Source organism: Amborella trichopoda, chromosome 1 (genome assembly GCF_054954075.1).
Source record: "Amborella trichopoda isolate Santa Cruz 75 chromosome 1, AtrichopodaSantaCruz75HAP2 v2.0, whole genome shotgun sequence".
In the NCBI taxonomy this organism is placed as follows: Eukaryota; Viridiplantae; Streptophyta; class Magnoliopsida; order Amborellales; family Amborellaceae; genus Amborella; species Amborella trichopoda.
Genome location: NC_142336.1, coordinates 59,546,914 through 59,603,300, shown reverse-complemented (window position 1 = coordinate 59,603,300; position 56,387 = coordinate 59,546,914). Strand labels below are relative to the sequence as shown.

General features: G+C 33.2%; 4 protein-coding genes across 8 annotated transcripts; 3 read left to right on the top strand and 1 right to left on the bottom strand.

The window, feature by feature from the left end:
• The first annotated feature begins 311 nt into the window (after positions 1-311).
• LOC18440589 (hyperosmolality-gated Ca2+ permeable channel 1.7) lies at positions 312-12,000 on the top strand. Its single transcript, XM_006850727.4, has 12 exons — positions 312-761; positions 1,545-1,905; positions 2,705-2,857; positions 4,322-4,457; positions 4,694-4,795; positions 6,668-6,787; positions 6,969-7,049; positions 7,979-8,319; positions 9,378-9,623; positions 10,054-10,378; positions 10,905-11,138; positions 11,579-12,000. Exons 2-12 carry the CDS (start codon positions 1,592-1,594, stop codon positions 11,822-11,824), a joined length of 2,298 nt encoding a protein of 765 aa, XP_006850790.1. The 5' UTR covers positions 312-761; positions 1,545-1,591; the 3' UTR covers positions 11,825-12,000.
• Positions 12,001-18,519: 6,519 nt separating this feature from the next.
• On the top strand, positions 18,520-24,727 carry LOC18440590 (uncharacterized). Its single transcript, XM_006850728.4, has 6 exons — positions 18,520-19,015; positions 21,109-21,348; positions 21,666-21,777; positions 21,857-22,031; positions 23,247-23,487; positions 24,305-24,727. The coding sequence occupies exons 1-6, from the start codon at positions 18,841-18,843 to the stop codon at positions 24,598-24,600; spliced, it is 1,239 nt and encodes a 412-aa protein (XP_006850791.2). The 5' UTR covers positions 18,520-18,840; the 3' UTR covers positions 24,601-24,727.
• A 1,403-nt stretch (positions 24,728-26,130) lies between these two features.
• Positions 26,131-30,515, bottom strand: PAC (pale cress protein (PAC)). Of its 4 annotated transcripts, none has more exons than XR_016043442.1 (7): positions 30,208-30,515; positions 29,748-29,854; positions 28,756-28,950; positions 28,401-28,487; positions 28,000-28,050; positions 27,622-27,812; positions 26,131-26,827 (listed from the first exon to the last, which is right to left on the bottom strand). XR_016043442.1 is itself a non-coding variant. In XM_006850729.4 (7 exons), exons 1-7 carry the CDS (start codon positions 30,320-30,322, stop codon positions 26,594-26,596), a joined length of 969 nt encoding a protein of 322 aa, XP_006850792.2. In that variant the 5' UTR covers positions 30,323-30,515; the 3' UTR covers positions 26,131-26,593. The 4 variants fall into 4 exon arrangements, 3 of the variants coding, with proteins under 3 accessions (XP_006850792.2, XP_088706678.1, XP_088706676.1); XM_006850729.4 differs by having other exon boundaries at positions 27,622-27,801; XM_088850552.1 differs by having other exon boundaries at positions 27,622-27,801; positions 28,713-28,950; positions 30,208-30,504.
• Positions 30,516-44,325: 13,810 nt separating this feature from the next.
• On the top strand, positions 44,326-45,340 carry LOC105421154 (uncharacterized protein At5g19025). 2 transcript variants are annotated; one of them, XM_020671378.2, is made up of 2 exons: positions 44,326-44,865; positions 44,957-45,340. In XM_020671378.2, the coding sequence occupies exons 1-2, from the start codon at positions 44,430-44,432 to the stop codon at positions 45,052-45,054; spliced, it is 534 nt and encodes a 177-aa protein (XP_020527037.1). In that variant the 5' UTR covers positions 44,326-44,429; the 3' UTR covers positions 45,055-45,340. The 2 variants fall into 2 exon arrangements, with proteins under 2 accessions (XP_020527037.1, XP_011625830.1); XM_011627528.3 differs by having other exon boundaries at positions 44,329-45,340.
• Positions 45,341-56,387: the final 11,047 nt, after the last annotated feature.

The following is a 56,387-nucleotide window of genomic DNA, read 5'->3' as shown; positions in this document are numbered from 1 at the left end:
CACGAGCTGCTGCCTGAGTTTGTGGATTAGTTTGCTTTTTGGGAGCAAAAAAATTGCGTTGACCAACTTTGCAGTTCTTCGAATGACCTCAGTCAAATGTTGAGAATTAACGAATCAGAAAACCAAAAAGAGCGACAAAGTGTTGGTGAGGTAAAAGAAGATGGTGAGAGAGAAATGTGGCTCATGTCATTTTTTAATTTGTTTGGGATGAAGATATATAATTACTGAGTTTAGAGGGTTAGTAGAAAGACTTTCATAAATTTTGATGCCTCTAAGTACATTTTAAATATGTGGGTTTACTCGGATATCATAGAGTCAATGAAGATATTTTCCCTAGGAATAATTGCCTGATCCTAATTGGCATGCTCCCCAAAAATGTCATGTATGAAATTTTGTCCTGAACCATGGGTATTTGTTCCGACATAGCAAGGTTTCAAATTGCCTGATCCTAGTTGGCATGTTCCCCAAAAATGTCATGTATGAAATTTTGTCCTGAACCATGGGTATTTGTTATGACAAGGTTTCAAATTTTATAACGGACAAAAATAAGATCCAAGGCGTTACAAGCGGGAGGACGCAAAGAAACGGCCCCGCTCCTGATGCTGCAACACTCTGAAACCTGGAAAGGAAAAACCCTAATTTTTCCTATATATTTGGCATCAGGAGCCCAAAACTAACCTTCTTTATCCCAAATCTTTGAAATTTCAAGCGTTTTCTCATTGAATTTTGATTTTCGTCTGTTGAACACAGAGTATATTGAGGTAATTTCGAGGAATTAAACTACATTGCACATTGATTTCACCTCTTTCAATATGTTATTTGAAGAGATCATTTCGTTTGGAGGTTCTTAGGAGGAAAAAAGATGAAATTTGCTTATTTAAGGAGAATATAATCATAATGTAATTCAGCTGTTGCATTTTGTTGTTGATTAGTTGATTTCTCTTTTTGTGTTGGAAATCACACGAATTGAGCGATTTATGCATAAGTACTGTCAAGAATTGGTCGAATCTTTGATGATTTTAGAGACTTATGATAAATGAGGTCTTATGACAAGTGGTTTACTCATTTGATCATTTCTAAAGCTCTACATGTCAAGGTCAATATACAGGTCTCTCATAGTTCTCACGCTCTTATTTTGTAATTCTCGAGGGACTAAAACAAGGATCCACATATTTAGTTCCTTTGGATGTTGTTATCCGTGGTTGAATTTTGTTTCTAATGTCCATGTTATTATTATTTAATTTATTCATTTCTACATTTCACTATTTATCTTAGAGTCCTGGTGGAATTACTTGTTTTAGTACTAGGTACTTTTAAATTTTGTGAGTTACAATTTTCTGCTTCTTTTATTTATATGTATTTTACTTGCATTTTTTATTTCACATACTAATGACTGAAAACTTCTTTTTGTTGCTAGTATTGTCATTATGTCTTTCATTTGCTTTTATTCTGAATTTTTCTTATTTATAGTGCTGGTTCTGAGAAGCCGGTTGCTGTCAATATTTATATGACTCAGCTCTGTATTTTCACTTCTAAATTTTCAGGGAAATAGATCCAACCAGATAAGTAGTCATTTTTGAAGAGATAAAAAATGGCTACTACTTCAGACATTGGTGTTAGTTTATCTATTAACTTTCCCACTGCTTTAGCATTTCTCATCGCATTTGCAATATTGAGACTGCAACCATTTAACGATAGAGTATACTTTCCAAAATGGTATCTCAAGGGATTAAGAAGCAGTCCAAGACACTCCGGAACGATTGTCAACAAGTTTGTCAATTTGGATTGGAAAAATTATATGAGGTTTTTAAATTGGATGCCTGCTGCCTTGAGAATGCCAGAACCTGAGCTTATTGACCATGCTGGATTGGACTCTGCTGTTTACATTCGGATTTATCTTGTTGGGTGAGTTACTTCTAACGTTATTTTTCTTATATTGTTCATTGGCTTCCCCCCCCAATAAACCCATTGTTTGGTTCTCATCAGTTTCACAACTTAGTGTTCATTTGTGCTGCTTCGTATGAATGGCTAACATACTATTTCTTAAGATTATTTTTACTGATATCAATATTAATTGTTGCCCACTTGACTATTATTATTTTTGGATTGTATATTACAAGACCATTCACATTTGGTACAAGGAGGTCACAATCACCTTTAACCATCAGATGTGAAATCCAATAGCTTAAAGTGTGTTAAATGTTTCAAGAAATTTTATTTTGGACTTTGTGCTAATTCTATAACACACCTTTAGCCACCTTATTTTATATCTAACGGTCAATAATGATTGTGACTTTCTTATACCAAAATTAAATGGTCTTACTCTACACATTCTATTGTTTTAGCTTCTTGTGTTGAATAACCTTTAAGTGAAATTAAGTGTGGTAACTGGTAATTAAACATGATAGTGGTTAATTTTTTTTCTTTAAGCGACCCAGCTCTTCTAGAATCCACTATGAAATAATATACTCTTGAATACTATTATACTTTTTGAAGATTTACAGAATATACTCTTGAATAGTATTATAAACTATTATACTTTTTGAAGATTTTCCTAAAGTTGGATCTTTTCGTTAGCAACATCTGTTGAGAAGAGTATATCTGTGTGCGTGTGATTCTTTTACGTATCTTATAAACAAGGTGACATACTTTTGGATGCTAATCATTTTTTTTCACATTTCCTAATACTTGCATTTTTTGGCAGTCTGAAGTTGTTTGTCCCGATTACACTTCTTGCCTTTTCTGTCTTAGTGCCTGTTAATTGGACTGAAGCAACACTGGAGCACCAATCACGCGATTTAACATTCAGCAAAATAGACGAACTCTCTATATCCAACATTGCTTATGGATCAAAGAGGTCAGAACATGTTCATTCATAGGCCTGCAACTATGTTTACCATTTCATTTGATGATTCTCTTCATCTTTTGCTCTTTCTGGAATTTTACTCAGAAATTTTCATGAGGTCAAATTTAGCATGTATGTTTCTTCTGAAACTTTAAGGTTATCAAGATTTACCAAAGAGTAAGAGGAAGGAATACGATGAGTTAAAAAGTGCATGTGTGCATTATAGTGTATTGAGGGGCAGTATTTTCCATTATATATTCTTGATCTTTTTTAATTATTCTTCTTCTTTTGGCTCTACTGGACAGTACTTATCTTTTTTTCATTATATTTATTTGGGTTTTTTCCCTAATCTCATCATGAACTTGCATTCTCAGGATGATGTGTGCAATGTTGTACTTTTAAGTAAGGGAAAATTTTATATAGAGCCGAGGCTCTAAACAATCAAATTAGAGCCTACCTCAAAAATTTCACTAGAAGAGGTTGTTTTGATGCCCATCTATCCTCAAATTGATCATCTCGACATCAAGATGCATGAACATGAGAAAAAAATAAATTTCAAGTTTTGGAAATAGTGTATTTTGTAATGTATTTTTGGACCGTCAATTTTTGAGATTTTCAAGTTTTCATAGATCGGTTGATCGACACTAATTTTGAAGCATTAAACTTTATAAATAAAGATAAAAATATATTTTCAGGCTATCACAAAGATTTCCAATATTGAAACCACATTCTTCGACACCATTTGAGGGTAGGCTCTAATTTGATTGTTTAGAGCTAGCCTCTATACAAACCGCACTCAGTAAGTAAACCAAGAGGAAGGTGAATAAGAGTCAATGTTTTTCTATGTAAGCACTCCTCATGTTTTCTTATCTTATGTTGCATGTCCATTTTCCGTGTCAGATTTGGTTTCCAAAACCATGTAGAATCCTGAGACTATGTATTAACTTGTCTGCATTTCTTTTTTTGTAGCAGACACCGCAGAAAAACACCTATTCACACATTTTGCAGCCATTTTGCCTCACCATAAATATAGAGCTCCGTTTTCACTAAGATTGGCAATTTTTGAATTTCCCAACCTCCTTGTCTGCAAAAATTATGTTTCTAGCAAGTATGACAGAAGACAACCTGTTAAAGTATATTTGCATTCTTGCACTCATTTCATTTTGCATACTTAGAGAGCTTTGTTTACACCAACTTTTGGCAATTATGAATGTCCCAACGTACACAATATTTGAAGAAGTGAAAATTTTCTTCGATATGTCCTCAAGTATCTATGGTTTCATAAATTTGAGTACTTGCACCTTCCTTGCTCTGTTTTTAGGTCATTGTTGTCTCTTGGGTATATTTGGGACCAAAACAAATGCTTTTGAGAAAAAAAGAAAACATTGAACAATTGCACTTTTGGCAAGAAGAAAAAACACTACCAATTGGAAATTTTCAGCATCAATTTAAGATTTTTCAATTTCATTTTTGCAGATTTTGGACTCACATGACAATGGCATATGTCTTTACATTTTGGGCATGCCATGTTCTTTATAAAGAATATGAGATTGTAGCATCAATGAGGTTGCACTTTCTTGCATCTGAAGGCCGCCGTCCAGATCAATTTACGGTGAGTCTATATACAGTTTTCATGTATATTCAGGAATACTTTCCATATTCAGGAATGCTTTCCATGATAAGCACGTAGCTCCCACTCAGTGGTAAATTATTATGCTTAATAAGAGAATCTGGACTAATAATGTCCATAATTGAGAATGATTTTTTTCTCTGTGCACAACATTTTTTGGTATTTTCATGTCTATGCAGGTCCTCTTTTGGTTGTATTAATACAGTATATGCTTGCAGGTGCTTGTAAGAAATGTTCCTCTGGATCCTGATGAATCTGTCAGTGAGCATGTTGAGCATTTCTTTTGTGTCAATCATCCTGACCACTACCTCACCCATCAGGTTTGAGACTTAGGAACAGTTCAAAGTTTTTAAGTAGGTTGGCATTGTTCTATTGAGCTTATCTGTCTTGACGGTGATGAATGTGGAGAGTCAATTTAAAGAGTGCAGAACATTACTTCACTACTTTCTTTCGCCATTTTGTTGTTAACGTCTAAAATGAGGTCTAATTTCTATTAATATCAGGTAGTCTTAACTATTTTGGATTCTAAAATTTTTATGTTGCAGTTTACATACAGATTTGCAGAATCCATTGAATACAGGAAAAGGCTTGGTTTTAATTATCTAAGAATACAATATTTTCTCAATGGTTTGGAGTACATTATCATTCAACAAATTGGCTTGGACTATTTGTTTTAGCAGCTAGTTGTATGCTAATTTAGTTGTCGTTGGGAATATTAGGGGCTAGATGCAAAGTAAGGTATTACAAGAGAGTCACTGTGAACTGGATGAATGATTAATTGTTTGTCTTGCACTTCAAAAGAAACTCAGTCTAAGATTTGTAGATTTTTTAATCTAAACTCAAAAGCAGAGAGAAATTTGGAGATGAGACAAAATTCAAATTGAATATTGAATATTGGAAATTTGGTGATAACACAAAATTCAAATTGAATATTGGAAGTGGTCATACTTGAGGATAACTTCCAAATATCCCCTCTAAAATGTTTTTGTTGTGAAATAACAAAAACATTTATTGAACTACTAAAAATCCCCTGAACAGTTAGTGAATATTTTGATCACAACCCATATATTTCTTCAATTTGCCATTTTTCCTCCACAAATACCTTCAATGTAAACGGATGTTGATAATTCAATTTGCTTTTTTCTTTCCCAATAAATTTTCTGTACATAGCTGGGATTGCCACAAATCACCTTTGAGACCCTCTCGTTTCACTCACTTCTCTGCTTGACTAGAAGCCCAAAAAAGATTTAGCTAGTCATTTTGATGCCAACTTTGGTTGGCAACCATAAGAGCATATACTAAGATCAAATATTTATTTGAAAATGCCTCTGGGGCCTGTATGTTATATTTCTTTTTCTTAACCAGATCAGAAATTAGTCATTAAAAAAAGAAAAGAACTTTTGTGTGCTTCCAAAAGCAACCTGGAATAATCTAAGTTATCCCTATAATTTTTTAAATCTCCAAATTAAGAAATTTCTCCTGAAATTGTTAAACACCTACTTCTGTGTAGTCCATAATCCCTTGCCTGCTTTACTTTCTTGTGGTTGTGCAAATTTCCTACTTACACCTCTAAGAATTTCAGAGTTAGTTATACATGATAGTAATTTGACCATAGATGTGCTATGAAACCGATGACTTGTCACATGCAACTTGTAGGTGTGCATGTGTAGCAGGTGATCCAAAGTCCCTAGATGCAGTACAAGAAAAGTCCTAATTGATCAAAGTAGTTATTTCATTTCTAATTTTCAAGTATTAGATATGGAACAATCACAATATACATATGCTTTGATGGAAAACATGGCAGTCTATCAGCTAAGAACACCCGTTGTTGTTTAACCACTGTGATGGGCCCTAGTTCACCAAATTAGTGGAGCAATCATTGTAATGGCAATGCATATCAGTCATCACTTATCAGAAAGACACCACCAAGAAATTTTCTTGAATTAGGTTTTCTTTTTTCTGCAATCATTGTCTTGACCACTTCAATATATTGCTCGTTAAACTTGTTCTTTCATTTCTCCTTTTGATGGTCTGTATGTGTTGAGACATTGACTGCAGATGTCTAGTGTTAGGATAACATTCTCATTCTGATTTCAGGAATGTGTATCTTGAATAGTTTGTAGAAAAATTAGGTCTCAATATTTCATTTTTTTGTTAAATTTCATCTAGTTAACTCAGTGATTGATGTGCAGGTCACATACAATGCAAACAAACTTGCTAAAATAGTGAAGAAAAAGAAAAGTTTACAGAATTGGCTCATCTATAACCAAAACAAATATGCTAGAAATCCCAGCAGGCGGCCTACTAGAAAGGTTTTTTTCACTTTTATAATGCACAAACTTGTGTTTTTACTTTCTAACTTTATATATTTCTTTGTGGACTATGTACCTCCTCTCTAGTAATCCTAATTGCTTTGAGGCTGTCCTTTCATCTGTATTATCAATGCTACCACACCTAATTAGCTAATTGGATTGTATTCTGTCTTTAAAATAGATAGGATTTTTAGGGCTTTGGGGAGGGAGTGTGGATTCTATCGACTTCTATACTTCTGAGATCGATAAGTTGGCGAAGGAAGTGAGTATTCTCTCATCTGCCGCATTGAATTTTCTTTTTGCAATTCTATTTCTCTTTTTCTGTTAAGAAGGAAGCAAGTATCACTTCATCTGCCTCATTTAGAAGTTTTAATAGTACGTTCAGTTGTTACCTTAAGTTCTCTTTTTCTGTGAAGTGGGAAGCGAGTATTTCTTCATCCACCGCATTTCTTTTTTTTCTGTTTTTTTTTTTTTCTTGTCTTTTTTTGTTGTTTGTACTGCATCTTCATTTATCTCAATGGGATATTAAAAGTGTGGTGTTCCATTTTAATAGTCCACATGCAGTTGTTACCATAGTTTGAGTAACATGTTTTACCTGAATGTATTTTTTTTGGTCTTTTTTTTTCTGTGTGATCCAAAAAATGTGGCTACTGTTCAGTGTAATTAAGGACATGGTTTCTTGGAATGTTATATTAGGATTTCAAGATAAGAATGAGTTTGGTAGCCCTCAATCTTCTGACATTGATATTAACATGATGTCTAGCCCACAATTTTTTTTTGATGGAGATATTGGATGTCTAGCCCACACTTTTTTTTTTGATGGAGATATTGGTCTAAAACCTGAATTAGAAGTATCCTATCTTCCCACGAACTACTAAAACAAAGGTTTTTCATACTCCGTAATGATATTCATGGGGACTATTTGCTTTAAACTTTTGATGGCTTGGTACTGCAAATTTCTTATTGTGACTTTCATTCTCACAACATAATTCTTTATATCTATGTTAACACTAAATACTATATGATGAGGCAGATGGTAATACTTACTGAAGGACTGTTATTAAGACTTAAACAGGACAATGCCATAAAATAGGCGAAAAAATTTATTTTAGAAAATTTATTTTTATTTATGGTGTACTTTTTCCTTTTTATTTCTTTAATTGGTGGGCTCCTGAAATGACTATATTCCAGGAAGAAATTGAGCGGGAAAGGGTTATAAGTGATCCTAAGGCAATAATGCCTGCAGCATTTGTTTCATTTAGGACTCGATGGGCAGCAGCGGTTTGTGCACAAACTCAGCAATCAAGAAATCCAACATTATGGCTAACTGAGTGGGCTCCCGAACCTCGTGATGTTTACTGGCATAATCTTGCAATTCCATTTGTTAGTCTCACAATTCGAAGGCTGATTATCGGTGTGACACTTTTTTTTCTCATTTTCTTCTATATAATTCCCATCACATTTGTGCAATCCCTTGCAAATATTGAGGCCATTGAGAAGGCTGTTCCTTTCTTGAAGCCTTTGATTGAGAGGTGAGTCTTCTTCCTCCATATTGATTTGTTTATGTGTTTGTACTATTGTGTAGCATCAATATTTACAAAATCTTTACATCTATTATGGATCATTATGTTTGATACTCGGGCTCATGTTTTTGTTCTCTTAATATTTTATCGTTGAGTTTGTTTTGATGTACTGTGAACCAACAAAAGAGAATTAGTACATATGTGAGATTTATGAATATTAAAGTCTTGCAGACCATGGATTTTAGTTTCAATACCTCTCATTGCATGGTGAACCCCATTAATAAATGGGGAGATTAGACACTATCTCCCAACATCAATCCATTCCTGTAATAGTTTTGTCATGGGACTCCTTGTTTTCTAGTTGCATAGCCTTTTAGGAACTCTTCACTACTGCTGGCAACATTTGATAAGCATGAAAGCTTTTTGAATACTGTTGCATTGCCTTTAGGAACTCTTTAATACAGTTGGCAGCGTTTAATGAGCATGAAATCCTTTCGAATAGCATAAACCTTAAGTTTCTTTGTTGATCTTGAGGAAGAGTTTTAATTTAATAAAAGATCCTTCAGTTAGTAGCATAGGCTGCAAGTTTGACATTTGAGGTAGTTCTTGCTGGATGTCCTTGTTGTCAATTTGGTGTACTGCATTTACATGTATTTTCTATTTTCCATGATTTTTGTTTTATCCCTTTACTCTCTCATGTTGTGTTGTTCTTCTTGTGTGTTCCTAACTTTTTGATACGTTTGGACATTCACCTCTTACTTGCTTGAGGCTAATTACCTATTCTAGGTAGTTTACATCATAGTTCCGGATGGCAGGAGAATTAAATGATAACAAATAACAATATGCACTTTTGTGCTTGGAACATGGTCACAAAAGGGAGGAAATATGATGCTACTCATGTGGATACTTTTTATTTTTGTAATATCAATTGTATGTTGCTGTTGAAATTGATGTTTGTTTCCACCATTGTTTCTATTCTTTTGGTGTGATTGGAAAACAAACCATACACTTGAAACTGAAGGATCTTTTTCACTGACCAGTTCTAATGTGCATTTATGTTTATGCAGAAAGGGTGTGAAGTCATTCATTCAGGGTTATCTTCCTGGGCTTGCTTTAAAGATATTCCTTATCATTCTGCCAACAATACTCATGGCTATGTCGAAGATTGAAGGTCATATAGCACACTCAGTTTTAGAGAGGAGATCAGCAGCAAAATATTATCTTTTTATACTAGTTAGTGTATTTTTTGGAAATGTACTTGCTGGGACGGCATTTGAGCAACTTAAAATGTTTATGCATCAATCTCCAGATCAGTTAAGTTTCTCCCTTTACTTCATTCTATATACCATGCTACCGTTTATCTCTTGTTCATGTCTAAATGTGTTATTTTAGAGGATTCCTAGATTTGTTTCCACAGTTGTGTCGGTCAATGTATTCAAGTAATTGGCACAACAGTGAAGCTGTAATTCTTGGATGTGTTAAATTCTTTTAGCACAGAGACAACATTTGTGAATGCTGTTTCAAATCTGAACTTCTATCTAAAGTAGTTGATGTTCTAGTGTTCCACTCAAAATTTCTATTAAGAACAAGTTTCCAATAGAGAAATATTATCTGTGTTGATTGCATCTATTCTTATTGGGACAAATTCTGTATTGTCAAATCAAACATTTGTGCTGAAAGGCCTCCAATGGGTCAGTTCATTATTTATGTGATTCTCACCTTGAGCTTCGAGTAATTTTGCAGGATCCCAAAAACAATTGGTGTCTCCATTCCCATGAAAGCAACATTTTTCATAACATATATTTTGGTTGATGGTTGGTCTGGAGTTGCTGCAGAGGTCCTCAGATTGAAACCTCTGATAATGTATCATTTGAAGAATGCACTTTTAGTGAAGACAGAAAAGGATAGGGAAGATGCAATGAATCCTGGAAGCTTGGGTTTTGCTTCATCTGAACCTCAATTGCAGTTGTATTTCTTGCTTGGTCTTGTATATGCTGTGGTGACGCCCATTCTTCTTCCTTTTATTGTTGTCTTCTTTGGCCTGGCATATATGGTTTACCGACATCAGGTATGGTTATTACTGCCATGCTTAATGTAAAATTTCTAGGTTATTCATTCGACTTCCCAAAATACTTATACCTATGATGGTCTCTTATGCTTTGGCATACTGGTAGACACCCTGGTTTGGTTGAGAGAGGTTAATGGTTCAAATCCTTGGACCTACTGACCTGCGCTTTTCTTTATTTATCTATATAATGCTTTTCCATGGTAATGTCTTTTGGAGATCTTGAAGACTTAAGAGTATTTTTTTTTTGTCGATTGCATAGGTAACATGCTTTTTTTGTTTCCCACATAATTTGCTTTCTCTGTAGGATCTTTTTGGTCATCCTGTAGTTGTTTTTAATTCTTGAGTCCAGTTATTTAAAGTGAGAATCATAGCCTAGTCTTTGGAGTTCGTACTTTGGCGTTCTTTGGAAATCTATTGGCTCTATGCATTTATATTCTTGCCCATTATGGTTTTATATGTCTATATAATAGGATTTTTTTTTGTTTTTTTAGATCTCCTTAAAATGATTCTTTGTTTCATGGCCCAGATCATAAATGTTTACAATCAAGAGTATGAAAGTGCAGCATCATTTTGGCCGGATGTACATGGCCGTATAGTCACTGCTATGGTTATATCACAACTTGTACTCATGGGATTGGTGAGCACAAGAGGTGCAGCTCAATCAACAACAGTGCTCATTCCTCTTCCCATACTAACCATATGGTTCCATTTGGTGTGTAAAAGCCGGTTTGAATCTGCGTTTGTCAAATTTCCTTTACAGGTGAAATTCTATGCCTTTTTTTATTTTATTGATAATGGCTCTTGTTATAGATACCTTGTGAAAACAGGACATTTATCTCTTAGCTAATAATGTTATTATTCTTAATTGTAGGATAAATAAAGTATCATATAGTTATGTGCAGCGTTTATATCTCCTTTTGCCCTTCCATTATTGAATGCTCATCACCTTTCCACATCATTTTTTAAGTACAGTTACTTGTTGCATTCGATTTTTTTCATAAACTTACAGCGGATTTTGTGATTCAATTCTGGGGCAGCCATGTGATTTGAGTTATGAAACTTTTGGCTGTCATTATCTTTTTGGTTATAACTATCTTGAATGGGACTTATTTCTTGCAACCATGAGATCCAAAGAGCACTTTCTAATAATTCTCTTAGAGATTTATTTCCCAGTCAGCTCATTCCTTTTTCTGATCACAGGAAGCAATGATGAAAGACACTTTGGAGAGGGCTACTGAACCAAATCTGAATCTTAAAGTCTATCTACAAGATGCATATATCCATCCGGTTTTTAAGGGTGGAAATGGTCACCACCAGCCAAAACCAGGGTTTGAGGAGGAGACTAACCCACTCGTACCAACAAAGCGACACTCTCAATTGAGCACTCCGGCACTAAGCAAGCATGGTTCAAACTCAATTTCATCATCTTCTGATACTAATGTGTAAGAAACTGCAAGTTTTACAAAACTTATTGACCGACACCCCCCTATTCTAATGCATTTGTTAACTCTAATGTGCCTCTTGGGTTTGGGTTTATATATTGTAAATGCTTGGATGCATGACATTTTTTTGAAGAAGCCACCTTCTTCCAATACCAATGTGTGAAACTTGAAATTTACAAACCATTGACCCCCCCCCCCCCCTTCCATTCTAATGAATCTGTTAACATTGGCATACCTCTTGGGTTTTTGGTTTATTTATATATAGTATATGTTTGGAAACATGATACTTTTTGTTGAGGAGAGTCTTTTTTATCATCTGGTAAGGCAACTTGCAATAGTAAAATGAAATGCGGTGGTGAGGAAATGGATGGGATGAACATTTCATCATTGCTTTTAAATTTTATGATACTTTTAATTATTTTTTCCCTGCATTCATGTTAGCCTTGCAACAAAAGTAATAGATGGGGAAATTGGTATTATGGTCTTTTATTTAACTAATTGGATATTTAATTTTTTTGTAAATAATCAGTCTGAAATTCAACAGGTTATTCTGAGGATGAAACCTTCGTTATCTATCTCAATTTAGAGAGAGCTCAATTACATTGAGGATGTCCATTTTAAGAACAAAATTAGTTGAAATTCAAATATCAGCCACCAATTCTAATTATTGTTAGATGTATTAGAATCATGGTTTGTTGGATATGTGAAAATGTCTTCTTTAACTTTAATCAATGAATTCAATATTTTCTCTAAAGCAAATGTTGCATATGTTTTTCCTTATGAACTAGTAAACAAAGGGTCCAAATTGTTCATTTAGACCTGTGACTAAGATTTATATTCTGTGGACTTAAAAATCATCTTAAAACAAGTTTGATCCATATCTAGATGAATTGGAAAAAAAATTGATTTCCTTTCAAGCATTATTTGAGCTCCAAATCTTTCTTACTTTTTTATTAAATTGGTATTAGAGTATATCAAATTTGAGAGGTTTCAGGGTCCCACTAATCCTTCTAGTTGAGGATTTAACGTCGGATCCAAATTTTGTAGCCCCAAATTGTAGGCCCCAAAATCTTTTTTAATGAACAAATGCCTAGAGAAGCCCTTTCTTTTTCGCCAAAAAGAAAGAAAATAGAGGTTTCCTTTTAAAGTTTCAACCGTAATGAACCTCTTCCGTTTTTGAAGATTTCATGCAGGCATTCGTATTTCTTCTCGTGATATTTTCAAATTTTTTGGTAGTTTAGTGGTAGGAATCGAACTTGAGACATAGCATTAATATCACACAACTAACCAATGAAGCCCATACTCAATCTCTAATATTATCAAGTTTTTTTCTTTCCTGTGAGTTCTTATAACCTTCCAGAGAAGTACAAACAAATTAGCTTTCTCAAACACTGGTTTGGAGCTCTTAAAAATGCAAGCTCCAAAATTATGGTTTGGAGTCCTTAAGTCTTCACTCCAAGTTCAAATTTTTAGTTCTCTTTCTTTATTCTAACTTATAAAATGAATGAAGGCATAATCATAAAGTCAATAGTCTGAATAATTTGGTTCCTAGCTCACCTAACATTCTTGCCGTTACCTAACATTCTTGCTGTTACCTAACATTCAAGAGTTAGGGTTTAGTCCTTTCAGATTTCTTAATCAAGCCTTCCAATTTCACAATGGAACACTGATTAATGTCTTAGAAAGCCTCACAAGCCTAACAATGAAGAGAAATGCAGAAATAAAAACATATTGAAAGATTATATGCTCCCGAGGGAGCAAAATGTAAACGTGAGCCTGGAGTGCATTAGGACCCCAAATCTTGTTACTGTTGATGACTTGACCTAACAATGAGATCTGACCTTCCAAAGTTGAATGCTTTGTTCAATCTTAACACGTTTGTTTTCATATACATACACGGGCCTTGACTTTTTTTATTTTCATTCTTTGAGGCTGGTTAGTAGGTTCAAAATGTTATAAGAGTTTGCCCTGGAATGACAGCAGAAGAAATGCTTGAAACAAATATGGGGGTGGCAAATGGACCCGGAGCGAACATCCAGATCTAACCTGCTTCCATATATGGGTCCAAGAATTGGACCTGACGGGTCGGGTCTAAGTCCAAATATTGGACCCGAACACTATTCAGAATATGGGCCCGACTCGAATATTGTTATTATATCCATAAGGGAAAAGTTTATATAGAGCTGAGGCTCTAAACAATAAAATTGGAGCCTACCACAAAAAATTACTAGAAGATGCTGTTTTGTTGCCCAAATATCCTCAAATTGATCATCTCGACATCGAGATGTATGGAGTATGGATATTAGAAAAAAATAGATTTCAAGTTTTGAAAATAATGTATTTGTAGCACATTTTTTTACCGTCAATTTTCAAGATTTTCAAGTTTTTTATAGATCTTTCGATCTACTCTATTTTTTAAGCTTTAAACTTTATAATAAAGATGAAAATATATTTTATGGCTATCACAATGATTTATAGTATTGAAACCACGTTTCTTGATACTATTTGAAAGTAGGCTCTAATTTGATCGTTTAGAGCCTAGGTTCTATAGAAACCACACCTTATACATAATATTTAATATATAATATTTGAAGGGTACCGTTTGTATAGAGCCTAGGATCTAAACAATCAAATTAGAGCCTATCTTCAAATAGTGTCGAGAAATATGGTTTCAATAACGAAAATCTTTTTGATAGCCTTAAAATATATTTTCATCTTTATTTATAAAGTTTAAAGCTTCAAAAATAATGTAGATTGAGAGATCTATGAAAACTTGAAAAATCTTGAAATTTGACGGTCCAAAAGTGCGTTACAAAATACACTATTTCCAAAACTTGAAATCCATTTTTTTATCATGTCCATACATCTTGATATCGGGATGATGAATTTGAAGATATTTGAGCTAATAATATATGTTTAGTTGTAATATTTAAATAGTACATGTTATTTTTAACATAACATTTAAATATCCAAATATATGCTTTTTAAATTTTTCGGTCAAGTCCAATTGGGTCCGGGTCCAATCGGATCCGGGTCCTAGTCCGATAACTTTGAGTCAGGTCCGGGTCCCATATTGTTTTTCGGATCCGGGTCAGGTCTGGCCGGAACTGTTGCCGCCCCTAAATGAACAATCTTTTAACAAAATTAAAAGCTAGTATAGCGTACTCCTGTCAATGCACATTGTATACTTACTCTCTAGAGTGACAGAACTACTTAGTAGAATTTTATTAGTGTAATTTTAGCATCCACCTAAAATAAATCAACTAGTTATTTTTAAAATAAAAGAGTTTGGATTTGAATTTTTCAAACGCTTAGGTTCATGTTGTCGAAAAATTAGATAAACTCTCTTAAATCTTGTAACCTTCTCTCGTGCACATTCTACAATGTTTTCCAAGGTATATTTTACCATCCAACTACATATCGTACCGGTTTATATAAAGTTACAACCTTATTTGTAAAAGTAAAGTTGCAATATTCTATACCATCTATTTTAATTAGACAACGTAGATTTAATGTCTTTTAATACAATACCAAAATATAAAGAAAAATTGTTTCATGTGAGCTGAACCACATTTCTACAATATGCGGTCTAGAGGTATAAAGCATCCATCTTTAAGATTGATATACATAGATCCATCTAAAAACAAATGTAACTAGCGGTTCAAATGTTTTATTGATATAATTATTATTTCTAGTTTTTATTTTTATTTTTATTTTTTATATTCATGATCTCCATGTTAAAGATTATATATTCTCTAAAACTTCGGGTCAAATTATATTTTAAAAAATATTTATTGCTAAGCCCGCGTTTCTACAATATGCAGGCTGGCTGTACAGAAACCATGTCCCTGTAACATCATTAAAAATAGTGTAGCTTTATACTGTTCAAATAAAATAGATGGTATGCCCAAATAAAATGGACGGTATATATTATTTTTATGGGAAAAATAGCATGAGACTATTTACCTTTGGTATTAATCTTGACCATTGGATGTGAAATTGGGTTGCTACAATTATTCCATTGACCAAGTTCAAACTTCAAAATAAATTTTTTGGAACTTTGTGATATATCCAAACTATCAAACTTCACATGAGATGACTAGAAGTAATTGTGAACACCTTATATAAAAGGTAAATAGTCTCATTGTATATAATCACTTACTTTATTTTAACCTTACTTCTACCAATAAAGTTACAACCTTATATAGATGCTTTCCATAATAAGGTTGTAAAACTACATATCTTCTAAAGGTAAAATCGATGTGCCCTCTGAATTTGGGTTGAAAATACATGGATTTGGTTTTACCTTAAAATATGGATAAAACGGTCCCGCAGGAGTACACAACCTGGTGACCGCAGTAAATACCAGATGTTAGAGAGCATGTTTTTGAGAAAAAAAAGCGCAAGAAAGTGTGAGGATACGATGTTATTGACATTAAGAGCATGTATACTGTGCTCCCACGAGAGCATATATTGTAAAGTTGCTCTCTCTAATAGAAGACTAATTTGGAATGACTATCTTGATCCGAAAATTTGAGAATAATTTAAAGAGAAAATTATGTATATATCCATTATACTTTTCGTTATTACAAAATACCAAATACTTTCCGTTATTATTGAAATGTCTGTTTTTTTTCACGTCATAATTAAATTTTTTTAAAAATATGTTTTTACGCTTTTTCGGTTGTTGAACAACTGAAAATAACCCGGATAGTTTTATGGTTCATCTTATCTGCTCTCTACGTCCATGCTATGTGAAGACTTAAAAAAGAGAGTTTTACCCATTTTCGATTGTTCAACAACCGAAATTAGGGCTACGTTTTCCAGAAGCTTGTTGGAATACGTAGTCCTAATTTCGGTTGTTCAACATCCGAAATGAAGGCATTTTTTGTTGTTCAACATCTGAAAATATCTTGTTTTCGGTTATTGAACAATCGAAAATGACAATTCAAATTTTTAACCTCATGTTTATTTTTGGTTGTTCAAGAACCGAAAACAAGACATTTTCAACATCCGAAAATATCTTTTTTTCGGTTGTTCAACCACCTAAATTAGGACTGCGTTTTCCATAAGCTTGCTGGAATACGCAGTCCTAATTTCGGTTGTTCAACATCCGAACTTAAGACATTTTCGGTTGTTCAACGTTCGAAAATGTATTGTTTTCAGTTATTGAACAACCGAAAATAACAATTCAAATTTTTAACCAAATGTATATTTTTAGTTGTTCAAGAACCGAAATCAATATATTTTCGGATGTTGAGCAACCGAAAATGTCCTATTTTCGATTGTTCAACAATCAAAATTAAGGCTGTGTTTTCCAAAAGCTTGTTCAACATCCGAAATTAAGACCATTTCGATTGTTCAAAAACCGAAAATGGGTAAAACTCTATTTTTTAAGAATTCACATAGTAAATAGGTAGAAAGCAGAGAAGATGGACAATAAAACTATCGGGGCCATTTTCAATTGTTGAACAATCGAAATTCCAGTCATTTTGGTTGTTGAACAACTGAAAAATGGTAAAAATGTCTTTTCAAAAAAATTTAGTTATAAAGTAAAAAAACAGGTATTCTCGTAATAGTAATAACGAAAAGTATTTGGTATTTTAGTAATAACGAAAAGTATAATGGATATATATGTAATTTTTCCTAATTTAAAACACTAAACGAATATATCTAAACAAAAAAAAAGAAAGGAAATAGTTTGATAGGCCTATCAAAGTAAGTAATTTCTCACCTCATAACTCATCGAAAATTGCAATTCAAGTATTGAAAAACCTTTATATCGATTATCTCGGCTTGAGATTATGGTTGTTAAAAAAAAGGATTTAAAGCTCTAAAAATAGTGTAGATTTTTAACAAATTGTCTAGACCGTCCATTTCATCTTGAAACGAAGTTTTCAAAGGTATGCAATGTTTGTATGATTTTTTGAGTTTCAAATTTTATTGTCGGTATTGAAAATTGATTTTATAGCCATTATAGAGATTTATGTTACCGAATGTGCTATCCAAATGAGAATTTGAGGTGAGGCTTTAGTTGGTTTTTATAAAACCTATGCTTTATGGAAAAAGTTTATATAAGTATGCTACCTTATAATGTAGAACTACGGATACCCCTAAAAAATCCATTGGAAAAGGTAGTTTTAATGTTGAAAAACCCTTTGATTGATTATCTCGACATCGAGATGTATGACTATGAAAAATGAAAAGATTTTAAGTCTCAAAAATAGTGCATTTTACAACATATTATCTACAGCATCCATTTTCAAGATTTTCATATATTTATAGATCTACTTGATTTTAACCATTTTTGAAATTTAAAATTTTATAATTAGATATAAAAATAGATTTTGAGATAATCCTAAGAATATTTTACATCAAAATTATGTACCATGATAAAATTTGAAGGTGCACCTAATTTAATTTAAAATCGGATAGATTTAAAATTAATTTAAAATCGGATAGATTGTGATATCTGTATAAAAAAACATGGTTTGTTTTTGGCGCCGAGTATTTTTGGTTGAATATAACATTTAGGCAAAAAAAGGTGACAACGTCAAATTTGGTTCCCAAAAAGTCAAAAACAATACTAGATTGGAGATCATTGAGGGAGTAAACAGATATTTTGGTCCTTCAGGATCATGAAATCTTTTGGCTGACAATAGATACAAGAGAGAGAGAAGAGGGGAGGGAGGTGGCGGCGTGACACAAATGTAACAGAATACGAGGGAGAGGGAAAGAGAGAGAGAGAGAGAGAGAGAGAGAGAGGGAGGTGGGGATTTAATTTTTTCCCAGGTCCGAAGTGGGAGTGAATGGCGTTTGAGCCACTCCCTTATTATTGCTTGCAAATCTGAGAGAGAAACCTTAGTAGTTGGAGTTTGCAGACGGAAGCCGAGAGAGAGAGAGAGCTTAGTTGTTGGAGCTTGCAGTGGGAAGCAGGGAGAGAGCTTAATTGTTGGAGCTTGCAGTGGGAAGCAGAGAGGGAGCTTAATTGTTGGAGCTTGCGGTAGGAAGTAGAGAGAGATGTCTTGCTTGGCATCGTGTTGCGCTTCCATGACATGCGGGCTGTGCAGTTCGGTGGTGTCGGGTATTTCGAGTCGGTCGGCGAGGCTCGCTTACTGTGGTCTCTTTGGCCTCTCTCTCATCGTCTCATGGGTCTTCAGAGAGATCGCTCCCTCTCTCTTCAAGGCCATCCCATGTAACCTCTCTCTCTCTCTCCTTCTTTTTTTTCATCTATTTATCTTCTTGGTCTCTTGTTTTCTTGTAAACTATGGATTCCTCTCCTTCCACCTCTTTTTATTGTTGGGTTCCCTCTCTCTCTGTTTCTCTTTACTTGAGTTCCTCTCATTACAGGTACCCTCTCTCTCTCTCTCTCTCTCTCTCTCTCTCTCTCTCTTCCTACTTACTTTGAATTCCTATGATTTCATGAGAGAGATCGGCATAAACAATAGTTCATCTTAAAAGAAAAATGAGCGGCTAGAAAATCAGTGAATTTTAGAAGAAAAAAATTGATGGTGTTTTTTTTATAGGGTGCGGTTTGTCGTTCAATATTGGAAATCGCCTTAAAATATATTTTCATCACATATCTATGAAAACTTGAAAATCTTGAAAATTGACGGTCCAAAAATGCCTCACAAAATACATTATTTTCAAAACTTGAAATCCATTTTTCTTTATCATGTCCATGCATCTTGATGTCGAGATGATCAATTTGAAGATATTTGGGCATCAAAACAACCTCTTCTAGTGAAATTTTTGAGGTAGGCTTAAATTTGATTGTTTAGAGCCTCCTGTCTGTATAAACTTTTCCCTTTTTTATAAGTACCTTAAGTGGATTTGGACAATATATATTTTTATAATGTGCTTCAGTTAATCAACGAACTTGATAAAATGAGTGCCCGCTTAATGATGAATAGCCATGAATCTTCACTGATAATCTTAAATTTAGTTCTTTATAGTTATGACTCGTGCAAAAGAGGTGCCTTCCTGGTTTAATTTTTTATGTTCTTTTAATGGAAGGAGTCCTGCTATTGGTTAATAATTGCAATTTAGATCTCTTGGTACGTTTCTTTCTTTTGAAGAAATTGAATGTAATGTATTAGATGTACTATAAAATGGACAGATTGCTCTTTAGTATTGTTTTGAAATTGAGCATCACTGAGGATGACAATCTTAACATTTTCAAGAGGAAGTTATGCTTTAATAAGAAGCATAATCTTGGAATCGACTGGCTTCTCTTCTTTCTCTCATTGGTGAAAAAATAATCAGAGATAAACTATGACGAAAATGGTTGGACTTCATCTCTGGTTGAGATGAAAACTTAAGTTCTATTGTTGGTTGTCGCTTTTCTTGCTTACCTACCAAAGAAAAACGAACCACAGTGTAAGCTGTGCATTTTCGTGTTCAGGTTCTTGCCTATTGTTAAAAAAAAGGAGACTGTGGAATCTCTTTATCAAACTTTTTCTCCGGAATCGTCTTTTGAAGCGATTTGATCATTTATAATTGAATCTGAATACAAGTTCTTTGATTGTTCCACGTTATGATCCGTTTAAAAAAGGATCATGCATTTAAGGTAAGCATCCTTTTTCATCTTGATCATTGCATAATTGACCCTTTTTTAGAGAAATTCATCATCATCATAACCTTTTCCCAATTAATTGGGGTTGGCTACGCGAATCCTAGTTTGCTATTTTGTTCTATTAACGTCCATACCCTCAATGAGGCCATAAATTTCCATATCTTTTCGGACTACTTCCAACTACGTCCATTTGGACCTACCCCTTGCCCTTTTTTAGCATTTTACTTGAGCTAACTCGCACCTCCTAACAGGTGCTGTACTAGGTCTGCGCCACACATGGCCAGCTTACCTAAGTTTACTCTCTCTAATCTTATCGCCTATTTGTGCCACACTTTTTTTAGAGCAAATCCAAAACTATATATCCCTCGTCTAGAGCTTCTATTCAATTTATGAACTCCTTGCTTACCTTTTCTTTTTTTGTTCATTTGTAGATACCCAATGATTATACATATTTTTTCTTTGGGATATGGTTCTTTCATACCGTGTAAAGTTTTTTTTTTCGGTATCATTTCCCCAGAAATCGACAAACTGGGAGGATATGTGAAAGATACTACTCGTTTTCCATCATTTGGACCACACATTTTCATATAAAAAAGAGAAAGTTTCATTAAGCAATGATACATTCATAGATATTTTGACATATTCAACCATACTTTTCATAACAAATTCAACCCAAAAAGTATTAAGAACATGTTCCTTTTGCATTTTTTCAGGGACCAGTAATTCGTCTGAGACTCATAGTAAAGAATGGTATCAAATGGCTGCTGTCCTTCGTGTGAGTTTGGGCAATTTCTTGTTTTTCACAATCTTTGCACTCATAATGATTGGTGTTAAGGACCAGAATGATAGAAGGGACTCATGGCACCATGGGGGATGGATAACAAAAATCATAGTGTGGTCACTACTTGTTATTCTAATGTTCTTCCTTCCGAATGCAGTCTTCAATATGTATGGTAAGTGGATCTCAATTCAAACTGAAGAATGTTCTTTTGAAAGAGATCTTAAACTTTTCTTATTTTTAGTAATTTACTCCAGGGCATATTAATTTTTGAAGGTATAACACTGAGAAGAACTTCTGAGTGACATTGCATAAATCCTTTATATGATTTCTTTGAGCATGCTTAAGATCATTTTATTCCAAAAAAATTGTATTGAAGCTCACTATCCTTATTTACAATGTCATTAAGTTCCAATTCTTTGCTCTTCATTAAGCCGGATGGCATTGCATTCTGTGTGATAATCTGACCCTTGTAACTTTGCTCACTTGCAGCAATGCTCTCAAAATTTGGGTCGGGTTTGTTTCTACTAGTTCAAGTGATCATACTTCTGGATTTTACACATTCATGGAATGATGCTTGGGTTGAGAAAGATGAACAGAAGTGGTTCGTGGAGCCCTTTCTTTTTCTTTTCTGCACATTCCTTGACTTTTCTTATGTCTTATATTTACTCTCTTTCACGTAGGTACATTGCGTTGCTTTCAGTGTCAGTGGTATGCTACCTGGCAACATTTGCTTTCTCAGGGCTGCTCTTCTTCTGGTTCAATCCTTCAGGCAATGATTGTGGTCTCAATGTATTCTTCATTGTCATGACAATGATTCTTGCATTTGGGTTTGCAATCGTTGCTTTGCATCCTAAGGTAAATTCGTGATTTTCTTTTCTGTTGTTTTAGTTTTAGGAGTTTGTTGGTACTTAGAAACATAAATCAGAAAGTTTAAAAGTTGCCACGTGATGGATTGTCTTGGGAAATTTAGATCACTTTTTTTTTTTTTTAGATATATGAAAGCTAAGCTAGAAAAGAAACAGATGCAGAAATCAGGTTATTTGCATATCAATCCAATGGTCAAGATTAATTGCGACCACCTGGTACTAAAGATAAATGGTCTCATTGTACACTTTTTTTTTTTGCAAGGGGTTTCTGAGCAGGTAAGCCAATAGTTGTATTAATATGAGAAACAAGTACAAAGTGCATATACAAGGGATAGAATCATAGAAGTAAGTAGCTTTTAAAATTTTTCACAGCAGGAAGTAGCTTTTAAAAAGTTTCTATGTACAAGTATCACTCAGAACTCTCAATGTGAGGGGGAAAGTTCCCATCTCTCATAGAAGGAACTACAATAAATTGAACTTCATTGTCGAACTTAGAAAAGAACCACTGAGTCTGGAAATTATGTCAGATTATGCTAGAAAATTGTCAACTCCTTAGTTAATTTAGTAACCTGTCATCAATTGGCTTGCCATTTCCTCTGATATTTTCTGCAAATAAGTACTGGTTAGGTAACTTAGAGTCCCAATGCTGTGGATGTCCGCTGCTGTGATTTTATTCCCGAAGGTAAACATCATGTGAGGTCATCAACAATAAAACATAAGAAGTTTTTTTTCAAAAAAAATAAAAATAAAAATAAGAAGTCTTCTTACAAAGCAGAACTTCCCTTCAAATCTATGCATAGGAAAAACTCCACACATACAGAGGACCTGTTCACATGGTTTGAGATTATGTGCCTGCAGATTGTGTGTCCAGAAGTTGGATTGCAGAATCCAGTCTTATAAAATGAATTTCAAATTTGGACGAGTCCCATGGTTTAGAGTTTGTTCTATCATATGCTAAACTGGATTTTTTACTGAAACCTCCAACTATTCCCTAAAGCGTTGCACATGGTCTATATTGAAATCAGTGTGTGCTCTCCCTATATCTAGTCTCGGTGCTCGTGCCATTAGACTAATTTGGCGGGACTTTTGATTTATTCGTGCCTTATATTAATCCTCTGTTTCTCTCACATCATAATTTTGCTAGATATATTTTTTGAAAGCTTTCTATATCTTGATATACATGAACCATAGTTTCCTTTCACAGGTGAATGGTAGCCTGTTTCCAGCTTCTGTAATATCTATGTACTGTGCATACTTGTGTTATACTGGTTTATCCAGTGAACCTAGAGACTATGAATGCAATGGGCTTCATAAGCATTCGAAAGCAGTTTCAACAGGAACTCTCATTATGGGAATGATTACCACTGTTCTCTCTGTTGTGTATTCGGCTGTTCGCGCTGGTTCCTCAACAACGTTTTTGTCGCCCCCATCATCTCCCAAAGCTGGTAATTGAAATCTTTTAGTAGAGTTAATGTTATCGAAATAATACTCTACTTTTGAAACATGCACGGACACAATTGCATGTATGGATATAATGTTATCTAAGTAATTCTCTGTTTCCAAAAAATCAAAATATCTCTAGTTTAGATAAGGTGCTCAAACAAAATGTACATGCCATCCAGACCATCCATTAATCTATTGTACTTTGGGATGGTTCTACATCTGCATGTGAGGAATTTATGTGTTTATATGAGTCTTCTATATGTATATGAGCATATACACGTCTAATGTGCATGTAATTCATTTAATTTGGGGGCAAGAAGCCTCTTTCAGCATTCACATTGGCATGATTGCATGTTTGCATCTAGAGCAACTATGTGTGTATGAGTATACATTTAATCCATGGTGTGTGTTTTGTGTCGTTCTGATGTATATATATGCATGAATATTTGCTAATGTACAGGAAATTCCTTTATTTTCAGGGAAGAAGCCTCTTTTCAAGAGTCTTCGAATCCATATGGGTGCAACTGTATTCTTGTATCCAGTATATGTATGTTTATTTTACCTAGACACTAACATGACTACCATGTGCAATAAGCGTCGAAAGTGTCTAGTACTTGGGCGACAAGACTCAGCAGTACAATTATTATTAGATAATAAATTATTAGTTTTTAAATGGGTATATAATAAATAGTTCGTATTTATTTATGCTTATACTTTGACTGGCACATCATGTGCGTGTGGGATTCTTTTGTTATGTGGGATTCACTTTATAAATGTGCATATGCATGTCTCTAATGTTCATCAGTTTCATTGGTTTAGGGGAAAAGAAGCCTCTGCTTGAATCGGACAATTTGGATGAGGTAGAGAAAAATAAGCAAAATGAGGCACGACCCGTCTCTTATTCTTACACATTCTTCCACTTAATCTTTGCCCTGGCAAGCATGTATTCAGCCATGCTTCTAACTGGGTGGACCAGCTTGTCAGATAGTGAGGATCTCATTGATGTCGGGTGGACCTCAGTTTGGGTGCGTATGTGCACTGAATGGGTCACGGCAGGCCTATACGTCTGGTCTCTGGTTGCCCCACTGATCCTCTCTGACCGTGAATTTTCATAAAAATCCATGTTTTGTGATTTTGTATATCTTAGGCTTTGTGGCATTCATTTGCTATAGAACATAATATCCAATGGTTGTGTAGTATTCAGTACTGTACCTAGTTTGTAATAAATATCAGATTGGTGTAGATATTGTTATTAGGAAGCGAACTTAAATTTTTTAATAACAGTGGGGTGTAGGTGACAGTTGAGTGTGTATGAGAGAGAGAGAGAGAGAGAGAGAGAGAGATCATGGGGCATCACTAGCAGAACATGATTATTTACTGGATTTTGTTCTCATGGAAATTGGAGAATTGGGAAGAGACCAAGTACAAAGCAAGCAATCAAGCAAGAAAAGAGATTGCTAACAGAATTTGAGCCCGTTGAGGGAGTCAATATATTTTAGTGAACAGAGAATGAAATTGTCACTTAGAGAAGGATATGAAAAAAAAAAATATGTTGGCTCCCGCAGGATGATATTGTACATTCAGGTAAAACCCTGTCTAGGAGTTTTAGGACCCCAAATTTTGTGTATGTTTTATCGTAAACCACGTGACCAACTTCTCAAGACACACAGAAAACAAGGGTGAAAAATCATTGACACCATCAGATGTACAGATAAAACTCTGCATAGGAGTTCTAGGAGCCCAAATTTTAGGAATATAATATCCTAAACCTGGGGACCAACTTCTAAAAATGAGAAAAAGAAAAATCACAAACACTTTCTTTGGGCTTGATGTTAACGTGTTGCCTTAAAGATAGAAAATAAACCATCCAATTTTTTGACATCTCGATCCATGTGTTTAGAAACTCGAAATTCAGTGTTTTTGTTCCTTTCAAAACGGAAAAAAGCAAAGGCTTTATGGAAAAAATTAAAGCCTTGGTTAAAAACTCATTAAAGATTATAGTTGTGGTATTGGAAAGCCTTCAAATCGATCATCATTATAATTGTAAAAAAAATATTTAAAAACCTAAAAATAACATATACAGTTTAAAAAAAAATATATATATATATATATTATAACATATTATCCAGACATCCATTTTTAAGTGTATACATATCCATAAGATGATTTGTATTATTTTTTGAACTACAAAATTCATAATCAATGATGAAAACAGATTTTTGAGCCATCTTAGCGATTTCCCATGCTAAAAGTTTTTTCTAAACAAGATTTTGATACACAGCCTAGGCTTTATAGAAAGTGCATTCTTGAAATATTCTCATCTAACTCCAAAGTGGATTCCAAAATTTCATATTGAAAAAAGAGTAATGATCCTATAATACCTTCCCACATCAATGTGTGTAGGACTTTAAAAGATCATTATTAAATTTGACATATATTTCTAAAAAAATTATCTCATGAGTGTGAAATTTGATTTTTCTAGAGATCTATACCAAATTTAATGGTGATCCTTTGAGATCCTACATATGGGTGTGGGAGGGTCTCATTGGATCATTACTCCTCTCAAATAGTTATTTTTGACCGATGAAGTGTACAATATATTCCTGCAAGAGTACGCTGCAGGTGCTCATTCTAGTAATCCAAGATTCGGCAAAAAGCTTCTTGATTTAAGCTACTTAGCATAGTTTGAAATTACAGCATCCAAGCCATAAAGTCATCATCCAAGCCATAAAGTCATCCCACATTCGCAAGCAAAGCGACCCCCAAATTGAGAATACAAAAGCCAAAAGATGGGAGTTTAACCGAGGGACTAAATGCACAGCATGAACCCACAAGAGCCGCAAATCTCTTCAGCAAAAAGAAGGAACGAAACTTGTATAACATTTGCTAAAAGTTTCTCCCAAGCAGAGTACAGAGTCATCATTTGTATTCCTCAAGCGGGCAACAAATCAGGGGCCCATTCAGTAAATTCTGCAACCCAAATCAGCAATTTTGTATCTATGCTCCCCCATTAATAATTTTCCGCTATAAAGTGTCCAAAAAGTTTCACTCATCTCAAATCTAGCCAACGAAACAGGGTGGGTGATTGTTTTCAGTCATTGTGTACAACTACCATTGTAGTGTTGCTGCTAAATCTAGCAGTGCTTCCACCTGGTCTATGGTCCTCCGCTTCTCCTGTTGCTTCATTCTCATTGCGACAGATTCGGGGTCGAAGCCCTCGATGGGTTGCATTTCGCTTTGCTCTTCTTTAACCTCTTGTAGCAAGGCATCAACTTCCCTTACAAAGTCCACCCTTAATAGGACGTCATCATTATCAGGTGGCAATTCTATTCGGCCATAATGCTGTTCATCAGAAAACATAGAGATCACGATAAAAGCATGCCATTTTTCCTTTCTAATAATAAGAATGAACTACAAAAGGATTGTGTAGAAAAGACGTATAAAATATAAATTTACATGAGGAAAAAAGTTTCCACCAGAAGAATGCATTAATACCTTTTGTTAGTCTCTTTTCTTTGATAAAATTAAATTTTGTAAGCAAGCAAAACGGATTTCAGGACCACATGTGCCAAATTTCAAGATATAACATATGCTTTCCCATGACCATGATCCTGTCTGTTGTCATTGCCAATAGCTTTAGTTGTGTTGATTTGATTGCTACGAAGATGATATTTATACTAGAGACTAGAGAGTGTTGTCTAAAACCAAATGACTTTGTAGAAGCAGGAAAAACTGAGGTATTAAGTTATAACATAATTCAATATGAATCTTTTCTGATTGATACATATTTCAATATCGATTCCCACAAGTGAGGCTAACCAACTGTAATTTTTCAATGTTTTTAAGTTGTCGTTTGTTCTGTTATCTTCAAGTTTAACCCCAACAACAAATCTCTCTCTCTCTCTCTCTCTCTCATATACACACACACTCACAGATACAAAAAAATTTCTAAGCAACCCACCAATCAAATTTACAAGCACTAAACAAACAGAAAGAGGAGGGCAAACAAATAAAATAGAAATAGCAATAATTCATATCCCACAAAATAAGAGGAGATAATATGGAAAGCACTGATAACCCCTAAGCAATGCAACACTAAGAGATCATGATTTTAAACTCAAGTAGAATTTTCATACATTATTGATGTCAAATCCAGCTGGAACAAGCATGCTGAAAGGATCTTCTCTCGGGAATGTCTCGACCATCAACTTCCGACATTTCCTACGCCATTCTTCTTCATTAAACCCATCATGCATATTCAATAGCTCATTGAGCAGCCTCATTGCTGGACTAGCCTCCCTCTTCAAAATCTCAGTCTGATAACAACCTATCTTGGTCATGTAGACGATGGATGGATATAGATAGATAGACAGATATACAGATACATAGGTAGTTAAACCTTAAAGCTTATTAAAGGTCAATAAAATCAACAACACAACCTTGCTACTGATTAAACTTTAGGAGCCAAAAACAAGAATGTATCCAGAATCAATTAAGGTTTTCTAAAGACACACCTCAATCCTCCTGTACAAGAGATCGAGAGACCTAATGACGTCCTTCTCATCCTGGAGACATCACAGTAAACAAAGTCAAAAGTAGGCGTTGTCTAAGTGCAAACTGTCCACATCAATCAGAATGTGTTATAAAAGCAGGAAAATAGGAAGCCCAGTCATGTACGGGGAAAGCTAACTTGATCACTAATTGAAACATTATCATTCCTGGTTTAATCTAACAAAGGTGCATTCCTGGCATTGCAATCCTTTGCATATATAGCTTTATATCCTCTTGTACAATACCAATAATGTCACCTTCAAATAAGATGGAAACATTTGTTTTGGAAATGAAAGAAACAATTTTGTTTTTGAAAAAGGAGCCATGCTAAAGTTTGAATTAAGTTTCAATTAGTACTACATACATCTCGTCGAGCAAGATCAAGGCGATTCCATATAATCATTAAAACAAGCTCCGTAAGTTCCCCCCTCTCAGCAGCCTCTTCAATTTTCTACACATTTCAGAACACAATAGCGACAACATATCAAAAAATATATATCAAGAAGCCAATATATTGATCATTTAAATAGGAAGAAAAACTCAGCTGAGATGATCATCTCAAGGAATAAATGATATTATCATGCTGAGAATCAATAACTTAATGACAGTTAAAAAAAATTAAAAAAGAACCTTCTTTTCACCAAAAAAAAAAGGGAAAGGAAGACATGGTAATTACTGAAAATCAGATGAATACTGATGCAATCTTCCATTAAAGGTACCTCCTCAATTTCTTCTGCTGCTAATATAAAGCTGGAAACTAATTGCCTTGCTTTTCGAACTTCTTCTTCAGGGTACCCCTTCAACCGGGAGGCAATCTCACGAAACTCCTCCACCTTTCTATTCTCTTCTTCTTCCTCTTCTTCACGCATCCTTTGCAATTCTTTGGTCTTTTCACGTTGGCGCGCTTGCCACTCCTAGTCTAAGATAAAATGAAATCTCAATGTTCCATGTAAGGTTAACGTTAGCATCCAAGCAAGCCATAGGTTTTACCATGATTTATGATCTAAACATCTAGGCCACAACTTCCAAGTTCCAAGACAATAACTGCACATGATAAAGCCTAGGATCTATCATAGCAAAGAGTAACAAGCCCCAGAATATGTAACTTATCTGATCACAAATATCAGCATACCTTCAAACAGTGTTTTAAAACAAGTACAAGAGGTGGGAACTTGCAAGGGTCCTGAGTCTGAGTCAGGCAACTTGACTCAGCCGAATATGTCAAATACTAGGAATCCTAAAAAATCAACAATAAGATATTGGGAACAGGCGAGATGCTGCCGGTTCCCATTGTTTTGTTTTCATACTCGGCAGCCTGCAGAGTCCGAGTAACTCGTGCAAGTCTGAGTCGCCTTGAGTTTTTGAACACTGATTTCAAATAGAGATAATGGATGGTACCACATCTAAGACACCAAAAATATAAAAGAAATGAGAAAATATAAAGGAAAATGAAAAAAGAGTGAGAACAGGAAAGGTTACGAGATAACCATCTCTATTTATGATGCTTAACTAACCCCATTCATCATGAGTTAACACAATATATTGATTCTATTAGCTTAGCAGCAAAAAGTAACAAAGCAAGCCAACAATAGTAAGTTCATTTGAAACTCAAATGCAGACAAATATGAGTGGAATGAAGAACTTAGCAATAGAAAAGAAAGAGAAGAAGAACCAGAACGAAAGAGGGCAGCACATCACGAATAAAACTTACATCATCATAGAACTCTTTAGGAAGTCCATCCATCTCATCCTCTTCCTTGGCTTTGCATGGACCAACATTATAAACGGCCAATCTGATACTGTTCTTCAAGTCTAAATCTATTACAAATAATCCAGAACAACAGTGAATCTCAAAAACCCACTGCAACCCACTAAAAACTAAAAAGGAAGTATTTTTACATGTAAATGAACAAAACAACAAAACCCCACATAATCTCAAAGAAAAACTAGCCTGATTATTTATCAGAGCAATAATAAAAATCGAATATAGGAAAAAGCCAGAGCCAAATTCATAAACAAATATAAACCCACTAAAAATCTTGGCCCTTGCATCTAAACCAGTCAATAAAATCACAAAAAACATTAAAAAATAAAAATAAAATTAAAAAATCGTAAAACAAGAAAACCCCACAAAGAAAAAACGCTTATGTCACTGATCGGAAGTTGCTTACCTCCTGAAAAAGGAATTTTTGCACTCAAATAAATATTTGGGAGGTTGTTCCTTCTTGGGGCGAAAACAGAAGATGGGGAAAAGCTCAATCCAAGCGTAGCCATAATTGCTTCCATTCACATTTGAATCTGATAGAGGAAAGCTTCAAAAGCACACCTGCTTCATCTTTTTCCTGGAAGCGGAAAACCGATCTTTTTGCATGTCAAAAAACCCGGAAACTTCAGCGAACGCACTCCTGGAGGAACAAATTAGGCACTTAAATTAGGTACTTATTCCCTCGGCCAATGGAAGATTGGTTACACCTTTTAACAAACAAGTCTTTATATTATCTATACTACCATCAGTCTTGAGCTTTCTTTTTTAATATTTATTTACAATAAATGGATTTTCTCCCATAAGGCAAATTTACCAATTCCCCTACATTATTTTTAGTTATAGAATAAATTTCTTCATTCATAGCATTATTCCAAAAATAAGATTCATCAGAATTAATAGCTTCTTTATAATTGGAAAATTCAGGAATATCTTGACAAGCAAAATTTATAGTATTGACTAAAAGTGTCAATGCCAACAAAACTCTGATATGGTTCTAAATGATATGGTGCTCTTCTGTTCCTAGAACTTCTCATAAGTTCACTGTTATTTACATTAGTAAGTTCAATAGTATCACTCCCACTATCTATGTAGTTATCAAGGTATTCTATATTAGATTCATAAAGTTCTATGTTTTCATTTACTCCTTTGTTATTGTCGAATTCATGTATATCTATAAAAGAGAGTTTGCCTATTTCATATGTTGTTTTAAGAAATGTGCATCTCTAGATTCAACCAAAAATTTGGCCTCATTGTCATAAAACCTATAACCCCTAGAATTATCAGAGTACCTTATGAATGAGCATTTTCTAGTTTTAACCTGCAACTTAGATCTCTCATGGCTCGGGATAAGTACATGAGCATTACAACCTCAAATTTTTAAATGTTCTAATCGAGGTTTACGTCCAGTCTACAACTCATAAGGTGTTTTCTCTACAGATTTTAAGGGAACTCGGTTTAAAATATACATAGTAGTATGCGATGCTTCATCCAAAAAAATTGAAGACAAATTAGTATGACTCATCATAGATCGCACCATTTCCATAAGAGTTCGATTACGTCTTTCGGCAATACCATTTTGTTGGGGTGTGTGGGGCATGGTCTTATGATGTATTATCTTATTTTCTTTACAAAAATTATCAAACAAATTAGAATAATATTCCCCTCCTCGGTCCATTCTAAGGATTTTAATTCTTTTATCTAATTGGTTTTCAACTTCCAATTTAAATTTTTTGAACATTTCAAGTGCATCAGATTTACTACAAATTAGATAAATATAACTAAATCTCGAATAATCATCAATAAATGAAATAAAATACTCCATACCCCTATGTATTTTTACATTAAGTGTCCTACAAATATACATCAAAATTATAACAGAAGGAAATCTTACTACTGGAGAAAAAAATATCAACAAAATATTTTCCTAACATGTTCAACCACATAATCATTCTCTTTCATCATAAAAGAATAGTACTATTGAGTCAATACTGTTAAATTACTCAAGGAAGTCACCCCAAACTGTAACTCCAATTCATAATAAATATCTTTGGCATTTTTAAATTCATCAAAACTCAATAATAATTCATATTATTTTTTACTTACCTTAACAAAACCATGATTGAACGACTGTTAGAGATATCATACAATATTCATATAGATTTATTTTCTATGTGATTACTCTTGTATAAATTAGAAATAGACTTATGTGTGAACTTATTATTATGACTGCTTAATAAGTGAGAATTGAGTTCTTGACTTTGAACTACCAATCTTAATATCATTTCCATAAAACAAAGGTAGTTATATATTCCAGGGAACAATGCTTGCAGTCAATACATTTTTTTAGGACCATATGCCCTGGTAATTCAAGTTCTAAAGTGTGGTCTTTCTTACCTTCATTGTTATCCAGTTATTCATATATATATATATATATATATATATATATATATATATATATATATATATATATATATATATATATATATATAAAGCATGTTGACAATTCCTTCTCTCTTACCTATTAGAAAAAGAAAAATGAATCAATTATTTCTTCTATAAGGGTCCTTTAGTTATTTCACTCATGTATGAGTAGTAAAGGATACCGATAATATAAATCAAGTGTCGGGCACAACAATTCTTCTAGCCTATCATCTTTACATGCCTTCTGAGTATTTTATGACCGGGATTTTTGAAGAATATTATGATGATTAATTTACCCAAATTCTATTACAAAGTATTTGTGGTAAGCTCTTTATTGTCTTAAATTAGAATTTAATAGGTTTTAATTATAAAGCATTTGTGGTAAGTTTTTTATTACCTTAAATTAGAATGTGGTAGGTTTCAATTACAAAGATTTTGTAAGAAGTTTTTTATTGCCTTAAATTAGAATTTTGTAGGCTTCAATTATAAAGCTTTTGTGGTAAATTCTTTATTGCCTTAAATTAGAATTTGAAATGTTCAATTACAAAACTTTTGCGGTAAGTTCTTTATTGCCTGAAATTAGAATTTGGTAGGATTCAATTATAAATCATTTGTGGTAAGTTCTTTGTTGCCTTAAATTAGAATTTAATAGGTTTCAATTATAAAGCTTTTGTGGTAGGGTCTTTATTGCCTTAAATTAAAAATTTATTGACATTCTATTTTATCTTAATAGCATGAAATGAATGCAAATCAATGTCCAATCATTTTTTTTTTTGAAATTTAAGTTACTCTTCATTAGAAAGTGGGAGTAAATCATCATAAACCAAATTAGAATTGAATTGGTTTGCTCTATAATTATAAACGCACATTAAGAATAAACAATTATTGTTGTAGCATGTTAGGCTATATTGGATTAATTTTTGTTATTATGATGACAACCACATATTGAGAATAGTGGGAGCCAATATTGAATAGTTTGATAACATCATCAATTTGAAACTTATTGAACATGTTAAAAATAAATGATATTTTATTTTTTTCTTTTATTATTGCTAAGGTTGAGACAACTTAAAGATATTTTTATGTATCTAATAATACCAACAACTTTGTCAAATTATTATTGTTTTTATTATTTTGACCTATGATCCGAATTTGAGATTTGGGCTTAAAAACCAGTTGTGGACGACATGTTTAAGAAACAAGCGAAAGCAATAAGCATTTTTTTCTCTTGGCTAAAAGATATATGTAAATAAAATTCAACCTGTTGGCAAATAATTGATAAAGGTATATGAGAAATCCCATGCAGGTAGCATGAGGCAATGCCATATACAAGACCATTGAGGCCAAGAAATCCAAGTGTGGTGTTTGACCACATTGGTATTGTATATGAGAAATCCCATGCAGGTAGCATGAGGAAATGCCATATACAAAACCATTAAAGCCAAGGAATCTAAGTGTGGTGTATGACCACAGTGGTAAGGTATATGAGAAATCCCATGCAAGTAGCATGATGCAATATTATATACAAAACCATTGAGTCCAAGAAATCCAAGTGTAGTGTTTGACTACATTGGCAGGGTATATGTGAAATCCCATGTGGAAAGCATGAGGCAATGCCATGTACAAGATGTTACAGGGTCTTCAAGCCAAAGTGGGAGTTGTTGGAAATGTGGCCTATCAAGCCCTTTTTTTTCTCCTAGAAATTCATTTTTTCAATAATGGTAAGCCATATTGAAATATCTGTGAAATCCCATGTGGTTAACATGAGGTAATGCCATATACATGGATCTATTTTTTAGCTTTAATAAGATGTATCACTGGAGGGAAAAACCCAATATCACTAGAGGGAAAACCCAATTGTGTGTTTGGATTCCTTGTAAAATGTGGGAATGCTTGGATGACATTCTATTATATGAGTCATTAGTAGACTGATGATAGGATTAATTCATTACATAGGATTAGCAGTTTGATGACATCTTGTTAATCATAATTAGCTGCACTTTAGGGAATTAAGGTTGTTGAAGGTAAGATTTCCAGATAGCGTCCCCAGGGTTCAACCTTGGGAGGTCCAAAGAAGAATCACAAATGCTAACCATGGCAACCCATTGCAGATTGTTAGCATTTGTGGTTCTTCTTTGGACCTCACAAGGTCGAACCCTGAGGACGCTATATGGAAACCTTACCTTCAATATATATAAAGGGGCAAAACACAACTTCCTTTCCTCTCTCTCTCCAAAACATTTGTTACAAAAGAGATTTTTTTTTGGGCATAGATCCGACCCCAAATCTCTGTCAAATCCGAAGGCATCGTCTCTTTTATTATTTTTTCTCTCTTGATACATCAAAAAGGGAGAGATTTTCTCATGTTTCATTTACAAATATCGATCCATAAATCTTCTGCCGATTTTGAGATGAAGAAAGAGGAGCAAAGAAGGCAAGTTTTTTTTTTTTGGTTTGATTCTATCTTTAATCTGCAAATGATATTTTTTTTCAACAGCTAACAAGGAGGAGCAAAGAAGGCAAGTTTTTTTGGTTTGATTCTATCTTTAATCTTCAAACGGGTATTTTTTTTTAACGGCTCTGTTTCTCTCTCTAGCAATAACTCTATTGAGCCAAAAGATGCATTTTTCCTTTTTTTTTTTTTTTTTTTTTTCAGTTGCTATTTCAATTGAGAAAGATATGGTTTCTTTCTTTTTTACTCCCTAAGGGTTCACCCATTTTTTTTTGAACGAGGTAAAAAAAAATAAAAATAAAAAAATAAGGAGACATTTTTTTTTTTTTTTGACACCTATGGGAATTATTTGGACAATTAAGCAAAGATCATGCCACCCAAAACTCCTGTAACTGACCAACAGTAAGCTTTTTTTTAATTTTCTCTTTTTTTGGCATCTTTGATGCACTACAAAAGAATGGGTAAACCCTTCAACGAAAATCAATCTTTTCATTTTCCAACTTTATGAGATACTGTGTATTCTCATCTCCTGTACATATATCTGATTTTTATTGTTGTTTATTACCTTGAGATAATAGAGTCATCTTCTTTGGTGTCATCATAATCTGTGAATATTTTTATTTCACTGCGGTTTAACTCAGATCAAATTTTCCCAAATCTCGAGAGAGAAAATATTATACTTGAACACTATATATTGATGTTTCTTAGTAATTTGGGTATTTTTTCTGATGATCCAAGTTTGGAAGAATTATTGATTGAGCTGGATTCACATCAAGGCTTCTTCAATTCACCAGTTGTTGCATGTTTTTTTATTGAGCTTTATTTTTTATAGTCCGTACTATCGCCCGGTGAGATCACATCTATAAACTAGATTTTTTTTATTTTCTTGGTCTGTATTTGTTATCATTCATGGATCCTAAAATAGAATTGAAGATAAAAAGACTCAATGGGCTAAATTATAATACGTGGAAAAGAAGAATAGTTTTGATTTTAGAGTATGAAAATTTAGATCACATTATTTCAACTGCAGTTCCTACTGAACCCACTGATGTAAGCAATAGAGTAAAAAGATCAACGTATGCTAATTGGGAAAAAGAAAATAAGCGGTGTAGAAACATAATTTTGAGAAATATAGATGATGAATTATTATTGAATTTTTATGAATTTAAAAATGTAAAAAGATATTTATGATGAATTGGAAATACAATTTCAGGTGACTTCTTTGAGTAATTTAAAAATATTGACTCAAGAGTACTATTATTTTAAGATGAAAGAGAATAACTCTGTGGTTGAACATATTATGAAAATGATTTTGTTGGGCAAACAACTTATATGTGCTGGTTATGTTTTGAGCGATCAACAACGAGTTCTAACTATATTGAATAGTTTGCCTAATTCTTACAAATTTGCTGTGACTACTTTATCTTTAAACCGTAAGGATCTTACGCTTCAAAATCTTGCTGCTGAATTGAAATCTGAAGGGGATCGTAGATCTTCAAGGAGGGCTGATGCACTTCGCATTACTCAATCTCAAACCCTTGAAATGGAGAATCCTCTAAAAAAAAAAAATCTTATCAACCTTGGAAAAATAATAAAAGGCACAATGTTGAAAACAAAAACAAGAAGCCTATATACAATAGACCCAAGGGGACATGTTTCATTTGTGGGAAGATTGGATATTTTAAATCCCAATGCCCAAACAAGTGGGCACCCAAGACATCCAACCAAGGTTGTTACTACTTGTGTGTAGTAGTTGACTGTTTAATAGCTAATGTGTCTATTGATGATTGATGGGTGGATTTTGGGGCCACTAAACATATATCCAGGTCTAGAGAGGGCTTTATGGAACTTAAAGAGCTTAAAGTTGGGAACATGTCATCTCTATGAGCAATGATTCTAAGTTTGATGTATTGAGTATTGACACTAACAAATTAGCCATCCCAAATAGGAACTTCTTCCTCATTTCTGATACTCTTTATGCTCCTTCAATACGTTGCAACTTGCTGTTAATCAAGAGGCTTGATGCTAAGGGATATGAAATTCGTTTCAAGGATGAGAAAGTTTCAATTGGGATTAATAGGAAAATCATTGTATGGGGGAAAGCTCGAGGGGATATGTATTTACTTGATAAAATGAATGAAATTTCATCTTCTTCTGCTTACTTGAATGTGTGTGATGATGACACTTTTTTTTTTGGCATATGCGTCTAGGTCATATTAGTAGAAATAAAATTTCTAGACTTGTTAATGATGACTTGATTCCTAAAATGACGAATTTAGATTTTAAAAATTGTGAACCATGTTTATCTAATAAAATGAGTAGAAAACCCTTTTGTAAGACAACTAGATATTATGATTTATTGTCTATTATTTATTTTGATTTTATGGGCCACTTAATATAAAAACACATAGGGATATGAAATATTTTATTTTATTCATTGATGATTATTCGAGATTTGGTTATATTTATCTAATTCGTAGAAAATATGATGCAGTTGAAATGTGCAAAGAATTTAAATTAGAAGTTGAAAACCAATTAGATAAAAGAATTAAAATCCTTAGAAGGACCGGCGAGGGGAATATTGTTCTAATTTGTTCGATAATTTTTGTAAAGAAAATGGGATAATACTTCATCAGACCACGCCCCACACACCCCAACAAAATAGTGTCGTCGAAAGGCGTAATCGAACTCTTATGAAAATATTGTGATCTATGACGAGTCTTACTAACTTGTCCTCAATTTTTTGGGGTGAAGCATTGCATACTACTATGTATATTTTAAACCGAGTTCTTTCAAAATCTATAGAGAAAACACCTTATGAGTTATGGACTGGATGTAAACCTCAATTGGAACATATAAAAATTAGGGTTGTGATACTCACGTACTTATCCCGAGCCATGAGAGATATAAATTGCAGGCTAAAACTAAAAAATACTCATTCATAGAGTACTCTGATACTTCTAAGGGTTATAGGTTATATGACCATGAGACCAAATTTTTGGTTGAATCTAGATATGCACATTTCTTAGAAGAGCATATGAAAATAGGCAAACTCTCTTTTATAGATATACATGAATTAGACAATAATAAAGGAGTAACTGAAAACATAAAACATTATGAATCTAATGTAGAAAACCTTGATAACTACACTGATAGTGGGAGTGATACTATCGAATTTACTAATGTAGATGACAGTGAACCTAAGAAAAGTTCTAGGAATAGAATAACACCATATCATTAGAACCATATCAGAGTTTTTTTGCATGGACACTTTTGACCAATGCTATAATTTTGATTGTTAAGATGTTTCTGAATCATCCAATTATAAAGAAGCCATTAATTTTGATGAATCTGATTTTTAGAATAATGCAATGAATGAAAAAATGGATTTTATAGCTAAAAACCATGTGTGGGAGTTAGTAGATTTGCCTAGTGGAATAAAACCCATTGATTGTAAATGGATTTAAAAAGAAAACTCAAGGCTGATAGTAGTATAGATAAATATAAAGTACGACTTGTTGCTAAAAAGTATAACCAAAAGGAAGGTATAGATTTTGTTGATACTTTTTCTTCAGTAGTAAGATTTTCTTTATGTTAGAATTTTGATATTTATTGTGGCAAACCTTGATTTAGAATTGTTTGAAATGGATGTTAAAACTGCATTTCTCAATGAAAATTTAAATGAACAGATATACATGTTATAACCTGAAGGATATATTGTTGAAGGCAAAGAAAATAAAGTGTGAAAACTAATTAAATCACTATATGCTTGAAGCAATATTCTAGACAATGGTTTTAAAATTAAACTTGGTTTTGTTTCTAGTGAAAGTGATCATTGTATTTACATTAAGACTTGTGGGAGTAAGATAATGATATTGTCTTTATATGTAGATGATATTTTGATTGCTAGAAATGACATAGATATGATTAATGAAACAAAATCATGGTTGAAATATAATTTTGAAATGAAAGATATGGGGGTTGTATCATATGTTTTAGGAATTGAAATTACAAGAGATAAATAAAAAATGATGCTCAGCTTATTTTAAGAGCGTTATTTAAAATCTGTTCCTAAAAAGTTTAAAATGAATTTAACCAAGCCGGTCTCCACCCTTGTTGATAAAGTAGTTAAATTATCCATTGATTTATGTACTACTAATGATAATGATGATATGAGAAATGCTCCATATGCTCAAGCAATTGGGTGCTTTAATTATGCTGTGTCATGCACTAGGCCAGATCTATGTTTTACTGTTGGACTTGTTAGCAGGTATCAAAAAAACCCCAGAATGATACACTGACAAGCAGTAAAAAGGATATTAAGATATATCTAATGAACACAAAAATACAAGTTGCACTATCAAGGTTATTCCTTTGGGCCTCAAAGTTGCTCTGATGAAGATTGGAGTGGTGACTATGATGATAGTCAATCTACTTTAGGTTTCATTTTCACACTTGGTAGAGGTGCTATATCATGGTGCAGTAAAAAACAAGATTGTGTTGCTTTATCAACCATGGAAGCAGAATATGCGGCTTGCAGTTTAGCATCACAAAGAGAATGTTTGGTTGATAAATTTCCTCATGGATTTGAAGTTAGAATGCATTGAAAATAGACCTATAAACATGTTATGCGATAATTAAGAAGTCATTGTCGTTACCAAGGATTCAAAAATAAGTTCTAAATCTAAGTACATTCACAGGAGATACCACCATATTCGAGATGTAGTGGAATATGGAGATATAAAAGTTGATTACATACCGTCAAATAGATGATTGCAGATCCATTAACTAAGGCTTTGAGCCAGGAAATTTTCGAAAAACATGTAGCAGCTATGGGACTAAGATAAGTTCAAATGGAAATCCAATAATGGTTCATAAAATCATATTGGTGGGTATATGGAAATCTCATGTAGAAAACATGAGATAATGCCATATACAAGATGTTAAAGAGCCTTCAGGCTGGGTATATGGAAATCCCATGTAGAAAGCATGAGGCCATGCCATGTACAAAAGTTAAAGGGCCTTTAGGCCAAGTGGGAGATGTTGGAAATATGGCCCTATCAGGCATTTTTAACTAGGGAATTTATTTTTCAATAGTGGTACAGAAGCCATATTAAATACTATATGTAAAATCCCATGTGGTTAACATGAGGCAATGCCATATACTAAGGATCTATTTTGGAGCTTTTATAAGATGTCGCATTGGAGGAAAAACCCAATGTCACGGAAAGGAAAACCCAATGATGTGTTTGGATTTATTGTAAGAATTTTTTTATATTATTTAATTTCTAAATATCTGTTTTTTATTTATCAAGTTGTAGGAATGCTTGGACTACATCGTATTATGAGTGTCATTAGTGTACTAATGACATGTTTAGCTTATTGCATAGGATTAACAGTTAGGTGACAACTTGTTAATCCTAATTGGCTGCACTTAAAGAAATTAAGGCAGGAGTTATACTTGGATCTCAACTCCCATAGACCATGAATGTAAGAGTTACAAATTTAACCCCTCAAGTGAAAGAGATATGGAGGGAAGGATAGAAAAGAGGTGAAGTAGATTCACCAAGCGGACTCTCAAGGTAGCTTGTCACCGGATGGCTTGGTCTATAGGTTTTGGTATGTAATCTTAAGTCCCTCGTATGATTTAAGGACAGATCCGAGTAAGTTGTTTATTTGTTTGTTTAATTTTCAAACCAGTAAATGGGTATTGTTTGGGTGTTGTTTGTATAAAGTGTTAGCCTTAAACAATTCAGGAAAAAAGCGATTTACAATGCTATGTTCTAGGCTTAAATCCTTATAAGGGTAGGGGCCTCTCCCCTCGCTCACCCCAAAAAAAACCTTAAACAATTGAAGTAAGGCGTACCTCCAAAGTGGCCCTCTCCCCACTACTCACCTTAAAAAAAAAAGGAAAAAGTTTATATAAGGATGCGACCTTATCATGTAGAACTACGGATGCACCTCAAAATTTCATTGGAAAAGGTAGTTTTAATGTTCAAAAACCTTTTGATTGATTATCTTGACATTGAGATGTATGACCATGAAAAATAAAAAGATTTTACAGTTAAAAAATAGTGCATATTATCTACACCGTCTATTTTCAAGATTTTCATATGTTTATAGATCTACTTGATTTTATCCATTTTTTAAATTTAAAATTTTATAATTAGATATAAAAATAGATTCTGAGATAATCCTAAAAACATTGTACATCAAAATTATATACCATGATAAAATTTGAAGGTATACCTTACCTCTACACGTACGGATGCATCCGTATACCAACTGCACCAAAAAAAAAAGACTTGAGAATTGATAGTCTAGATAATGTATTACAACATAGGATCATTACTATATATATATATATATATATATATATATATATATATATATATATATATATATATATATATATATATATATATATATATATATATATATATATATATATGATTGTATACAATGATATCATTTATTTTTGATACAAGGTGGTCACAATTGCTTACAACCATTTGATGTGAAATTTGATAGTTTGGATGTGTCACAAAGTTAAAAAAAAAAACTTTTAAAGCTTGAGCTTGGTCAATCAAATAAATGCAGCCATCCAATGTCACATCCAATGGTCAAAATTAATGTGACCACCATGTATCAAAGGTAAATGATCTCATTCTATGCTTTCTCATACTATATTTGGTATTTTAAAATCTTTATTTTTCACATCTGTATATCTCTAGGCTTGATCAATTAGAGGACTTTTCACCATCAAAACAACATTTTTCAATGGATTTTTGAAGTGTTCCTTTTCTCTACCATTTAAGGTTGCAACTTTATATGAACTTTTTTCATTTTTTTAAATGTATTTTGAGTTATGACATGTATACTATGCACCCTCGTCGGCATAGTTGGCATTTTAAAATCTTTGTTTTTCACATCTAGATCAATTAGAGGGAATTTCACCATCAAAACAACCTTTTTTAATGGGTTTTTTAGGTGTTCCTTTTCTCTACCATCTAAGGTTACAACCTTATATAAACTTTTTTCTTTTTTTTAAATGGATTTTTAGTTGTGGCATGTATACTATGCACCCTCGGGAGCATAATTTACTTCTACTTCATTGATGGTCGAGGACCTATTTAAGAGGATTTTTCGATCTAAAATTTTGTGAACCGCCTAAGAATCACTAGATGATTATTCTCAAAAGGAAAAAAATTGAAATTTGAGTTTTCTAACACTTAGATCTTGCTATTTAAAATTTCGATGGTCTCTATTTCATTTTCAGACATTGTTTTTTTTGTCAACTGCATGGAAGATTCAATTAGGGATTTTTTTTATTATTGATATTAATCTAGGAAAAATATCTCCTTATCCCCTATTTTAAACTTTTATATCTCATGAGACCTAAGAATTGAAAATATTACTTGTAAAAAAAAAGTCTTAATCTTTTCTATCTTACAACCCCCTGGACCCCTTTGACCTTAAATTTTTGACCTAAATAAATACTAAAATGACACGCTATTCAAACTCCATCTCTCTCTCTTCACTTCTCGGTTAGTTTACTAGCCAAGGGGTTTAGCTTGAACTCGAACACGAGCACACCTTCTTATGTGAGAGAGAGATGGAGTTTTAGAGAGAGTGAGAGATGCAGTTTGAGTTTTAGAGAGAGATGGAGTTTTAGAAAGAGAAAGAGATGGAGTTTGAGTTTTAGGGAGAGAGATGGAGTTTTGAGAGAGAGAGGTATGGAGTTTGGGTTTTAGAGAGAGATGGAGTTTTAGAAAGAAAGAGATGGAGTTTGAGTTTTAGGGAGACAGATGGAGTTTTGAGAGAGAGACGATGATGTGAAAGAGAGATGGAGTTTTGAAAGAGACACGATGATGTGAGAGAGAGATGGAGTTTTAAAGAAAGAGATATAGTCATTTCATAAGTTGTTGAGGTCAATAATACATAGTCAAAAAGATTTAAGGGATTAGAAGATAGAGTTGCTTACAAATAATATTTTCAATTTTTGGATCTAATGAGATATAAAAGTTAAAAATAGGGGATAATATGATATTTGCCCATTAATCTATGGGTTGAAGAGGTAACATCTCCAAATTTTGGGGTCCTTAAGATAGGTTTTATCTAAGAGAGTAAATGGGGCAGTACGCTCCCACGAGAGTATAATACCTTTTGGTTTTGAGTTCTTTAGTTAAGAAGTGTCCAAAAATTGGATAGACTCTATTGTATGACATTATTTGACTCTATTGTATGATATTATTTTTCTCAAGCAGTGTCTTGGTGTTCTAATTTCTTTTTCTTTTCCTTTGCATCCCAAATTATAGCTTGTAAGATAATTTAAGTAAATGGTTTCATTGCATACAATCATTATTTAATGTTGTAATGTTGTAGATGCCCCTCGATCAGAAGCATGACATAAAAAATTTAAGTTAAATGGAATAATAGAAAGGAAAAAGTTTATATAAGTGTGAGGCTCTAAACAATCATAAAAGGGCACACATAAAAAATTTCACTAGAAGAGGTTGTTTTGATGCCCAAATATCTTCAAGTTGATCATCTCGACCTCAAGATATATGGACATGAAAAAAAAAAAAAAAAGGATTTCAAGTTTTGGAAATAGTGCATCTTCTAATGCATTTAAGATTTTCATAGATATGTTCAATCTACCATATCTTATAATTTGAGATTAAAATATATTTTAGGGCTGCCACAAGGATTTCCACTATTAAAACCATATTTCTCAATACTATTTGAAGGTGCGCTTTATTATGATTGTTTGGAACCTCGGCCCTATACAAACTGTACCCTTATATAAAGGGAAAAGTTTATATAGAGCCGAGGCTCTAAATAATCAATTTTGAGCCTACCTTAAAAAATTTACTAGAAGAAGTTGTTTTGATGCTCAAATATCCTTAAATTAATCATCTCGACGTCAAGATGCATAAATATGAAAAAAAACAAATGGATTTCAAGTTTTGAAAATAGTGTACTTTGTAACACATTTTTGGACCGTCAATTTTCAAGTTTTCATAGATCTATCGATCTACACTATTTTTAAAACTTTTAACTTTACAAATAAAGATGAAAATATATTTTAAAGCTATCATAAAGATTTTCAATATTGAAACGACATTTCTTGACACTATTTGTAGGTAGGCTCTAATTTGTTTGTGTAGAGCCTATGCACTATATAAACCGCACCCTTATATAAAAGGTGTGGTTTCTATAAAGCCGCAACCTTAAACAATTCAATTAAGACGCAGCTCTAAAATTTATCATAATATGTAATTTTGATGTAAATTTTTTTTAAGATTATCTCAAAATCTATTTTCATGTATAATTATAAAGTTTTAAACTCTAAAAATGGGTAAAATCAAGTAGATCTATAAACATATGAAAATATTAAAAATGTACGGTCTAGATAATGCGTTGTAAGATGCACTGTTTCTCGAACTCAAAATCTTTTTTTTTTATATTCACACATGTCGATGTCAATATGATCAATTAAAGGCTTTTCCAACATTAAAATTTTTTATAGATTTTTGATGTGCATCTTTAATTCTACATATTTGCTTATATAACTCAAATTAAAAATAGTACTATGGTCAAGGTACAAAATCTTTCAAGATTTGGTATCCCAATCTAGTCGTGCTTACTCTTTTTGTATTGCCAAAGTTTTCTCACCATTAAAGCTCTCTCTCTCCATCTCTCTGTATATAACTTGCTTTAACAATTCAAGCCTCACTTTCTCTCTCTAAACCATGACCCCCTCTCTTCACTCGACTTCTCGTCGCCCAAAACCCAGAAACCCACCCAACACAAACCACCACTCCCCTCCCTCTCTCTGCAAACACTCCGCGTCTGCAACTCTCCTCGACATTCTAATCCTCGTCCCTCTCCTAACCTCTCTTTTCTTTCTCATTCCCCCTTGTTTTTCTTTCCTCATCCAAATCATCTCTCTCTCACTGCCGTTCCTCACCAACAATGCCCACCTCTACTACCCATTTGCTTATTCTCTCTCCTTTCTTTCTCTCCTCTTTGCTTTGCTGGGTCTCTCCCAATTGTGCCACCGTCATTCTCGAAAATGCGGAAAACCCAATTGCAGGGGACTCAAAAAATCCATGGGATTTGATTTACTGTTGCAGAGTGAAGAAAAATTGAAGCTTTCTTCGAGGATAGATGATTTGCCATTGAAGGGTGGGGTTGAGCTTAGGGCTGAGTATGAGTTTTTGCAATTTGAGCTCAAGAAAATGGCGCCTCCTAATGGAAAAGCTGTGTTGCTTTTCAGGGCTCCTTGTGGTTGCCCTGTTTCGAAGTTGGAGGCTTTGGGACCAAAGGGAAGCCGAAGGTCATGAACTCATTGTTCTTAACCACACTTTGCAATAAAACCACGCCATGGTATACTACCCAACATGGTTCTAGTCATGTTTTTTTGATCCATTATAGCCAATATTTTTCAATAAAACAAAACCATAATTACCTTATTTTCCATTTCTTCCATATCGCTCAGGATAATTGTTTATGAGATTGTTGTAATCATTAATATTGGTTGTGGTGATGTGTTTTTCATCAGAAAGTGAAGCATTTATTCTTAAATAATTTGTTCTAAGGTGATCTTGAACTCCAATAATCAAAATGGACATATTCAATAAGAAATGTTCCTCTGTGGTGATTTTGGTGCAGTTTGATCATAATTTCTCTAACATAACAAGTCTGCATTTCCCTTTTTATGAATTTTTGGTAAATTATAGTTCATTAGGAAACAGTTGAGCACAATGGGTTCTTAACATCTCAGGATCAATATGAAAAAATAGGATAATGAACTGCAAAGCCTCTATATTTTGAGTGTTGTTTGTTGGACAAATTGATATGTTTGGTTCCCAGGTATTTAATTTGAATTGATCATGACTTATCAGTTGTATAGTTGTGGCATATTTATGCTCTGTCTTGATGCTATAATGTAGAGCTTGCTAAGTTCTTGTTTGAGAGTGCTTTGCTTGTCTTTTAATAGCTACAAAACAGTGAACATCAGGTGCTTTGAATAATTAAAATGAATGGTCCAAGAAAAGGGCACAAAATGGATGATTTTAAGGCTCGAAATTGATTTCTTTTTTGTTCTCATGATCGTGGTGGTCTTGATGACAGACCTGCAAAATTTTGTACACAAAGTCCATCTCCAAGATGGATTCGTTGACAATGAACTCCCTATAACAGGTGCGTCCCGAGACGCACCACACGCTACTCTTTAAGTAGAGGCATCTCGGATAAAATAACAAGCTCTCCGAGCCTCCTAGTAAAAAAGCTTAGATGTTTTCCATTACTAAAAATTATGTATGAGTGAATTAAAAAATAAATAAAAAATGTATGAGTGGTTTGTGGAGGTGCCAATTGCTATGGTTCTTAATGCCCACCATAACATCCTGGCATTATTAGTTCAAGGAGGCTCATAAGGACCTATTGTCTGTGCACTATAACAATTGTCTCTCTATGCTCAAAAGTATTGGGAACTCTATGAGCACTGGTCTCCTTGGCATTCCAGCTTGGTATATCACGAGAACTTTGGTTCACAGAATCATCTGTGGCTGCCTTTGTTGAATTTATTGTTCATTACCATGCTTCATGCATTTTTGTTGGGAGCATGCCCTTATGTTGGGATAATAACTTCCGGGAAAGTACATAATGGGACTGTTTACCTTTCGTAGAAATGGGTAACAGTCACCCGATCTGTTTGATGTGAAATTGGGCTACTGGGGATGTACCATTAACCGTGCTCTATGCTTGAAAAATTTTTCGTCAGACTTTGTGTGGGTTAGTGATACACCCCATCCATCTGATTTTATCTGAGGGCTTTGGGGTGTTTGTGACGCTTGTGCATGAAAGCTAACAGTCTCATTGTATACAATCCCTACTTTTATATATATATCAAGATCTCGATGCCCATGTATCTGCAGTTTCCATATAAGACCTGCAAATTCCCATCAAATTTGATTGTCTATTCCATTACTTTCATTTTTTCGTGGAGACTCTGCACTGTGAGATCTTCTTGTTGCTTAATCTTGTGACACAAATAAGACCATGGACATGTCCTTTGTCCTCCGGAATGTATATCTTGGATGTTTTGATGTATACTGGCTTAAAAATAATTCATATCTCGGATTGGATAGCTTTTGGGCATCATCTGTCATGGTCAATTTCTCAAGTTCTTATGTAATTGATTCCCAACCATCCATCACCATAAGTTTCATGGCAACACTAACCATGCAAATGTCACTGAAAAATATGCAATTTATGCCTCTCAATTTTATCTTGGAGGAGTTATACAGAAATTTCATTCTGGACACATGGAAAGACTATTGAGCTCATGAAGCAACTGTTATATATGTTGACATAAGCCCCATTGGAGTAAAAAGTTGTGTTACCCCACTAAAACACTTCATTCCCATGAAATAATTTCTGAGTCATGCTTCTGAAGTGATGAAAATTACCTGTGCCAATACTTGATTTGTACTAATGGGCAAAGGGCATTTTAACATGTGTGCATGTGCCAGAATCCTTGTGAATTTAAATGTCCATTGAGATATGTATCTATGTAATCTGCATAATAGACATATGCATATCTGTGTCACCTTAGCTGGTGTTTCCATCAGCTTTTTGTTTTGGTCCCATAGTGCTTCCCTTGTTTCAATGTCCCACTTCTCATCAGTGTGTTAGGATTAGAGTTTTCCAAGGATGTAAATGAGTCAGGTCCAGGTCGTATTGACCCCAGCCAATGCAACTCAAACCAGCAAGTCAAGGGTAGACCTCGAACCTGTCAGGTCCTTGTCAAAAACACGCATGCACACACATATATCCCTCGACATGGACTCAAACCTACTTGATTAAGTCCTGGCTGGAACAAGGACCTGCCCTCCCAGGTCCAAGGTGAGTCCGGACCTAGAACTGGACTGAGTTGATATGGCCACTAGCTCAAACCTACCGAATACCGCTGTTTGGGTACTTGGAAATATATTAGGTGACAATAGATTACAAGGAAATATGATATTTCCATTGTTTGAGTACACTTAATCCTAAGAAAATAGAAAAGGATGACCTTGATCCTTCCCTTTTTTAAGTTCCCCTTGAAAGGGGTGTCATATAAAAACAAAAATAATAAAAATAAAAATCAGTAATTAATGATAAATTACACAACACAATCATAATAAAAAATTTCACACAACATAATCCTCATAAGAGATTGCTAAAATCTCAATTGAAATAACATACCTCTTTAGTCTCTTCCAATACCTCAAAATTTTATACTGCAATTACAAACCCTTCTAGTTTACTAATCAAACTTCTTCCCATTTTTTAACTCATATCATAGAGATTTGAATTTAGTATCATAAATTTATTGTTTATTTGAAATTATATAGAGAGACATTTGAAAGGCTTCTATAAAAAATAAATAAAAATAAAGCTTATCATAATAAAATCTTGTTATTCCAATGACTTGCATGTTGAAACCAATGTCATGTTAGAAGACGTGATTCCATGAAAAAGAAGTAGGAAATGGTGTCATGATGACTGTAGAATGGTATAAGTTATTATTAGAAATTTTTTTTGGAATGGTGATGATGTTATTATTAAAAATCTTTTTAAAATGGTATGATGATGATTCTAATTCCATATTTTAGTAGAATTTTGTAACAAAAAAGAATGAAATGATAATTCTGCATTTTAATAGAATTTTGTGACAAAAAAAGAAAGAAATGATATTTTATAAGCATGTGCTAGTAAAATATTGATAATGCATTTCTTATATTTCTTCAAAACATAGCCAAATAATATCTAAACAGTAACAATCCATTTACAACAGTAACAATCCATTTACAGGTAATGTATCATGCCAATATAATATATTTTACAAACAATATATTTCTAGGTATCCAAACGGTTTCTAGGTATCCAAACGGCCCCTTAGAGAATAACCTTCCCTGTAATGTTCCCTATTTCCTTATCCAATCATAGAAGATATGTGCAAAATTAGAACCCATTCTCCTTCATTTCTGGACACCAAGAAACCCATGGTTGCCTTTGGTGCTGCCTCTTTTTTTTTGTTTGCCCCAAGGTTTTAAAACACCCCGTTTCGTTGTGGATCGGGTGCCATCGGAGGCATTTTGGATCTGCAAAAATATCGGGATCCGGCAGTGTTAGAGAACCGCATGTCATGACATCACGGATCCGACACATCATCGGTTCAAATATTTTTTTTTTGAAGTCATGTAAATATGATTTTTTTTTATATAAAATAATAGAGGCCCATATTTTTCGATTTTTAGCCACACGTCATACAACCTTGCAGTCTTGCTTCTCCATCACTGGTTCCAAACGACGAGATTGAATTATTTTTACAGTGCCTTTGGACTCCCACAATTTTCGTACTGGGACAATATTATTTGTCTCTTCTATCGGATAAGACGCTCTGAAATTGATGCAACAATATTATTCGTCTCTTCTATCGGATAAGACGCTCTGAAATTGATGCATAAAAGGTTATTGAATAAGACGCTCTTTACATGTAAGGTTGTTGAATGAGACGCTCTTTTCATGTAAGGTTGTTGAATGAGACCCTCTCTTGCCTCTTATATTTTAAGCTATTGAATAAAGGGAAAAGTTTATATAGTGCCAAGGCTCTAAACAATTCATTTAGAGCCTAACTTAAAATTTCACTAGAAGAGGTGGTTTTGAAGCCCAAATATCCTCAAATTGCATCAACATGTATGGACATGCGGAAAAAAATGGATTTTAAGTTTTGGAAATAATGTATTTTGTAACCTATTTTTGGACTGTCAATTTTCAAGATTTTCAAGTTCTCGTAGATTTGTCTATCTACACTATATTTGGAGCTTTGAACTTTATAAATAAAGATGAAAATATATTTTAAGGCAATCACAAAGATTTCCAGTATTCAAATCACATTTTTTGATACTATTTGAAGCACTATTTGAAGGGAGGCTCTAATTTGATTGTTTAGAGCAGGGTTTGAAAACTCGTCGAGTCGAGCCGGACTCTCCTGGTTCGACTCGAGAATCGTCTGCAACCGAGTTGGTTCTAGGAAAAAATCGGAAATCGCCTGTGTCCAGAGAGAACCGGGCGATTCTAAATAGTGAATGGCAAGTCTCACCGAAAAAACCTGGGTATTTTAGTAATAGAGAACCGGGCGATTCTAAATAGTGAATGGCAAGTCTCACCGAAAAAACCTGGGTATTTTAGTAATTTTTGGGTTTACACTGGGCATTTTAGTAATTTTTGGATTTACACGTGGCCGTGAGACACTAGCCATTTTAGTAATTTTGGATTTACACGTGGCCGCCTCACGGGAGCAACATGTGGCACTTAAAAAATCCTGCACACGTGGTAACTCACCTCACATGCCTGCCCCCTTGCTTTTCTACACGCGCAATGCAACATCTATTACAGAGGAATTTATAGAGAACAAAGCAACGTTCATCCTTCGATGTGGGATAATTTTCACAAAAAATCATTAAAGCAAGACGATTGAATATATATTATTATAGAAGCTAATAAAATCACATTAGGCGACGTGGCGGCGTTGGTTGACGTCTCCAATTTTTCAGTGGACGTCTAGAGTTCGAACCCCTTAAGGCGCATCATCGTTTATTTTTGTTGTAAAAAAAATAAACAAAGGCAGACAATACTTTTGTAAAAAAATAGAAGAAACAAAAAATAAAAGGCTTTTCAAGATAAAGATAAAAAAGATAATACAACATTTTTTTATTTTTCTTGTAAAAAAAATACAAGGAAATATAACAAGTATTTCTTGCAAAAAAATAAAACAAAAGGCATAAAAAAAATAAAATGTACTTTGGCAGCATCATGTTTTTATTTTTCTTGTAAAAAAAAATAAAAAGTAATACAAACAAAAACAATTGTAGTACAACATCTTCTTCTTTTGTCAAAAAAAAAAAGAAAAGATAATCAACAAGTATCATATTTTTCTTGTAAAAAAAATAAAAGATAACACAATAAGTATTTCTTGTCAGAAAAATAAAAGGTATTTCTTAATAAAACTAAGAATAAATGGTCTAATTATATGTTTTATTTTTATAACATGATGGTTGTTAACATAAATTTAGTAATATTAATTTAAAGATAGGATTCATACAATGAGGCCATATGAAATCTCTCTTTCTACTAACAATCTCTTCCACTAATTTATTCTAGAAACCTAAAAAATTAAAGAAAATTGGTACGCATTCTAATAATTTCTACATTGATAACCAAATCTTTTATTTTATTTATTAATTTTTGTATTATAAATCATGTAGTGTACTATTTTTCTTACTGTTGTCAATAATACATTTTAAATTAGATGATATTATAAAATATTTTGGATTTGTTATTATTTATATAATAAAATAATTATAAAATATTGTTGATATATAATATTATAGTTAGTTAGGTTGTAATAATTTGGATTTTTTTAGCGGATTAGGATTTTCCGCTAATTCGAGATTTTAGTGGCCAATTTTCATCGATTTAGTCAACTCTTTATTGTAGTCCATATATGATTATATACTCAATCCATGATAATTATATGATTTCTTTTGTGTGATGCAAATTTAATGGTCAACATAAGTTCATAAAAGGAAAGAACATCTCAATATTCATAAATTGATGAAAACAATGAAAGTTAATAATGTAGTACCCCCAGTTCTTATTGGATTCCTAAAAAACAACATTTATAATGAATTTTAATATTTTTTTTGGATTTTTTTAACGCTTAATCCGAACGATTCTCCGATCCATAGAGGTTTTTGGGATGCCCGATCCGAGTCACCGATCCGTTTTTTAAACCACTGGTTTAGAGCCTAGGCTCTATACAAACTGCACCCTTGAATAAATTGCTCTTTTTTTGTCGCTATGTTGCCGTAGCTATGTTGCAAACAAGTTTTTTTTTTTTTGGAATTTTGATATCTATATATTCCATTTTTTACTATAAAAATATTTGTTTGCATTTTTTTTAATGCCATAACATTAAAATTTATAGGGGATTTTATTTTTGTTTTTAATCATATGATATGGAAGCATTTTCTAATAATTTTTTCATCATGTTTATTATAATATTATAATTAAATTATATATTGATAACTAAATTTGTATTTTATTTATTTGATTGCATTATAAATTATATAATGTATTATTTTTCTTATAGTTGTAAATGATTTTTTAAATTAGATGATATTATAAGATATTTTAGATTTGTTCTTATTTGTATATTATTTTTCTTATAGTTGTAAAAGATTTTTTAAATTAGATGACATTAGAAGATATTTTAGATTTGTTGTTATTTGTATAGTAAAATAATTATAAAATATAAACCAGCAATTTTAATTTTGGTATACAATATTACAATTAGTTAGGTTGTGATAATTTTGGATGAGTAATGTGAATCAATAAATGTTTGATATTTTGATGTGTCACTAATTTCACTTTATATAATAATTAAATTTTTTTAATCTTCTAAAATAGAAGTGTTCTCTAATAATTTTAAGTTATTTTATGCAGTATTATAACACTATATTATAATTAATAATTATACAGGCATCCAAACATGAAAACCATGTCTAAGTATTCACCTATTTTTATAAAGTAATGAATTTACATAATACACTACTCCTAATTTATTTTTAGAAACTAAAAGAACATTGTTTCTAAATAATTATAGTGATTTTTTGAAAAAAATTTGAGACGAAACTTGCTGATTCGGCCGATATTCTCCTATCGAATACGATGATTTACTTATCCGACTTGGTTTTTAGGATGGACTATCCGGATCCCCGATCTGTTTTTTAAAAACTTTAGTTTTCCCTATCTCTAATTGGGAAGCTTATTTTTTAAATCTTTTTGAAATAGCATCTTATCCATTATTGCTATACAATACTATTTATTTGCAAGAAGTTCATGTTGAATGTTTGAGGCTTCCACAATGTAGATGTATTGTGAAAATTGTCGTTGAATTTAGGGCATGAAATGTGCTTGCCTATTTTACTTGAAGGGTTTTGGTGACACATGAAACCAGAGAATAAAATAAGAAACAGTATGAATAAGGTACTCAAGAGGTGTGAATTGTACGTGGATCATGTGATTCATATGTGTGTGAATTGTACGTGGATCATGTGATTCATATGTGCATATAAGAGGTGAAATATTTAATACGTACCTACATATTTTGATTTAATTTCAATTTACTCATCGAAATGCACATGATTATATTATGAATTAGAATAGTTTGAAAAAGGGTAAATTGTTAAATTATTCAAAACTTAAAGATTCTTTAATGAATATCTCTTTTATTTTTCTTTGCTACGCCGGCTACATATTATCTAATACATTTCCTCACTACTTTCTTCTGAAATGTCTACCATTTTCTACATTGTGTTATTGAGTATGTTTTCTCATTGTGCCATACAAGTTTGGGTAGGTTATAGGTTCCAGTCAGGGTCGACTTGACCTAGCTAGACTCATATCACACATGCACACACATTACTTAAAGTCCAAGTTCAGGAACATGCTCAATGAGATAGGTCCTGGTCTGAAGGACATGGACCTAGCCAAGTGTTAGCCCGCAGTTTGGATCCGGTCCAAACTTGATCCATTTGTGGTCTAATAAAACTGTCTTGATCAAATGACCAAAACACCAGTAAATGCAAGAACAATTGGTAAGCATAGAGTCTATAGCCTCAGTAATCATTATTATAGGTTGGGTTGTTCAATATGCTGGGCCTTAATCACATTGAAAAGCCTGGCCCACTGAAAATAATGAAGTTCCCTAGTCCATGATGGGCTTTAAGGGTTGGGGCCTATGGTCCAAGACCAAGGGCAGTTATATTTTAACTTAAATAAAACCTCAAGCATAAGAAAAAGTTTTATTTATTTTCACTGCTAAAGTGGAGATAGCAGCAGTACACCCTTTGAACTGTTCACCATAATATCAATCGCACACTTCTGATGTTTTTGAAATGTAATTTTAGGGTTTTCAGAAAAATAGCTTTACATCTTCCTGAATATAACATTTATAATATTTTGAAATTTAATTTTAGGATTAATTCTTGCTTCTTCATGAATACAGCTTGGTGCAATTTAAAGTGGACTTTTGCGTGTGTGTGTGGGAGAGACTGAGAGAGATTAGAAAACATGCCATACTACATGTACCATGGTGTACAACTACTACATGTACCCTCCGACGTTCGTTCTTTGGGGCGAGTGGCTGAGGTTAACCATTCCTTTGCCAGTGTTCACCCAGTCAAGGGATCAGTTCATCTTCACCATCCATCATCACGTACAGGCAGTGCGGACAGCACGCGTATGCATCCCACTCTCCAATACTTAACAAATCGGCGATTCAGATCCACTCAAATCGAACTGAAATCAGCAAGTAGCTGGTCCCGTTTTATCTCCAATGTGGGACTCGGCCAAATAGACCTAAAATTGTACATTCAAGTGTTTTTTTATTTATTATAAAACCCTTACGAAAAAAAAAAAGGATTTAAGGTTCCTGTACTTTGTTGAAGCATTCTATGTTCTGTTTACATTTTTTTTATTTTTTTTCTTTTGTATTTTGAAATTTTCCACTTAACTGAGTTCCTAACTTAGCTGGCTCGAATCTAAAAAGAGTGAAGTGGTCGGTGAGTTGTTCGACACATAAGTCAGATTTTGAGACATTGATGATGAATGATAGTCATATAAGGTGAAGATAGGGGTAATATATGTAAAGAATGTACATTTTTTTATGATGTAGAAATATGACGTCATAAATACAGGCTGTGTGTTAGGTCAAGTGTTGTCTTTAATTGGACCACGTGTTTTGGCCCTGCTTTTCTGGTTTGGTGACGTCATGGACATGGACAATCGCCGTTTTGACCACGGAGTGGATTGCACGCTCCAATGGACGGTGTTGTGGTGGTAATTAATGAAAAAGTTTATATAAAGATGCTACTTTATAACGTACAAATACGGTTGACCTTAAAAAATCCATGAAAAAAAATAGTTTTAATATTGACAAATCTATTGATTGATCATCCAGATGTATGATCATAAATAATACATTTTACAATATATTATAATCTACACCATCCATTTTCAAGATTTTCATATTTATAAATTTACCTGATTTAAACTATTTTTTAAATTTAAAATTTTATAATTAGATATTAAAATAAATTTTGACATAATCCTAATAACATTTTACATCAAAACTATATACCATGATAAAATTTGAAGGTGCACCTTGCCTCTACACCTACGGAGGCACTGCACCCAATTAGTAATTAAGCTTTAGAAATTTGTTTAAAGTTTTATTGGAAAATTAGGAGCTTAAAAAGCCAGATAATTTTTGGTCCCATAAGGCTTAAAAATCTATTTGTTATCATTAGCTATGAAATTCTAAATTTAAAAAATGGGATAGATCGAGCGTTTATGTAAGTAGTTGAAAATCGTGTAAATAGACATTCCAAATAATTTGCTACAAAATGAACTATCTTAAAGGCTTGAAATTCGTTTTTTTTCTCACATCTACACATATCGAGGTCGAAATGATCAATTGAAAGGTTCCAAAATGCTCTCTTCAAAAAGATTTGTGTGGTACATTTTAATTAAATAATATAAGGTTGCAATCTTATATAAACTTTTCCCTAATCTATACCTCCCATCTTATTTGAAACATGTAGATTTGACATTGTATTAATTTTTGGGAAAGGTTTCTATTCTTCCCCTACAGCATAGAAGTTCTATCCTCCGCTACCATCCAGCCATCCAATTTTGATCAAGAGAGCCACTCACCGTTTGATCTTAAACTCGACGTCTCAAAGTATTTTATTTTTAATTTTTTTTATACAAATTGTATGAATATAAAATTTGGTACGTGCCATCTTCTCATTGGGGCACACCTATAAAAAATATTAAAAATAATTTTTCAATAAAATATAATGACCAAAATACCCCTTGAATATTTCAGGGGTATTTTGATCATTTATTTTATTGAAATTTTTTTTATATATTTTTCACTAGTGCGAGTTTAATAGAGGAATGTACATCCAAAATTTGGTGTCAAAATAGTTTATAGAAAAAAAATAAAAATAAAATAGTGTAGAGACGTGACATTATGATTGGATCTTAGCCCTCCATTCAGAATGGACGGTTGGATAAGGGAGATGATAGAACTTCTATTATGTATGGGAAGCATAGAAAGCTTGCCCTTAATTTTTTATATTGCCTTCGTGTCAAATATATATTGTTCAACTAAAATGAATAGTGCAAAACATGGCAACAATAAAATTGCATCCTTATAAAACCACACCCATTTTGTAAAGATGCGGCTTTATTCAGCTGCATCTCAAGTTCAGGATGAACATGCAGTGCTTGTGTTAGAAAACCTGCAAATTGACCGTCTCCATCTCAACAATCAATCATATAGAAAAAAGAAAGAAAGAGACTTCATCTCATAAATGGTCCATCTTGGAAATCTTCTATTACTAACCTTTATATATGCAGCTAAATTTGTAATATTTTTGGAGCTTCACATTCCATATTCATGTTTAGAAATAAGTTTGCTTTAGAAATAAGTTTGCATGTCGGTCTTATGGCCTTAAAATTACATTTCAAGCCAAAGTTCATAAAGCCGCCACTTTACCAAAACTTTGTATTTATTTAAATTTTTA

Coding starts and splice junctions, on each gene's coding strand:
- LOC18440589 (XM_006850727.4), top strand. CDS start 1,592: ATGGCTACTACTTCAGACATTGGTGTTAGTTTATCTATTAACTTTCCC. Junction 4,796..6,667: donor ACCACTACCTCACCCATCAG/GTTTGAGACTTA, acceptor ATTGATGTGCAG/GTCACATACAATGCAAACAA. Junction 10,379..10,904: donor ATATGGTTTACCGACATCAG/GTATGGTTATTA, acceptor TTCATGGCCCAG/ATCATAAATGTTTACAATCA.
- LOC18440590 (XM_006850728.4), top strand. CDS start 18,841: ATGTCTTGCTTGGCATCGTGTTGCGCTTCCATGACATGCGGGCTGTGC. Junction 21,349..21,665: donor TGCAGTCTTCAATATGTATG/GTAAGTGGATCT, acceptor GCTCACTTGCAG/CAATGCTCTCAAAATTTGGG. Junction 22,032..23,246: donor TCGTTGCTTTGCATCCTAAG/GTAAATTCGTGA, acceptor TTCCTTTCACAG/GTGAATGGTAGCCTGTTTCC.
- PAC (XM_006850729.4), bottom strand. CDS start 30,322: ATGGAAGCAATTATGGCTACGCTTGGATTGAGCTTTTCCCCATCTTCT. Junction 29,855..30,207: donor AAAAATTCCTTTTTCAGGAG/GTAAGCAACTTC, acceptor TATTTGTAATAG/ATTTAGACTTGAAGAACAGT. Junction 28,051..28,400: donor TTGATCTTGCTCGACGAGAT/GTATGTAGTACT, acceptor TGATGTCTCCAG/GATGAGAAGGACGTCATTAG.
- LOC105421154 (XM_011627528.3), top strand. CDS start 44,430: ATGACCCCCTCTCTTCACTCGACTTCTCGTCGCCCAAAACCCAGAAAC.